Source organism: Trichosurus vulpecula, chromosome 8 (genome assembly GCF_011100635.1).
Source record: "Trichosurus vulpecula isolate mTriVul1 chromosome 8, mTriVul1.pri, whole genome shotgun sequence".
Classification (NCBI taxonomy): Eukaryota; Metazoa; Chordata; class Mammalia; order Diprotodontia; family Phalangeridae; genus Trichosurus; species Trichosurus vulpecula.
Genome location: NC_050580.1, coordinates 13,806,352 through 13,878,440, shown reverse-complemented (window position 1 = coordinate 13,878,440; position 72,089 = coordinate 13,806,352). Strand labels below are relative to the sequence as shown.

The 72,089-nt window shown below is 46.9% G+C and overlaps 1 protein-coding gene across 1 annotated transcript; it reads right to left on the bottom strand.

Annotated features, from left to right (window-relative positions):
* Nucleotides 1-15,566: 15,566 nt before the first annotated feature.
* On the bottom strand, nucleotides 15,567-44,334 carry SGMS1 (sphingomyelin synthase 1). The gene is made up of 5 exons (XM_036736007.1): nucleotides 43,513-44,334; nucleotides 37,800-37,917; nucleotides 21,509-21,662; nucleotides 18,217-18,383; nucleotides 15,567-17,212 (listed from the first exon to the last, which is right to left on the bottom strand). The coding sequence occupies exons 1-5, from the start codon at nucleotides 44,139-44,141 to the stop codon at nucleotides 17,033-17,035; spliced, it is 1,248 nt and encodes a 415-aa protein (XP_036591902.1). The 5' UTR covers nucleotides 44,142-44,334; the 3' UTR covers nucleotides 15,567-17,032.
* Nucleotides 44,335-72,089: the final 27,755 nt, after the last annotated feature.

Below are 72,089 nucleotides of genomic sequence, written 5' to 3'. Positions count from 1 at the left end.
TGTCATTGTATTGTAAACTCCTTGAGGGCAAGGACTATGTTTTGTCTTGTTTTGTATCCCCAGCACTTGCCTGGTATGTAGTAAGAGCTTAATAAATGTTTATTTATTGATTATTTCATTGGATCCTCACAAGAATCCTGCAGAGCAGATGTTATTATTGTCCCCATGTTACGAGGGAGGAAACTAAGGCAGACAGAGGTTAAGTGGTCTGCTCAGGGTCATGGAACTAGCAAAGGGCAGAGGCCATTTTTGAACACTGATCTTCCTGACTCCAGGTCTAACATTTGCTGCATCACCTTGCTGCCTCAATACAGTAGCACTGGCATTCTTTAGTATGGGCATGTGTCAAGACTGGATACAGACCACTGGCTAATGTCCTTATTAGCTAGCTAATCCCAAGAAATAAAACATCTCTACCAGAGCAAAGAAGAGAATAACGATTACCCAATACAGCGCAGTTCCCAAGATCCTAAGAAGGAAGTCTAGGTAATAGGTAATGGGGAGGGAACAAAGTGGTTTCCTTGTGTGCTTTTAAAAAGATTGGTTCGAGATCTCTGGCCAAGCAGGGACAAAGAAAAAGGGAAAAGTTCAAAGAGATTTTCCTTCTCAAAAGAACCAGTTTGGCAGCAAAATCAGACAACAGTAGCTTGTTAAAGGTGAAACTACCCAAGCCACTTGGTCTCTGCCCCTGTACCCAAAAGGCTCTTCATAGACATCCATGCCTCCCTTTCAGGATTCAATATGCCTCTTTGCTCCTTCTAGTTTCAGGTCCTCTCCTAGCCATACAGGGCAGCAAAGGGAAACTTAGCAGTCAGTGTTGGTTTTCTGCAGAACCAATGACCCGTAAACTGCCTTACTGCTATGCCTGCCTCCCTGGTGCCTTCTCCCATCTTCACACAAAAATCTACCCACTGGTTCTGATTGGAAGAGAATAAAAACACTGAGCATTGTAATGGACTGCAAATGAAAATATGAGGTGTGGGATGGACTCCCCTTGGAGAGCAGGCAACACTGGGCTCCGTTGCCCCACCAAGGTGAAGTTCATCACTGGAGCCATACATTCTTCTGTGTCAGTGAGGCTGGTCTGAGCTAGGAAAGTGTGCTATAGTAAATGGAAGATGAACCTTGGAGTCAGTGGAAGGCCTGGATGCAAGCCACTTCCTGGTCACCCACTGCATCCTGGGCCATTGCCTGTTGTCTTGACTTTGGTCCTGTCATTGGCCTTTGATGACTCTGGAGAAGAGAATGAGGCTGATGACTTTGTATAACTCCGCTTCACTTAAATCCAATTCACAACCAAGTCAAGACATCCCCCTCGTGATGTCTTTGGTCCTCTTTGAGGATGAAGGATGACCAACCCTTAACCCTTACAACCACGGACAATTCTTTCATTTTCTCAGAGCTTTGGTTCTACCACTTTTAAACTGGTAAGTATTAACATCTGTATCAGCTACTTCATAGGTTTGCTGTGAGAAAAGGATTCTGCCTCATGTGTATGTATGTGTTTGACATATATACATATATATATATATACACACATATACATATAACACATATGAGTGGTTATTAAAAGTAAACTTCTTAAACTAATTCACACTAAGACATGAATAACTGAGAGTCTGCTTAATCCTGCCAAGGAGTTTTTGTCTTTTAAAAGACTGTCTTCATATGAATTAATCTCTAATGGGTGTTATTTTAGACAGTTTATAAAGCAGATTTGAGGGAGGGGAGTGTCTTCAAGATGTTCCATACATAGCTCCAGCAGAACATGTTCCCTCCATCTACAGGCAAGGAGGCAGACAACTGCAGTGGATGAAGCTCAAGGTAACCCAGAAGCCAGGGCCACTGACCTTGGGACAAATCCGCTAGCCATTTCAATCAGCCAGCCAAAGGAGACTGCAGCACCTGGAAGAGCTTGTTCACTCTGGCAAACCACTTCCATCCCCACGTCCTCCAAGATCTAGGATGGCCAGAGTTAGAGAAGCTCCTGCTTCCTTGGGGACCTTCATTTTATCCTCTGTAGAGGAGGGATAAAGGGCCCAATCAGCATCATGGGATAATGAGGGGTCCACAAAGTCCAGATGACAACGATTGAGTGCAATCTCTTAAGGGAAGCCAGAATTCTAAAGGTTATTTCCAGCCAGAAAATGTCCCAGAGACGGAAGTCTCCCAGGTCTAAGGGAAATGTCTCCTTCCAGATGATCCCTCTCTCACTAAGGCATGGGATGAACTCAAAGAAGTTTATTCTCTTAGTACAGAGGATCTGAATGCCATATATTCTTCATTATTGAGCAATGTATTTTAACCACTTAGCCCTGGCAATTAATAAAGAAACCTTAATAATGCTAATAATAGCCAGGATTTATATAGCACCCTAAGGCTTGCAAAGCACTTCTATACATTTATACTTATATGTGTGTAGATATATATATATATATGTACACACAGATATAGATAGATGATAGATAGAGAGATTGATGATAGATAGATACATACATACATAGATAGAAACAGATAGACAGACAGACACACATACATATAAAATTTCACTGGATGTTCTGCCCAACCCTATGAGGAGGTAAGTGCCATAAATGAGGTGACTAAGGCTGAAAAGTGAAGAGACTTTTCCGGTCAGGGTCACATAGCTAGGAAGCGGCAGAGGCTGGATTGCAATGCAAGTCTTTCTGACTCTAACCCATCTCTCTATGAATAATGGGGTGGTGGCATTGGGTATGTATACTTCATCCCTCTCCTGAATTTGTGGAAGAGCATAGCTGAAGGTGGCACTAGGTGGCCAGGCATGGATGGAAGGATGGATGGACATATGGATAGTTGGATGGATGGATGGATGGATGGATGGATGGATGGATGGATGGATGGACAGACGGATGGATGGACTGATGGACGGAAGGATGGATAGACAGATGGATGGATGGATGGATGGATGGATGGATGGATGGATGGGGCTTGATCTGCCTCATTGGAAGGAACACTGACATGCATGAGATCAAGGACCCATTGGGTCTCTGAGTCCAGACCCAACATCTAGTCTAGATCTGTCATTTCATTGGCGTGGGGAACTCCCAATGCAGATCTGCAATTTGCCTGCAACTTCTGGTTCCTGAGAGTGGCCCAGGGCACTGAGAGGTTAAGTGGCTGGCCCAGGGCAACACAGTCGGTATAGGTCAGCAATAGGACCTGAAGCCAGTCTTTCTGACTCCAAGGCCAGCACTCAGTCCACCGTACTTTATCAGCTCTCATGCATGTATGTTGCTGTACGTTGACGTATATGCATACATGATGCAAAAAGAGTTTTCTAGCTAAGAATTAGTTCTCTCAGGATGCTGCTGTTACGATAATGACATTCAGATGACCTCATCAAACAGTGCTGGCCTTCAGTCGGAAATCAAGCCAAGATGCAGATGTAATGAGAAAGGGGGAGAGGAGAGAGGGGACAACAGCTCTCCCCACCCCCAGCCCCCAGCCCTTATTGTCACCAGAAACCACAAGCTTGACAACATCTGCTGCTGCTCAATGGCCAGGGGATCTTGTTTACAAACGTGAACAAGCAGGGGTTTGTTCTCTGGGGAGAAAAGCAAACAGCAGCTATCAGAGAGAAGGCTACATACCGGGCAGGCTGGCTGGTGCAGCTGCTTCAAGGCTGCCTCTCATCCCCTCTGTGAGCCCCAGGCCAGACCAAGGAGGCTTGTGGTCCTGCTGCCTGGCGGCAGCACTGACTGCTTCTCTCTCTCCAAGAAGGGAGGGAGTGCTGCAGGTTAACTGGTTGGAGGCTGGAGACACCAACCAGGGAAGAGAAGGGAAGAAAAGGATTGGCCACTTATTAACTGCTTGTGTGCTGTTCCCAAGCTGGACCATCCTGCGCCCCCCCACCCCCGCCATCGCCCCCGCCTTTGATCTGTCACCTGGAGATTGATTTAGATCTGCAAGGGGCTTCAGAGGTCATAAGATAATGGAACCAGAGCTGGAAGGGAATCATAAGCCAGATGGTCCAGCTCCCTCATCATTAGAGGGAACTGAGGTGCAGAGACCAAACAAGTGATCTGCAGAGATCACGTAAGGAGAAAGCAGAGGCAGAATTCAAACCCAGCTCCCTTCTCCAAATGCAATGCTCTTTCTGCCATGACACATCATAGTGGGCTGGATGAGTGTGTTACATGGGATGTGTGACTAGATAGAAAGGCAGGGAAAGAAACAGAGTCAGAGAGACAGAGATAATAGAGCTTTTACTTCTCTTCTTTTGGGAAGATAGGGCATGTCCACAGATAAGTTCGTAAAAATTATTCTGCAAAAGGAGAGCACACAAAGGGAGGGGAGGAGGGGATGAATAAGGGAAGGTTTCATGGAAGAAGTGACTGACTGAGTCTTGAAAGAAGAGCATGAGGATTAGGGGAGGGAGAGATAAGGAGAGGGCTACCTCTGTCCCCTCTGCCTGGAATATCCCTTCCCACTCAACTGCACCTCTCAGAACCCTTGGACTTCGAGGCTCAACCTGGGGCCACTTCTCAGAGAGTTCCAGTAACCCTCTTCTGATTCCCTGGGTCAAAAGAGCACTCCCCTTCCGGTTCTGTTCTATTTGTTTATCTTTGTAGATGTAGTTGCCTCCGAATAGTAGGGACAGCTTGGAGAAATACAGAGATGCAGGCATTGTAATGGCAAGGTTGTGGAATGGTTAGGAATCCTCCCCCACTCTGTGGCCTCCATTATTATCTAGTTCAGACAGAACGTTGAGCACATGAAGGACAGTCGTGAGGAATGAGATTGCAATGGTTGGCTGAAGTCAGACTGTGGAAGGCTCCACACTCAAGTTTACCATAGAGAAGGCTATTTTCCTCCAGTGTTGGGAGACAGAAATCAGCTTGCAAAAGAGTAAGAAGTAAATGGGAAGAGGAGGTAACCAGGGTGGGCAGCTCTTTGTAAGAAGCAGCTGCTGTAGTGGACAGAGATATGGTCCTGAAACCAGGAAGACCTGGGTTCAAGTCCTAACTCTGATACCTACTGGTTATGCGGTCCTGTCCCAATCATTCAGACTTCTCTAAGACCGTAAGTTCCAGAGAAGGTGCCAAGTGGTATTGGTAAAGTGGATGTCCTCACCCCAAAGTTCTCAGTCCCTACCCCTTTCTTTTGACTGTGAAAGGGAGGAGAGATAAAGAGTGATAGGTCGAGGCGATGCTGAACAACAGAAATATCAGATTTGTGAATGGAAAATAAGGTTACGGTATCATCCATTGGCAGCATTGTGTACATAAAGATGAATGGAGATATCATATATGTGTATATATACATATATATATATACATATGTGTGTGTTTGTGTGGAAGAAAGGGGCAGCTAGGTGGTGCAATGGATAGAGCATCAGCCCTGGAGTCAGGAGGACCTGAGTTGAAATCCCACCTCAGACACTTACTAGCTGTGTGACTCTGGCCAAGTCATTGCCTCTTTAAGAAAAATAAAAAGGAAAACTTTCTCATGAGTTGAAAGCAGAAACAAGTTGCTAGTTGCTTTGCACTGTGCCTCCTGAGTGCCAATCTACCCACAGGAGTTCTGTGCAAAAGTCATTCTGTTCCTGGGCAGTTCTGAACAATCTTTGATGGTTACGTTCTGTATCTTTCAATTTTAAGAAGTATCTAAAAGAAATTCATCAGCTTGGCTACTATATTGGTCAAATTAACCGAATAATTAATTCCTAATCATTACTATTCACAAGCCCACCCTAACCCCTAGAACCAACACAGCACTTTTTGAAAAGTAATTAAGTATATTCACATTCCCTCTTTTCACTCACATTCCCTCTTTTCTCATCCTTTTAAAATTCCTTGTTATTTTATACTCCACTATGCACATTCTCTATTACAGAATAATTTATATCATCTATATGATAAAAACTATTCATATTTTATTTATTTAATATAACAAATTCATATATCAGATATTCCTGCTCAAAAAAAGTTTTTCACTGATAGGGATGTGTGACCAAAAGCCTTTGGAGACCACTGGTATAAATGGATGGAGTAAAACTTAAGCAGGAGGGAGGTTGTAGAGTCATGGAGACACTGGGAAGGAGAGAGGAATCTACCTTCCCAGTCCTGGTCTATCGTGGTAGAACCACGAGCGATGAAATGACCATTCCTGGAAAGGGATGCCAGAATGCAGCATCTTCTGGACAGGTCCAGGTTTCTGTGAATGTAAGAATCTGGAAGAAGCTTGAACGGAAGCAGTCAAGAATGAAGGATGCTCCACGGACTGGGGATCCACATCAGGCATGCTCATGACAGAGCAGAGCAATGAGCATCTTGGCCTTGTGACTGTAGGCAAGGTCATTTCACTTCTCTCCCTGGGTCTCTGTTTCCTCACATATGAAACCAAGCTAGGAAAGGCTGTTGGATTTGGCACCAGAGGATGAGGATTCCACTCTTGGAAGGTCACTGGGTGACCTTGGGTAAATTCCTTCACCCCTCTGAGCCTGACTTTCCTCCTCTACACAACAAAGGGCTTGAATTAGATGGCCTTCTATGAGTACTAAAGCCCTATGCCACCCACTGACCCTGTACTGCTGCTGCCCTTATTACCTAATGGGAAATACAGAGAATCACAGCATCATCATGCACAGACAAATGATTAGTGCCATCCGGTCTGGAGGGATGTCATTCTACCGCAGACCACGAAAAATCATGCCGAGCCATAGTGGCAGCTGTGTGGAGGCTGGATTGGAAAGCAGAGGTCCTGGAGGCCAGGAAGGCCCATTAGAAAGAAGCTTGTGGTAACAGTCCAGACGAGCGAAGAGGAGAGCAGAGAGACGGGGACAGATGCCAGAAAGGTTATTGAGGCTCATTTCACTCCCCAGTGAGTAAGTCCCCAGGGTTAATTTTCTTTTCAGTCTAGAATTGGGTTTAATGTGGGTTTCTCCCTCCTCAGTGGCAAACCTGGCTCTGGTTCCCACCTCCATCACTTGGGTACATCTCAACCTCAGGCCAACTCAGTTTCCTAATCTCTAAAATGAGTGGACTGAACTAGGTGATCTCTGAGCTGTTTCCTGGCTGTACAGCTCCGTTCCTGTAAGTAGCATGGAAAATAAGAACAAGGAAACGTTTTACTCCACCCTGCTTGGGTACTGCTCTAGTTTCCTAGGAAGCCAACAAACCACCAGGACAGGCTCCTCTCTCCACTCAGAAAGCACCGCTACAGAAAGGAAAATCACAAACACTGGCTAGCTCATTTGAAAAAACCCACCTGACTCGGACTTTGGGGTCCTCTAAGCCAAACCATAATCCTTGCCAGAGAGACAATGAATTGCTGAGGTGAAAACAAATCATGGTGCTTGTTTTGAATAGACTAAAGATTCAGAGGGATGGCTAGGGGGCGCCATAGTGTATAGAATGCCAGGCCTGGAGACAGAAAGACTCATCTTCCTGAGTTCAAATCCAGCCTCGGACACATTATCTGGGTGACCCTGTTTACCTCAGTTTCCTCATCTGTCAAATAAGCCTGAGAAGGCAATGGCAAACCACTCTAGTGTCTTTACCAAGAAAACCCCAAATGGGGTGGCAAAGAGTCAAACATGACTGAAAATGACCAAATAACAACAAAACTGGAGATGGACAGAACTGAGAACCTTGTAAACCGTTAAAGCTCCACGGAGAAGGAAACTATTGTTGGCATGCCTTTTAGTCTTTCTTCCACTGCCTCATCCTGATGAGGAAGTGACCCTGGGTTCAAGTGGGGTGCAATGAAAGGAATATTGGATTTGGAACCAAATGACCTGGTTCCCATCTGGATTCTGCCAGTGAGGTGACCTCAAGCAGCTCTTGGTTTCCTTACCTGAAAAAAGACAGGATCATACCAAATGACCTCTAAGGCCTCTTCAAGATTGAAATCTGTGATCCTAAGACAAAAAGGCGAGGTGAGCTCCCAGGAATCCAAATTATGAGTCATGGAGAAGCAGCGGGATCATACACAGAGGTCCTAAGTGTTCTGCAATACCTCACCCATGATGATCTCTTCCAGTGCTAAAACTTTGATTCTGCAACTTGCGCTAAAAAAAAAAGAGGCATGAAAGATCCAGGAAAAGTGGGCTTGGCAAGAGGGGGACTGGTCTTGTGAAAAGAGCAAGGAGGTAACAGACACACAGCCCACGGGGCGCATGGGCTGGATGAAGAGCCCCAGGACACTGGTGTCTTTCAAAGGCTGCAGAGGAACTATCTTGTTCTTCCCTCAACATTTAACAACACTTAGCCTCTGAATCAATAGATATTTGGCCAATGATTCTACTGTGCTTCTGAAAAGGGAAAGCAGAGTCCAAGGATAACATATATTCAAGTGTGGACTATGGAAGGATGGAGAAGGGTGCTGAATCCTCTTGACCCAGCTTCCTCTCCTCTTCTTCCCCAAAGTCCTTACAAACCCTGGCAGATGCCACCATGGCTCCATAACATCAGTAGCTAGTGGAATCCTGGGAGAGCTTCTCTGTCTCTGATTATTCTCAGCCAGGTCCAGATTCCGATGCAGAATTACATCCAGATGGAGGAAGGGGCAGAACTGTACTGGACAGTTTCTCATGATTGGTTCAAGGACATGCCACATTTAATAACTTGGGGAGGCAGCTGGCATCATAGAGTAGGCAGCCTGCACAGCATTGCTGCTAACGATTATCCTGGAAGAAGCTAGTATTATCTTAGAGTGAGCTCTTGGGGAAAAAAATATGAAAGGGGGACAAACCATTGAACTTTAAATAGGTGAGCTAAGAGATTAAAAGTAGCGAATGGTCTACTGCAAAGTAAATGATTAATTCTTCACAGGTAAGCAGAAGAGGGTTAGATTTCCTCTACTTTGGATGGGAATCTCCCCAGATCAGGGTTGCACTAATGGCTCGAGTGTACACCACTTGGCACTTGGTGTCACTTTAATTCTACAAACAGAAATCCACACCACAGTGGAAGTTCGTGTGGAGAGCTGGGCTGCAGCATTCACACAAGGTACTCGCCAATAAAAAGGCTACCCAGAACAGCGTGGGAGGACCCTCAGTAGAGTATTTATGGAAGAGCATGGAAACAAGCAATGGGTGAAAGTATCAAAAGAGAAAAATTAGACTTGAAGTCAGGGGAAACTTCCAAACTGTTAGAACTATCGCAAAACACAATGGGTTGCCATAACAAGTAGTGGGTTTCCTTTACTGAAGGTGTTCAAGCCAAGGTGGACTACACGTTATGCATGTTGCAAAAATAATTCTTGTTCAGGCTTTGTTGGTTTATTTTTGTTTTTCATTTGGTTTTTTGTCATTGTTTTAGTATTGTGTAGGACAAGAGAAGGATCAAGGAATGGACAGGACTATTGGGTGGGGTTGGGATTGGACGAGATGGGACGACGATGATCAATGATCCAATGAGATAATGCACACAAAGTACATGGCAAATCTGAAGACAATATATAAATGTCAGTTATTGTTGCTATCATGATGAGAATGCTGCTGACTGTGACACAAGAAAGCTGAGGTGCTTATACTTCCTCTGCAAGGAGAAGGAACTTTAGACAGGAAGGATAGGATGTTAAGCAGGGAATGGGTAGCCAAGGTAAGTAAGAGAACAAACACCTGTGGTAGTTCTAGTGAAGGCTAATTCAGTTCAGCCTGGCTTAACTGCACCCATGGGTCCTAAAAGAAGGGGTAGATGGGATTGTGGGGCCACTGTCTGCAGCCTGTCTGTCCTGAGCTTTGAAAGGTCTCGGAGAACAGGAGAGGTACTGCCAGACTGGGAAAAGACAAATCTTACCTTTGAGGGAAGAGAATGCAGAGTCTATAGGTCAGGAAGCCTGCCAACTATTCCCTAGAAAGTTCTAGAGTGGCTTATTAAGGTGACAATTTGTGGGCCTGCAGAAAGGGCCACAGAGGGCCAGAATGGTTTCATCCAGAAGAGGACAGGCCAGACCTAACTCATTTACCTTGTTGACTAGGCGAGTAGAGTGATAGATCAGAGGAGTCCTACAGGTGAAACATACTTGGGCTTCAGCAAATCATTGGGCAATTTTGTGCCTGTGAATAATATGGAAAGATATGGAACCAGAGAGTGGCTCCATTTGGTGGGTTTAGATCTTATTCAATTTGTAAAACTAAAAAAGAAGTGATTCATGGTTCGATGTCATCTTGGAGAGAGGTGTGTGTGCCCCAGGGATCTGTCCTGGACTCAAGGCTATTTGGTGTGTTTTCCATGAGCTGAACAAAGGCAGAGTTGGCATGCCTGTTGGATTTGCAGATCTTACAAACACTGGATGAAAGAGCCCAGATCCACAAAGATCTTGACAAGCTACAACAGAGCCAAATGAAATAAAATGGAAATTAATTAGGACAAATCTAAGATTCTAAATTCAGATTTTAAAAACAAAAGTCTTTGCAAGTAAAGAGCCTAAGAGACAACAATCGTACCATTAGGCAGATTTGGATTTGGCCGAATGACTAATGCCAAAGAGAAGTTACTAATGCAAACCCAACAGAAATGAACAGTGATGTGGTAGGCAAAAACCAACCACCTACTGCCATCTTAGGCTTCCTAAAGGCCTGGTGCCCAGGACTCAGCGGGCCACACTGTACTCTGCCCTAGTCAGGACACACCTGAGGGCTTCTGAAGAGGGTGACCAGAAGGCAAGCATATGCTAGTACAATTTTAACAACTGGCTTGGGGTGGGGAGGGGCTGGGGGAGAGTGTACTCATGACAATGCTTTTAAGGCTAATCTGCATCATTAGCACTTTTCCATCACATTCTAAATCCAGACACTCAAAAACATTAAATCAAGCCCTGATTTATAACATTTGCTGATTTCTGAAGTGCAAATACTCATACTGAAAATATGATCAGCTGGGGTATAAGCAGGCTCCAGCACGAGCCTGACAGAGGATGGGGCGCTTCAAGTCTCTGACTTGGCTAAAGGCTATTTCACCTGGAGAAGAGAATTGTCTGTGGGCATTGGCTGAGGGAAGATAGTTATCTTCAAGGCATCTATAAGATTCCCAAAGCAACCCAAGGTAGAAATCAGTAGAGAAGCCTTGCTTTGGAATCAGCCACCCAATATTCTCTCTTGCCTTGTCCATCTATTCTGCCTCAGAAGGATCGAGATGTTACCTCCCTCAATCTCAACAAGAAAATGGTTCTCTTGGTTCCTCAGAAAACTCAAAATTGACTTAATTTAATTGGTGATTAAATCCAGAGCATTTGAGGAATTGAGGCAGTTCTGACAGCCCAACTTTGCAGGAAGGTCTCCAGACCCACCATGTGGGGAAATGACATTTCAGCTATGGAAATTTTTTATTTGTTTTTAAATTCACACTTTGTGTATGTTCATAGTATGTGGGCTTCATGTGTCTGCTGAAGACAGTGACATTTTCTCTTCTGGAAGAAGTAGCACCCCCCCCCCCATCAATTTTCTTTTTATATTGGAAACATTTACAGGGGTAGGAAACCTGCAGCCCTGAGGCCACATGTGGCCCTCTAGGTTCTCAAGTGCAACCCTTTGAAGGCTGTGAAGTTTGGATTCAAAAGGCTTCACTTGAGGACCTGGAGGGCCACATGTGGCCTAAAGGCCACAGGTTCCCCACCCCTGATTTAGGACAAATATTGCTAATAGAGTCAAATTTAAGAAACTTCTGCTGACATTCAAGGCCTTCCAAGTAACCTCAGTGGTTACTTAGGTTAATTCATAAATGAATGATAACTCTTCGTATAATATCCCCACACAGGGTCCCAAGGCAGCCTTCCCCCTTTGGAGCAGCTATCGTTAGGAAAGCTTTCCTGATATCAGGACTAAACATGCCACTGGCCTCATCTATCCATCACTCCTAATTCAGCCTTCTGGGAGCAAGGAGAACAAACCTGATCCCTCTTCACCATGACAGCCCTCCAAGTACCAATACCAACAGTAATAACCTAACATCTATATAGGGCTCCCTATGTGCCAAGCACTGTGCTAAGTGCTTCATAATAACTACCTCATTTGATCCTCGAAACAACTTTGGGAGGTAGGTACTATTATGATTCCCAGTTTATAAATGAAGAAACTGAGGCAAACAGCAGTTAAGTGACTGCCTAAGATCACACAGCCAGTTAAGTGTTGGAGGTTGGATTTGAACTTGGGTCTTCCCGACTCCAGGCCCACTGCTCTATACACTCTGGTACCGAGCTGCGTTGAGCACTGGAGGTCAGACTGTACAAGGACCTGAAAGGAAAAACTCCTCCGCAGCTCTGATGAGAGGGGCAGAGCAGGCACCAGGAGCCCAAGAGGCCCGTTCTTGGGCAGTGCCTGTGGCCGCCACAAGAGGCTGCTAGAGGCTGCTCTGGAGTCGGCCAACACACAGAGGGTTCTCCCTCCCAGGCCAGCCACCGCCTTCTGAGAGGCAGCCAGCCCCAGCACCGGGGCCAGCACCCTTGAAGCAGCCAAGCCTCAGGCTCAAGTTCTATTTCTCAGCACGGATTAACTCCAAAAAGTCTGGTCTACGGGCCTCAAAGAGAGCGGGAGGAGGGGGGCAGATCTAGGGGAACAGCAGCTTCTGGGGGCCCTTAAGGCTGAGTGCTTTCCTCGCCATCAACTCTTGGGGCCAGGATTATTATCTCCATTTTACATGTGAGGAAGCCGAACTTACTATGAGCCAGGCAGAATCGGACCCACTGCCCTCTCCCGTGTACCACTACCAAAGCTAAGACCCCTCAGTCCAAACTCATTCATTGTATCTGCAGAGCTCTAAGGCAGCTGCATAGTATGATATGCATAGTATGAATGCATAGTGGATACATGACATCCCCCGTCCTGGAATGCTCCGATCCTCTCTTCCCCTCCTACGTTCCCTGGCTTCCTTAAGACTCAGCTCAAATCCTACCTCCGTATAAGGCCTTTCTCAGTCTCCCCCCAGTTACTAGGGCCTCCTAATATCCTCTTTCATCCACCCTATTTATTATCTTGTATACACCCATTCCGATGGCATTTCCTTGAGGGCAGGGCCCATGTTTTTGCCTCTGTCTCCCCTGAGCCAGCACATCAGTAGGAGATAAATGTTTGTGGGCTGACACCTTATTTCACTTTGAGTAAGCATTTCCTATCTAAGATCACAGATTTCGAGATTGGAGGTGCTCTTAAGAGCCTGCTGGTTCAACCCCACATTTTACAGATAAAGGAAGTGAGAGCCAGAGAGCTTCGTTGCCTCACCCAAGGTCCCCTGTGAATGGCAGAGCCAAAATTCTGGCCCAAGTTCTCAGACCCCAAATCTGACCTTCTACTCTTGGGGTTTTCCATACGTACAGAAGAATCGCGATATTGTAGGGAAGAGGGATGTATACTGCCGTATCCATCTGGGCGCCGAACCTCAGTTGTGGGTCTTCCAATCAGTGCCCACCCCACACAGAAGGCTCTGTTGGGGCTCAAATGAATGAATGAATGAAATACTTTGCTGATGAAATGTTACTCTTTCAGTACCAGGGCTGGGTGCTGCTACTGGCCAAAACCAGATTCAGCTCTGCTGAGTCATCGTCTTCAGAATCCATTGATAGCTCTTCAAAAAAAAGGGGTGTTGAGTCACTTTTGCCCCTGAAATGCTACTACATGCACCCAGAAGCCTCTCCTTTCAGACTAGTATCCTCTTTAGACTCTAAGTCAGGAATGACAATGCTACCATCACGGAGAGGGTGCTCTCCATTTCCTTTTTTTCTAATATTAGTGCACAAAATGAAGTCTAGTACAGACCTGGGTTCAAATTCCAGTTCCTTCATTCACCAGTCGTGCCACCCTAACCAAGCCAGTCCATCTCTCTGAGCTGGCTTCCTCCTATGAAAAAAGTAGAACCATAATACTTGCACCACTAGTCAGTAAACATTTATTAAGTGCCAATTGTGTGCCCAGCACCAGGCGAGGTGATGGGGAATACAAGGACAAAGAATGAAACCATCTCTATTCACAAGGAGCTCTATTCCGGCAGCAAAGGGCTTTGGGAATCCTGAACCATTAAAGAAAGAGGAAGTGTTCTTTCCCTCCCAGTCCTTCATCTTCGATGCTTGTTTCCTTGCCTTCCAAAGCTCCATTTACTAGTCCTCCCATGTTAGTGGTTTAAGGGCAAAGTTATTCCAATCAACATTGTTCCTGGCTACCGGGGGCCAGAGGCAGGGAGAGAGAGCGAACATCAGTTACTTTCCTGAGAATGAACTGGACAAATTCCAAACTGCAAATGCTTACAGAAAGTTAGTTAAGCATGACAGATGACCATGAGCTGTGGCCTCAGCTTAATCTATTGGTTATCATTTTTGTGGATTCAGAAAATCACCCATTAGCTGGAGGTTACTGAGGACAGAAAAAAAAAAAAAGATAATCTCATTAAAAAAAAAAAACCAGAATGAAGAACAACTAGATCCCTGGATGACCCCTTACTGGCTACCACCTCCCCGCCCATACACACACAAATAAAAATGTGATTATCTACTCTATTCCCTCACCTCTATGTGGCATCAAGCACTGATGACTTCATTGGCCTGGGGACTCAGAGCCTCACAGGCCTCTATAACTTAGATGACAGTCAATGAACTGACCTATAGCTTACCACTGGTCCCACCCACCCTGAAAGTCCTCCAAGCACAGCATGACCAGCCAGAGCCCATACTCTGTGGGCCCAGACTTCAAGAACCCAGGAGTCCATCTACACCTCAATAAGTCATCCAAGGAAGACTTTAGTAGGGCCATTACTTTTTCATTTCAAACTGAACCCAGGGTGTGGTTTTATTAGTGTAAGGAGTTCCAGAAGAGGAAACCCCCTCCACCATGCAAATGGGCACTTTCTCTATAATTCATACATAGTATTAAAGATTTGCTTGAGTCACTTAAAGGGACTTGCCCAGGGTCCCTCAGCCAAAACATGCCACACTCGAACCCAGAACTTCCTGACAATGAGGCCAGCTGGTTACCTACTGTACCTACTATACTAATACACAAAAGTAGGTTTGAAATCACAGCCAACCTTAAGTTCCAACTTCCCAATTTCAACCTCCAAACTACCTTTCTGTCATTTTAAAAAGAGCATTAAAGTCCTAAGATCATAGGCCTTAGCACTAGAACAGATGTCAGAGGTCATTTAGCCCAAACTCTTCATTTTACAAAAAAAGAAACTGAGGCACAAAGAGGTTAAGTGATTTGGCCAACATCACACAAGTAACAAGTGACCCAGCTGGGATGTGAACTCAAGTGCTGTGACTCCAAGTCCAGTATTTTTTTCCACGGTGCCGCACAATTGGTTCCAGGTGCTCCAGCACTTTGCTCTCAGTAGAGAAGTGGTGGACACACGTGAAGAATGTCATACACACTTGTCAGTTTCGGCCACTGTACCAAGATGGTTTTTCTTAACTATTTTGTTTTCCGTTGTTGTAATAGGGAGCGGCAGAGATTACTAGAAAATGGTTTCTGTTTTTAAAAAACAGACATGAAAATTTTTGTAGGTATGCTCAAGGTTGAGAGTAGCCTCCATACTCCACCAGAAGCTCCTCTCCCACTGCAAGAGATAAAACTTTCAGAAATGAAAGAGCAAACTAGATTGTTTTTTTAAAAGCCTTTATTTCCTTCACCATTATTGTTTTACAATACAAATATCACCTTGTGAATACACAAAAAAAACCCTACAGAAGAGAATTCTGCTGCACGTAAAATACAGAATGGATATATAGACTTCTTCATTCTTAAAAAACTAGTTTGTTCTGCACGTTGGCAAGGACAGGATAGAATACCTCCCCAAACCAGTGTCTGGCCGGAGTGAGACTTGGAATTACATGCAGTTTCTGCACAAGTATATCTTAAAGAAACACACCTCTCGTTCTTTTTGTCATTGTCGCTGTTATTTGGCCAACTGCATGATCAGGAGGAGGGGCATACTGATTTTCGATGTTCAAGTTTTCAATCGAGATCATTTGTAACCCCTTTCTAGAAAAAGGGAATGGATTCATGGCTGTTCTTATGGACTCTTTAAAATCCAGCTACCAAAGAGACAATAAAAGAATTCAAGGGAGATACATCCCTGTCACCTGGTCAAAGTAGGCGAACAGGCACAGACAGGAGAATGTGTCCCCTCCCTACTCTTCAATACATAGCAATTTCCTCACCAGAAGGAGACTTTGATTCATTTTAGCTAGAGATGCAATATTGAGTCATGTATACAGATCATTGTGGCTTTGTGGAATACTTTTATTTCAAATAAAAACATTTAAGATCGCCTACTGACCATACAATCAAGACAAGAAAGGCACTAGAAACATGGACAAATCTTTCTGCCAAGAAGCACTTTTAAGTATTCACTCTCCTCTCTCTGACATGTAAAAATCTTTAAATTTAGATTTCATAGTCATTTTGAAAAATAAAGTTAGGAAATACTTAGAAAATCACTTTACAACAGAATCTGTGGTTTGTTTTTTTTTTTGCACTTTTTTTTGACACCATCACTGCTGATTGTTACAAAATCAAAAGTTACCAAACCTTTCCGCATCTACCTTTTTTTGTTTTTTCACTTGACTATCAGCGCAACAGGTAGAAAGAGCTCTGAATGGAATTCCGTTCAGGTGCTTAGAAACCTTCATATAGACGTTTGCTAGAAAATGGCTTACAGCCCAATCTTTGGGGCAAAGAGATATGAAAAGTATGTTTTCCCAAGAAAATAATACGCTTTATTTCCAGGCGGGGCTGGAAAGACCAGAACTGAGGATATAAAAGCTTATGTTTATGCTGCCGCATCAGATACAAAGGAGCATGGTCATGGGTCATGTAAATCCCCAACCTATCAACGAGAAATGCATACAGTGCATGATAAGTTAAGTTCTCTTTATTGTTGTCCAACGCAGGTCCTTTGGAGAGAAAAAAAAAGATCACAGTGCTGACCAGGTAACTCACTAGGTTAAGTCAAGGTAACTGTTGAAAGATCAAAGGATTAGGGAGGCTTGATTTTATGGCGATTTCTCTCATTGGAGTCCTTAGTACTTTGGACAGCTCCTCTTCCTCAACTTTGAACAGCTGTTATGTATCATTCACCAAGCGACTGTATTTGACTTGTCTACTGAGGTGGACCGCAGGCCAGGGGAAAGGCCAGTGATAAGATCGAGGTACAATTCCTTGGACATTCTTTTCAAAGTACTGGAAGGGCTTATACCACCATACTCTCGCCAGGAGGTTCATTTGGGAAGCTTCTTTTAGCACCTGAAATAACAAAGAAGGAAGTGGCCAGGTCTAGAAATGCAATTCATCAATCCCTAGCATGCCCTGATTTTCACCCTAGCCTAGCTCTTAGCTACAAGCCCCCATCCTGAGAGATCTGCATGTGCAGAACCTATCTATGACAAAAAAACCAGCATGAAGGAAGTTCCATTAATTCTTTCAGTGACTGGCTAGAAATATCACACCAACTGTCTAGGCAATACTGCTTCCCTGAAAGTTGAAAAAGGCTAAGTCTCTGAAGAAAAATGCATCAGTTAAGGAGACAGTCTCAACAAACCATTTTCATAGACAAGAGAGCATAAGATGTGACTCTTGGAAGGGAAATGATTTCCTATATCAGGCCACATTTCTAGATATCCTACAGGAAAATTAAAAAAAAACAAAACAAACCAAAGAGCTTTTAGTTGAGCTCTACCTTGAGACAAGGTACCCTGTCTGGAGAAGCAAAGACAGGGACCTTGGGGACCATGAGTGATGTATCAGAGCCAGAAGGAAATTCAGGACACCTAGCTCCATTTCCTTCTAGCTTTTGAGCTAGAAGCAATCAACCACCAAAAATTTATTAAATATCTTCCATATACTCTAACCCTCTCATTTAATAAATGAGGGAAAAGGGATCCTAGGAAGGAAAGGGCTCACCCAAAGGCACACAGCTAATGCCAGAGCCAGAATAGGAAACCAAGATGTCTACCTCTAAAGCCAACACTCTTTCCACTATGCCCCTGGAGAAGACTGGGCTCCAGATAGAAGAAAAGATTGTGGTGGGTCAGGTAGCTAATGATGAGCTAAGCTGAGTCTTGAATCTAGATCTAAACCCAAGACCAATGTCCTTTCTTCCACACCATCTGCCACCTGTTTCTTTGTGATTCTCCTTTAAGGGAAATGTCTCCTAGGCCTCCAGAACCCCAAGAGGCATGAAACCTGGAGCAGGAGAATCTAAAATGAAACAACAGGTGAGGTGGGGACAGGTGAGAATCAAGACTTACTTGCTGATTCGCCATTGTGTGATACCACCAGAAAAGTCTGGTAGTGATGTAGTAAGCCACGACGACATCCACAGTGTAGTGTTCATGTGCCAAGAGGATACAGAAGACCCCGGAGAAGCTGAGAATCCAGCAGAACCAGTGGTACCACCAGAGGCGCCGAGGGGAATCTGGAATGAGCAGAAAGCCTCCACAGTCACATGGTCCCAACACAGTCCCACCATGATGGCCAAGTCCAGTCCCAGACAAGCGTGGAACCCAAACCCACTAGGCCACCCTTCCTCCTCCCCTGGCTTATCTATACTTCAGCTCAGAACAAAAAGAGTTTATTCATGGGACCTTAGGGCTGCAGATTTACAGCTGGAAGGAATCTTAAAGGTCGCGCCATCCAAAGCAAATACACAGAGACACCAAAGTCAACCAAAGGTAAAGACTTTTTTAAAAAGTGACTAATAAATACATTTCTGTAACACTTTAAAGTTCACAAAGCATCTTATTTAGAGTAACATTGTAAGGAAAGAAATGAAAATATAAAGGATCTGTGATTTTATCAACATCAGGGAGTGATAGGATAGAAACCCTTCATTGATGCAAGTTGCAACTCACCTATGATTTAGCACAGGAGTTCTCAACCTGGAACCCCCAGACAACCAAGGAGTCTGCAGATGCATTTTGGGGCCCCACCAAATTGGATGGGGAAAAATTATATCTTAATGTTATTATCTCTGAAATTTAGCACGCCCTTCAATTACGAAGGAAGGCAAAAAAAAAAATACTATTCTAACGGGGGTGTGTAGACTTCACAAGATTGTCAAAGGGGTCCAAGGCACAAAACCAGTTAAGAACTCTAGATATGACATATCAAATATTTAGTCAGCAGGGGGATGGAATTGGATTAGGATAGCCTCAGTTGGAAAGCTGTCTCAGACACTTACTAACCATATGACCCTGGCCAAGTCATTTCACTTCTCTGACCCTCGATTCCCTCTCCCACAAAATGAGGATAATCATAGCACCAACCTCCCAGGGTTGTTGTGAGGATTTAAGGAGATGAGTCATAGAAATCATTTCACGGTGCTACGTACATGCTAGCTATCAGAATCATCATTGTCACTGCTGTTGGTGTTAATATTATATTATTATTAGAGCTAGAAGGAACCTTAGACATCATTGGGTCCAATCACTTCATTTGACTGATGAAGGCCTAGAAGAGGGAGGGCCATTCCCAAGGTCTAAGAGGTAGGCTGGGATTTGAATCTGAGTCCCGGGACTCTCCATCCACCTAGCACTCAAGTTCGTGCTTATCTTCCCTAGGAAGTGGCTTCAGACATACACCCCTTATGTGACACGCTCTTTTTCCACTTGGCTCTCTGGAACTCTCCTTGGTGGTGGAACAGTAGAAAAGATCTCTGGATTTGGAGTAAGAAGACCTGAAAACCTCTGAATTCTGCTGATGCAGAATTTCTTCTTCATCAGTTTTCTGCTTCCATAAATTGGGGTGAGGTGGGGAAATTAGGGAGAGGAGAAAAGGGGGAGTTGGATCCGATGGCCTCTAAGGTGCCTTCTAGTTCTGACTCTACAATATTACGAAGTTTCATTGTCCCAGGACTTAGCAAAGTGCCTGACACATACTAGGGGCATAATGAATGCTTACTAAGTGACAGACATTATATAGATTTGAGGACACTGGGGCTTGGAGAGAAGAGAGCACTGGCCTTACCAGGGTTCGAACCCAGTCTCTTTGACCTAAAACCAAACATCCTTCTCATTCTCCCTGCTGCACATTCAGGCTAGCCATTATAATCCAGATCTTTAAACAGTTTAATTAATTTTCCTCATACCACAATGAAAATAATCGGATTGCCTTTAACCACGCTTTGGAGCCAATGCTCTGTACAGACACTGATACCCATTGCTCTAGGCGCATGTGCTCACGCAGATGTTGACAAGGACTGAGCCGCTCTCATCTACTGTCACCAAAGGCTCATCGAAGGAGGAGGCTCACCAAGCGTCCCTGGAGAAGCGGCCCCTTCCTCCTCCAAGTCTCCTCGTTTGTGTTGAGAAGAACCTCACCCCTCAGGAGGCCAGGATTGCGCCTTGACTCTTCCTGTCCTTCTGGCCCCATAGCCAATCACCATCGTGCAACTTCAACATCTGCATTTTTTCTCTTCCCTCCCTTCATGCAATAGCAGCCATCGTTCAGGCCCAGCAGCCTACATCCTTCACATGCAAAATGAAGGACCTTCAGGGTCCTCGGATCTTCCAGATCTAAATCTATGTTCCAATAATCCCATAAAGTATGAATGAATGAATTTTATGTGCAAAGTCCTGTGTGTGTACCACTACCGCCACTTCAGAGAAGAGGAATCCCCAAACTAGTCTCTGCACAGAGCTTCCTCCTCGCTCTTTAATCCACCCTCCACAAGGTGATAACGATATTCCCAACGCTCTAGTTGGTTTATTTCCCTCCCTGGCCCAAGGAGCTTCATGGCTCTAGGATACAACACAACTGCTCTATGGGACACTGAAAGGCCATCACCCGTAAACTCTGCCATGTTCTCTCCGGTCCAGGCCATCAGGCTGATCTGCTATTCCTCATACACGAGAAGCAGTGGCCAAGGGGAGCAAGCAGCCCGGCCTGACACTGTCCCTTAGTGCCTGGAACGATGGACCCTAGCTGTCCTCATCCTCCACTCACAATCAGGCTTTGCCTTTCAGGGCCTTGCTAGATGAAATGTAATTCAACATGCAGTGACTGCGCACCTTAGGGTCACAGCCTGTCTTCCGTGTCTAAGACAAGCACTGGGCACTGAGTGTCAGTGCAGGTAGAAGGAGGTTTCCTCCAGTACAGTCCCCAACAGCAAAGCCTAATTATGAGTGGAGGACACTTAGGGCCGTTGCTTCCAGGCACTGGAGGCCATAATTAGGCTGGGCTGCTTTCTCCCTGCGGCAATAGTCTTTCTTTTTTCCAACCACAAAAGGAGCTGACGCTGGTCATGATGCATGTGTGTGGTGCTTTCTCTCTACATCTCCCACGGCAGCAGCCATCAGGAATAACAGTTTTGTTGTTAGCTTGCCCCATCTACTCCTCAACTCCACTCCATGCTGTACAGAGGATGGCACTCAGGGAAACAAAACCTGCCGTGGAAAAGTGAGCACCGGGCGGTCATCCTCCAACCTAGATGCTAGCCTCACACCTTCCCCGACCTCTCAGGTATATTTCCCAGGGACACACTGTGGGTAAAGTCAGTTCAAAAAGGATCCTAAATGGAAAGAAAGGTAGCTTTGGACTTACACTCTTTGATAAATAAGTAAGTCATGGTTAACATGACTGTATGGCCACTGTAGAGATAGTCTCCACACATTTTGTGGGAGCCTGTGATGGACAGGCCACCCCCAGCTATCAGCTTCATGATCCTCCGTAGGTGAGCTTCCCAGTCTCCAAAAAGCTGCAGGAAAAGAGAAACAAGGGGCATCAGTTCACTGTAATTCATGTACATTCATTTTCTTCCACTCAAGAAAGAAAAAAATACAGTTACTAGAGGGAAGACACAGGGCACTACACTGACTGCAATGTACGGTAATCAATCAACAAGCATTTATTAAGGGCCCACTATGTGCCAGACATTGGGGGTACAAGGACAAAAATGAAATAGTCCCTTCTCTCAAAGGGCCTCCGTCACACTGAAGGAGAACACAAGTACACGAATCAGTATGTACAGGGAGACGATGCAAAATAAATGAGGTAATTTTGGGAAGGAGGGTAGTAGGAACTGGTAGGGGAAGGCGGCACCTGAGCTGAGTCTTGAAGGGAACCAGAGATTCTGAGACTCTACTTCTTCAGCCCCAACCCCATTTTTCTGTTACACCAAGATGTATCTACTCACATCTCCATGCTCAGAAATCCTGGGTGGCTCTCTATTGCCTACTGAATAAATTATCTCTTGAAATTGAGATCTCTGGACTTTTTGATGCTACCTGACCCAAAGTATTCTGGACTACTCTCAGAGCAGCCCTTCATTCCCTGGGTTTGTGTCCTTAGCACTAGCAGAGAGTATGCACTTAAATGAATATTGGATGATTGATTGATGGTGAAGGATCTTGAGTTCCCACCAAAGGAGGTCTGGTGAAGGAGCTGCGTACAAAATCACTGTGTTTCTATTTGAGGGATTTAGCCTAGAGAAAAGAACACTCAAGGGGCAATGGGGGCTGTCTTCAAGAATCTGAAAGATCATCACGCAGAAGAGGAATTAGACTTATTCTTTCAGGCCCCAGAGGGCCAGCTTAGGCGCAGTGGGTGGATGTTGCAAAGAGGCTCATTTAGCCTCAATGTTCCCTAAAACTTCCTAACAATCAGGAGCACTTGTGTACTTCCATGGGTCGCCACTAGACAACCTTGAGCAAAGTTTGAATGAACATTTGTCAGGGACACCATGCAAGAGAATCTTGTTGGACTAAATAGTCTCCTTAAATTGTGAGCTTCTATAATACCTTTCCAGCCTTATCTTATTACTTTTCCTCATGCTATACTCTGTGCTCCAGCCAGAGTGATCAATGAACACACTCTACGTTTTATTGCCTCTGTCTTTGCTCATACTATTCTGCTACCACCTCTGTGCCTTTGTATAGCCCATCCCCCATGTCTGGAATGATCTTCCTTCTCACTTCCACCTCTAGCTCCCTTCTAGGCTCGGTTCAGCAGTTACCTGCTCTGTGAAGCCCTTCCTGACCCACTCACCCTCCTCATTTTTAGCACCACCCCCAAAATCGCCTTGTCTTTGTACCCCAGCACCTAGCCCAGTGCCTGACATACAGCAGGTGCATAATAGATGCTCACTGCATTGAAGTATACTTAGAACACCCTCCCTCAGCCTTCTCCCTTGTTAATACCTATGCATTACACTGTCGGGTTCAGTTGCTGTGTTGGCCGGTTTTGCCGAACTGCTTTTTCCGTCCCTCTTTCTTTGTGATTCTTTGTTACAAGGGAGGGCTTGATGGGTAAGAAAAGCGAGAGGGGAGAGATATACTGGGAAATAAAAGTCACATAGAGGCAAAGATGTCAGTAAAATTAAAAAATATTCTTAAAAGAAACAAACACTGGGAAATAATTCTATGTATCCCTTAGGGTCACATCACAGGACTGATAAAGCCAGAGCTGGAGGAGTCAGAGGCCACCTAACCTAATGCCTTCATTGTACCCCTGAGATCCTGTTATACTGGCCTCCTGGCTGTTCCTCATGCAGAGAATGCTCACCCTACTCAACCTCCATAGCTCCCTCAAAGACTCAAATCAATTTTCATCTTTTGTAGAAGTTCCCCAACCACCCTACTCCCCAATACTCCTCCCCTGCCAATCCATTCTCTCCACAGGATCAGGGACTGTCTTATTTCAACTCTGCATCCATTCTCAGTGCCTAGCATAGTATTCTGCACACAGTAGGTGCCGAACGGATACTGGTCAAATGGAATCATTTTTTTCTTACAGAGAGCCACTGTCAATGGCTCTCTACCCTCTAGAAGCAGGACAAAACTAGTCCTTTCAAATGTCACATAAGCTTCTTAAGCACTTGATCTAAGGCCTTCCAGTCAATGTTTACCCATCTGCGTCACCTACAAGGTCAATGTTTATTTTTCCTGCCACTTTTGGAAAAGAAAAGTGAAATCATGAGACTGAGCTGGAAGCAGAGGTCACAGCCGCATATTCTAAGCCCCTCATCTGACAGGAGAAGAAGCCAGGGTCCAGAGAGGACAATGACTGACCCCAAGTCACCAAGGTTCTAGATTCAAGTCCTGCCTTTGATGCTTTCTGCCTGCATTACTTTCAGCAAATAATTTCATTTCCCTGAGCCTTGGTGCTCTTAATTGTAGTGAGACCCCTTCCGGACCCTTTTCTTATGATCTATCTGGCCTTAGCTTCTTCATCTGTAAAATCAGGGCTGAGGTCCTTTCCAGTTCTCTACCCACAGTTTCAGGAACCCTTTAATCTGACACTCTCTTCACAGTTGCAGCATTTAGTAAGCACTTAGTATATGCTGGACACTGCGTGAAACAGAAGGGATACAAGAAAAAACCCCAGACCCTGAAAGTTCACTTTTTGCAGGTTCCGTCAAAGTGAACTCAAGGTCATCCAAAGAGGGATGTCAGTAAGAAAGCAGGACTGAAAAGACCAGAGCTGAATAGAAAATTTAACTTTCAAACACAAGAATCAAGAGAAGCATGAAAAGGTAAACAAGAAAGAGAATTTGTAAGGGACTTACTAAAGTTGAACTGTGTTGTTTACATTCCTACATGGAAAGATGATGTGTATAATTCATGAGACCTCAGTATTAGGGTAGCTGAAGGGAATATACATACATACATACATACATACATACATACATATATATATATATATATATATATATATATATATATATATAGACAGAGGGCACAGGGTGAGTTGAATATGAAGGGATGATATCTAAAACAAAAAAAATAAAATTAAGGAATGAGAGAAGAATATATTGAGAGGGAGAAAGGGAGAGATAGAATGGGGTAAATTATCTCAATAAAAGTGGCAAGAAAAAGCAGTTCTGTAGGAAGGGGAGAAGGGGCAGGTGAGGGGGAATGAGTGAATCTTGCTCTCATCAGATTTGACCTGAGGAGGGAATAACATACACACTCAAATGGGTATCTTACCCCACAGGAAAGGAGGAAGGAGATAAAAAAGGGGGGAGACAATAGAAGGGCAGGCAGATAGGAGGAGGAGGTAATCAAAAATAAACACTTTCGAAAAGGGACAGGGTCAAGGGAGAAAATTGAATAAAGGGGGATAGGATAAGAAGGAGCAAAATATAGTTAGTCTTTCACAGCATGAGTATTGTAGAAGGGTTTTGCATAATGATACACATGTGGCCTATGCTGAATTGCTTGCCTTCTGAGGGAGGGTGGGTAGGGAGGGAAGAGGGGAGAGAATTTGGAACTCAAAGTTTTAAAAACAGATGTTCAAAAAAAAAGTTTTTGCATGCAACTACAAAATAAGATATACAGGCAATGGGGATAGAAAGCTATCTTGCCCTACAAGAAAGTAAGGAAAAAGGGGATGGGGGTGGGGGGCGAAGTGGGGTGACAGAAGGGAAGGCTGACTGGGGAATGGGGCAACCAGAATATATGCCATCTTGGAGTGGGGGGGAGGGTAGAAATGGGGAGAAAATTTGTAATTCAAACTCTTGTGAAAATCAATGCTGAAAACTAAAATATTAAATAAATTAAATAAATAAATTTTTAAAAAATAGACACACACAAAAAAGCAGGACTGCACGCGCAGAATGAAGATGGAGGGCATCTCAGGCAGGAGACAGTTAGCACAAAGACAGGAGGAAGGTCGGGTGTGCCGAGCCAGGAGGACCCGAGGTCAAATCTGGCCTCAGACACTCACTCGCTTGTGAACCTGGCAGGTTACTGCTACTGTTACGGCAGCTCTGCCTGCCTCAGTTTCCTCTGTAAAATGGAGATAATAAATAGCACCGACTGTGAGGGCCACTGTGAGCATCCAACAAGATCCTATCTGTAAAGTACTTAGCACACGGCACCTGGCACACAGTAAGTGCTGTATAAATTTTTTTATTATCAATTACTATTAAATTAAATGATTAATATTATTATCTGCAGAACATCAAGTAGGAGTTTTTAAAATACATCAAAGTGGTGCTGCACAGAAACTCTTTAAAAATAAACCTCACTGGGACTATCCAAAAATGAAAGACATGCAAGGAGGCCAGTGTGGCTGGAGAGTCAAGCAGCGGGAAGGAAGGTCCAGGCTGGGAAGACTTTTAAATGCAAAAGAAATGACTGGGTGGTTGGGACCCTGGAGCTCATAGGAGCCACAGGAGGTGGGGGTGGGAGGGAGGCACAAGGGAGAAGATGGCAGGGTTATTAGGAAACTCTCTCTGGCAACTGTGTACAGAGGAAGAGAGAGGCTGGAGGCAGGGAGGCCAATTAGGAGGCTAACTGCACCCTTCATAGAGGCAGGACTCAGGGCCATTTTCCATATAGGACTGTTCGAGGGGCCTGAGGAAATCTCTCTTTGTATTTACTCTCATAGCTACCTGGGGGGAAAATGGGATTTCTTTTTTCCTTTTCTTTTGATATGATAATGACATCTATAAAACCCATTCATCCCTGACCCAAGTGAGGGATCTTTAGTTAAATGGTCTAACAAGGTCTTAACACTCTCCAGAGCAGGGTAAGGTGACCTCACTGTGCCATGGGAAGGAGCAGAAATAATCCTGTTATGTGTGCAGCTCCCTTCAAATGGTAGACAATTCCAGCACTTAGCTGGTACACCCTCACTTATTTCACTACTCTGGGCACCGTCAAAACGTGGGGGACGGCTGAATAAACTAGGGTACGTGGATGGGACAGAACAGTACTGGGCTCTAAGAAAGGATTAATATGATGAATCCAGAGAAGCGTGGGAAGATTCCCAAAAACTGCCGCCTAGTGAAGGAAGCAGAACCAGGAAACCTATATCCATAAAGGACAGCAACGGTGGAAATGGACAGAAGAGGAAAAAAGAAAAGACAAAAACAAAACCCCTGAAAATTATGTGATTCGAATGACCAAGCCTGGCCCTGGAGAACGTCTGGACAAATGCACCTTCCTTCCTTGGCAGAGGTGGATGACTACGGGTTTGGAATGCCAAGCACACAGCCAGCCTGGATGGATGGCCTGGTTTGTTTTGCCAAACAAATTGCTTTTCATTTTTTTCCTCTCCTTTCATTCACTCTAACAGGGTCTGGGTCAGGGAAGGGAAGGAATATATTTAAAATAAAGGTTAGTGATGTCCCCCCTCCCTCATCCCCAAACAATTTATATTTGGAATATAGGCCCATGGTGGCTCTCCTGGCGAGCATGTAAGCTCCTTAAGGCAGGGACTGTCTTTGTAGCCCTACCCCTTAACACAGTGCTTGGCACACAGTAAGTGCTAAATCAATGTTTGCCTGACTGATTTTGCTCTCCTCTTAGGAAGTGATGTTCTAACTTACATTATCTCTGTGTGTGTGCACATGCATCATCCCTCCTAGACTGTAAACTTTGTGAGAGGAGAGGTCACGAATGTAGCATTTGCTTATACCTCCCCTGGTGCCTAGCACTGTGTCTTACAGAGTAGGAACTCAACAAGCACTGAAAGAAGGGCTGGCTGCTTAATTTTATTCTTCTGGACAGTAGAGGTGGCTCGTCAAGGGGCAGCAGACACGTGGCATCCTACGCTAACCTTGGGCTGAGTTTGTTTGTGAAGGTGAAACGACTCTTGGGATGATGACTGGGAAGCCTGCAGCTATGACAAGGGATGCCTCCCAACTTCCATATGTAAATGGTAGCCCCCTAAAACAAAAAGAAAAGTCCATTTTCAGTAAGAGTGTTGACATTCGATCCCCTCAGCTGGCAGGCCAAGAGACTGTCAGCCACATCATTCTGATGTCAAAAGAGAGGCCTTCCAATTCCTACTTCCTCCTGTGAAAGGAAGGGGACCATGAGCTGAAGTCAGAGGGTGAGCACCCAGGCGAGACACTGAGCCAGCTGTGGGGCTGAGGAAGAACTTCCTACTCTTTGGCCCACGGCTGAATTCCATCCAGCCCATCATAGACCTAGTGACTACCTTCATCATTCAGGCTGAGGACTGTCGAGGGTCCTTGCTCTCTGGCTTTCTTCTGCCTGTAACTCTGCTAATGTCTTCCAGCAGTCCCCTGCTCATTAGCACCGCAGACATAAGATGGCAGAGATCAGAAACTAAGGTCCAACGCTACCACATCTGGACAGTTTTAGTCAAAAATCTGGCTTCTAGGGCCTCAAAAATTAAAAGCAAAAGCAAGGTTTCCAGATTAAAAATGGAGCTCCCTTACTCATGTTCTCCACATCACCCCTCAGAACAGGTGTTTGGGACTTGGTCACATGGTAGAATGCCTTAGATAGATCAAGGGCCTTGACAGAGTGGGTGATGGCTCTACTGAGCTTTGTCAAACCCTGCAGGGACAACCAGAGGCCACTGATGTCAAGGGCCAAAACCATCACCAGGACAGCCCCGTCCTAAGGGTCCTAGATAGCAACCTGCCTCCCAACAGAAGCAAAGCCTAGAAGCTCTTGACAAAGCCTAACAGCATCAGAGTTTGAAGGGTAAAATATGAGAACAAAGAACACAGAACAGACTGCGGGAACCAGAAGGGAATTTAAAACACAGAATGTTAGAGCTAACAGAGAACCCTTCATACTGAACACGGGCTGGAAGGGGCCTTACAGGTCATCCAGTCCAACTTCCTCCCTTTTCATAAGTAAACTGAGGCCTAGACTGGTAACGTGACTTGGTCGAGGTCACCAAGGAAGGTCTCCAACATTCCAGCTCTCATTTTTCTGCGCTGGGATGTCAGGGAGGGGACCCTCAGGCTCTGAGAAAGGAGCTAAGCTGTGCTAACTGAATCAAGCAGCTGGGAGCAGAAGGGACCAGAGTAAAATCCTATTCAGGGCCTGCCACAGGCCCACTGCAGCTGAGAAACAGAGCCTGCCCACCACAGTCACTCCCAGCAACGACAGCCAAAGTGACTTGAGATAAGACTATCCACACCCGACTGCTCCTCAGATTTCAAAACCAACTGTTTTGTGACTATCTCTACGAATAGACAATGAGTTTCTTCAGGATTAATGAGAAAGAGCAAAATGTCCTTTGGTGACCCCCTGAAGTCGTACGGGTGGCCTGGGGGAGGCCTCCTGTGAGTGGGGAAGAAATGATTCAGATGTTCCAATGAATGCCTGGTAAGCACTCTGATTCTGTTCCTAGCCAGACTGGACATGTTTCCATCATTTATGCTGTCCAGGCAGGTACCATCTGCAACCACATGCATCTCTATAAGGTTTGTCCCAGCCTAGGGACGCCCTATTTACCATGCCCCATCCCCTCAGCATTCCAGGCAGGCTGAGCTGTCTGATACCCTGGGACAACTCCACCCAAGCAAAAGCCCTTTACGACAACAATAGACTATCTGAACTCATTCCACAATGCTTAGCAAACATCTATCCCCCTCATACTCACCCCTCTTCAGAACCAAAGGTCACCACTGCTCCAATGGTGTTTTCTATCCTTCACTGATCCCTTCCCTATCCCCATCCCCCAAACTCACTCTAAAGCTGCTCACCTCCTGCTCTATGCTCTCTGGAATGCCTATTTCACAGCTAACAAACCAGATTTCGTCTTAAACCTTTTCAATTCTCACTCCTTCTATCCTCTCCTACTCCCTGAAACCCGGCTGTGCTTCCACTCACACTGCCCAGCCCCTGGCTGACTCCCTGCTTGGGGTAGGGGAGCTGGACTGCTCCTTACTCCCCATGGGCACTCCAGGCTCTCCCTCAGCCCCCATCACTGAGTAACCTCTCCTCAGAGCTTCATTCCCCAGCCAAGATTCTCTAGGACTCTCCCCATTCTCCCTCAATGAGCTCAGTCCTGGCTCCATCTTTTCCTTCTCTCCACACCTGCCACATACACCCTGATACTCCTTCAAATGACATCACCTCCCAATTACTCGCTTATTTCCCATACTCCTCTGCCACACCAGCTACACACAATACCCTAGTTCTTGCCATCACCAATAAGTACTCCACCTCCATGTTCACATACTCTGAAATTGTCCTTTACCTGTTGTCATTCTATTTCTCCCTCAATCCGTCTTCACAGTGACATCCAATCCTCCCACCCCTTAGGTCTTTCCCAGGCTATAAACCCTAGGCTGGCGACATACTCTTACCCTTTGGTGAATTAGTTCAACTCTACAACATCCTCTTAAGTCTCCTATCCTTTATTCTATCAAAGATCTTGCGCTGCCAGACTCCAGCCTTAGATCACTCCCACCACATGCTACCTGAGCTCCTATCCACGTGCCACTGAACAAAGCTACAGAAAAATCATAAAACTGCGCTCAGTGGGCCACATAATCTGACTACGCCCTCAACAAGACAATCCCACTCCCTCCAAAGGCTTTTCCAAATCTCTTCATCCCTCTTTAAGCCTCCTGCAGCTTCTCCTCCCCCACCCCTGAGAACCCTTTCCTACATTTCACTGAGAAGAGGCCTTCAAGAGAGCTTCCTCATCTCACATCACTTGGGCGCCTTCACCCTGTTCACGTGAAGAGCTAGGGGGCCTTTCTCTTTACCAAGGCAAGCCTCTCTACATGCACAAACTAACCCATTTCTCTTCATCAGGGTTAGAGCCACCTCTCTCATCCCCATTCGCTCGTGAATCTTCAACCTCTCCCTGTCAACCAGCTGCTTCCCTATTACCACAAACATACTGTATCTCCAAAACCTGCTCTCCTGCCATCTCTCTCCTCCCTTCTGTGGCTAACGACCTGGGGAAGGCCATCTGCAAAGAGTGCTTCCACTTCCCTTCCTCTCATTCTCCATAATTCTCCTCAGTCTGGCTTCTGACCTCATCACTTCACCAAAACCGCTCTCCCCAAAGAGCTTTTAACTGACAAATCCAATGGTTTTCCCAATCCTTGTCCTTCCTGACCTCTCTGCAGCCTTGGAACCTGCTGACCACTCTCTTCTCTAAACCCTGAGCCCAAGAGGCTTGGGAATGGCCAGGCTTCCAGCCGGGCCCCTCAGCGTCATCTGGGGAAGCAGCCCCGGGGGAGGCGCAGCCTGGGGACCAGTGACTACTCCTGCAGGGGCTGCAGCCACAGTTACTGAAGACCCACAAAAGAACACTCTTGTCCCCAGAGTCTTTGGCACTGCTGGAGGGTTCAACATCAGAAAGTGGCAGCACTTTATCTGTGGGAATGACGTGAAAGAAGCCTGACCATGTGTTTTTCCATGGCACCCCAGGGACCACACCGGCATCTGAAGCCTTCCTCCTGCCCTGTCTTCCTCATCAGAACATTGGCTCCATTAGTCTATACTTGCCTTTCTTTGTGTGCTAGCACTTAGCGCTAGTGCCAGGCACATAGTAGGTGTTTTTCAAAGTGATGCTGTGCAAAGCCTGGGGCAAAAGATTGTGGAAGAAGCCAGCAAGAAAGCAGCTCCCAAAGCTCCCAATCAATCTAAGAAGGCAAGGCCTGGGCACAAATGACCTCAACCAAAGGGAGAATGGGCAAGGGCATGAAGGGAGAGTGCTCCGGGAGGTCAGAGGTGGCAAAAGTAGTGGGAAGAGCAAAGGATGTAGAGCAAAAGGCCCCGAGTGCAAATCCTACCTCAGACACTTGCCACCTGTGGAACCTTAGGGAAGTCACTTTACCCTCTCTGGGCCTGGTTCCAATTCTATAAAATGACCTCTAAGGACCCTTCCAGCTCTAAATCAAAGACTTTAAAAGTCTGAGTGAAGATTACCAAAGAGAGAGAAAACCAAGCATTTGAGGGAAAACATGAGGAGAGAGAGAACACTTGGGAAGGGTCCTTGGAGGGGGTGGCCCTAGGGCTGAGGCTCAAGGAAAGGGGACTTGGAGGCAGAGACACCAGCAATCTCCTCATTCAGCCCCACTCTGAGGACGTGCAGGGCAGGCACACTGGCTGTTGCCCATCCTCTGGCAAAATGATGTTAGTCATCACTGGGTAGGTCATGAGGTCCTGCAGGCTGGAGGCAGAGGTCGTCACTGTGAAGTCCAGAAGGATTAAGTGACTTCCTCAGAATCATGCAACAAGCAAGCCAAGTGGCCAAGCTGAGATTCAAACTCAGACCCTAGCTCTGAAACCATCATTCTTACATAACGCTGCACTAACAAAGATGGAGGGACCAGACTGGTGATTTTATTGGGGTGGGGAACTTCCAGTGAGGAGTTACCCTTCACAGATGCAGATCACCATCACTTGACAACTTTGGGAGCTGGGGCAAGGGCACCATGGGTTGATTTTAGGGAATCTGCGTAAACTTGGATGAGGGAAAAAAAAAAATCAAGTCATTATTTTGGTTTCCTTTGTAATCCTGTGAATTTTATTTTATGCATGTTAAAAACATTATTCTGTGAAGGCGCCCCTAGGTTTCCATGACATAAACACGACTAAGAACTCCTCAGTTAGAGGGCTCTCTGGGTCACTAAGAGGTTAAGTGACTTGCCCAGGGTCACACAATCAGCCTGAATCTGAGGTGAGACCTCCTGGCCCTCCCCACTCAGGGGGCCATTCTTGGTCATTGTACACGCACAACCTCTCCTGTTTATGCACATGCACACTCATACCATGCACACACACACAGGCACACAGAGTTCTAAAATTTGTGCTTTGAGTTTCTTCAAAATCCCCCTGTGCATACCATCCGGTCCTAGCCACCCTTCACAGCTGCCTTGCTGATAATAACTCAGCATTTATGGCTGAATTTGCATCTCCAACTCTGTGCTCTATGAAACATTGGGGTGGAAGACTCTCCTAACTGGCTTCTGCTAGAAAAATAGAAGGAAAAAAATCATCACTTCTCTGCTTTCTCCTTTAAGTCACGAAGACAAAAGTCTCAACCATGGCAGACCCTGGTGGAATTATTGGGCAGCCATGGGAGACAGAGAAGGAAAAGTGAGTAGGAAGGGAAAACCTGAGAAAGAAGATTGATCGAGAAGTGGCATTGACAATTTTTACCCCAGAAACAGGGACAACAAGAGGGAAAAATCTAAGACTGTGGACTTTGTCACTAAAAAGTTGAAGTAGCATTACCCAGGACTGTACCAAGATGGCAGCCAATGCTTTGGCCGTCTAATGCAAGCCCTTCTCCACACAGCTTCCTTCTCTTTGGGCCAAGAGAGGGCTCCCAGTGATGAAATCAAGAGGTCCTTGGACTCAGAGAAGGAGAAGGAGGCATTTAGTAAGTGCCTTTCTATCAAATTTGGACCAATTATTCCCACTCTTTGGTTAAGAGGGAGTTAATCACAACAGCTGAGAATCAGACAGTGCTGGAGGGCATACAAAGCACTTTATACCTAATATCTCATCTGAGCCTTAGAGCAAGCCTATGAGGCAGATGCTAATATTATCCTACCTTTACAGATGAGGAAACCGAAGTGTGAGTAACTTCCCCAGGATCGCAAAGGGTCACTAGGTGGCCCCATAGTGCACTGAGGGAGCTCGAATCTGGCCTCAGACACTTCCTAGTTGTATGACTCTGGGCAAGTCACTTAACCCTGTTTGCCTCAGTTTCCTCATCTGTAAAATGAGCTAGGAAAGGAAATGGCCAGCTACTCCAGTACCTTTGCCAAGAAAACCCCAAATGAGGTCACGAATAGTTGCACAAGACTGAAATGACTCCACAACCACAACAAAAAGCAGGATCACATTGATAAGAATCCAAGGTGCTCTAGATTCCAAATCTGGACCTCTACCCCCTTCTCCATGCGGCCTCTCTAAAGGAAGAACTGTAATTTTTTCAATCTATGCACTGATCAATCAATGAGCATTTATTAAGCACCTTCTGTGAGCTGAGCACTGCACTAGGCACTAAGGTCGCAAAAACAATAAAAGAAAAAAAATCATTACTTTGAACTTCCCATCAGACATCATGAAGGGGCAGAGACCTTTTTTTTTTGGATGGGACCTGTGATTTCACTGGTAAAAAGGGATTTCTGCTACCAAAGCATACTGGGATCTTCCCTCTGTAGCCTGGGACACAGAGAGTTCAGTGACTTGCCCAGGGTATGTGCATCAGAGGCAGGGCTTTGAACCCAGGACTCCCACATCCCAAGGCTAGGTCTCCAAACAACTATATTCCAGGCTGCCCCTTTTTCAGACATTCTGCCTTCTCTCGGCTGCCATTATCCTGGAGCAGCCCCTGCCCGACTGTTGCTGGCTGGCCTTCTGTCTAAGCCCAACCAAGTTACAGGGCCCTCTGTGTTCTTCACAGGGGGACGGAAACTCTGGGTCACTCCGAAATTCAAGAGAAGCAAGGGCCTGGAAACACGAGCTCCAACAGATGGCCCCATCAGCTGGCTACGTTTTCCTGATGCAACTAATCTCTTGCTCTCTGTAAAGGTTTTGGACTCTGCGGTAACCATAGGAACTGAAATACACCGAACAACACATCCCACTTTGAGGCTTAGTCACCGTGGGATTAGCTCATCTTTCCAAAGCCACGTGCCCGGGGAATTTTCTTCTACAGAATTAAGAAACCAAAGCAATGCAAAACGGGCTCTTCTTTCTTCTCTCCGAAGAACCGGGCCTAGACTTTGAGATCAGCCTCCCTCCGGATGGCCAAGGGGCCGCCTCACATCTGAATCGCCAGGGCCAGGGCAGCACCAAACGTCTCACACGTGAGGAGAGGATGGCAAGTTATGCTGCGGGCTGGACGCGTTTCTGCGCTCATCCAGGACCTCAACGCCAAGACACACAGGCGCTAACCAAAGCGCGGAGGGTGGGGGCCTTGCGCCAAGCTCAGCTCGCTCTCAGAGTGGCTCAGAGATGTCTGGGAGGCATGACACACACGTTCCTAGACCCCTTCCGACCTTTCAGTTTGAGGCCAGGCAGCAGAAATCCGACAGGAAGCCTGATTTCCTCACCAACCGAATCATTAAAAAAAAAACAATCATTCCTGCAAGCAGCGACATATGCTGGGTGAGTCGTGCACAGCCGTCACACAAGAGAACAATGAGTCCAATAGTCCTCATTACACGGCACGCACTCAGCGGGACACTGCTTTTCCCTGGAAGATGAGCACTTGGCGTGACCAAAGAAGGGCAGGTTTGAAGCCCAGTCATTGAGAAGTCTGCTGCCGCTAACCTCCCAGGGCAATACAGCCCCTCCCCCCTCCCCTGGCCCCCACACACACCCCCACCCACCCGTGAACCAAAAGCTCTATGGGAGACCAGAGAGTCCTGGAATAAGCAGTAACAACGGTATAGCTGTAGTGTATATATCGCCAGCCACGTGCCAGGCTCTGCGCACTGTGCTTTACAAATATTCTCTCCTTTGATCCCCACAACAACCCTGGTATACCATTTTACAGTTGAGGAAACTGAGGCAAACAGCTATTGACTTTCCCAGGGTTCACATGTAAGTGTCTGAGGCTAAATTTGAACTTGGCTCTTCCTGACTCCAGGCCCAGCGCTCTACCACCCAGCTGCCTCTGATCTAGAAGGGACCAAAGAAGGATAGACTGAGAGCAGGAAAGCGCCTGAGAAAGAATCTCGCTAACCCCCCTCACTCCACAGAGGAGGAAACTGAAGCTCAGAGAGAAAATGGCTGGCCCTGGCTCCTACTTGTGGGAGATGGCAAGGCCTGGGTCTCCTTTCTTCCCACCGCCCCACATTGCCAGAAGACAGTAAGCACTTAATAAATGCTCAATCACTCATTCATTCCTTCATTCACCAAGCAAGTTAAAAAACAGAAGGAGATGGAGCAGCTAGGTGGCACCGGCCTCGGAGTCAGGAAGACCCGAGTTCAAATCCAGCCTCAGGTACTTGACACTTACTAGCTGTGTGACCTTGTGCAAGTCACTTAACCCTGATTGCCTTGCCTTCCAAGAGAGAGAGACAGAGAGAGACACAGACAGAAAGACAGAAAAAAAAGAAAGAAAGAAGGAAGGAAGGAAGGAAGGAAGGAAGGAAGGAAGGAAGGAAGGAAAGAGAGAGAAGGGGCCTTCGAAGTCATCTAGTCCACTGCTCTGCCACCATTTTATAGATGAGGCCACTGAGTAAAGCAGTAGACAGAGCACTGCCTGGCACCTGAAAGACCTGAGTTCAAATCTGGCCTCAGATACTTGCCAGCTGTGTGACCCTAAGCAATCACTTAACCGTTCTGTGACCTCACAGGGTTGTTGTGAGGCTCGAACAAGATCATATTTGCAAACACCTCTGCAAACTTTGCATTATAGAAATGCTGTTATTAGCAATTACTATTGTCGTCCAAGGTCACACAGGTAGGAAACGCAGGGTTAGGATGAACCTAGATCCTTGGAGTCCAAACTGAACACAGTCTCCACCACCCTACACAGGCCCCTTGTCACCAGTGAGCCCTTCAGGTGGACAAGAAGTGGTTAATTCATGATCTTTGGGCTGGGCCATCCAATCCAGCCTGTCATCGCTTCATTAACCACCCAACCTACATCTTTCTTTTGCCCAAGCGCACAGAATGGCGTCAATCATCAAATACCACCTGGAGACCCAGAGGTTTCATCAATTCCTGATCAACCAGTCGAGTAACCCCCCATCGGCCAATGATGGCTTGGGAGTGGTGCTAACCAAACCCAAGCCCATTCCTCGTGGCAGCTTCTCTGGAGTTAAGGTGTCTCAGGCAGAAATGCCAAGTAAGGTAAGGCCACTTTTGCAACCAAACCAAAAAAATAAAAAGGGAAAGAAGAGAAGAAAAAAGAGAGGAGGAAGAAAAGAGAAGGAGGGAAAGGGAGAATGAGAGGGAAGACATATATTTGAGTCTCCAATTAATTTTTAATAGCTTTGAACTAGCAAATGGCTTCTAAGGAATGTGCCTTCTTAGGCCCACAAAACCTGGATAAGTTAAGGCTGAAAGGCCCAGGGCTTGATTACAGAACATATTACGCATGTTAAGCTCTGAAGTGCATCAACTAAGAATTCTCTAAAGGAGAGAACTGGCTAAGGATTTCCATTACAAAAAATAACATAAGATTAAAAACCTAGATTAAACCACATCCTCTGCCCCCAAGTGTATGGCAGAAATTAGTCTGTTCTGTTCTATACTGGATTGGACACCAATTTCAGAGATTTAAGAGGTTTTACTGAGGATAGGTGGTAGCCTGTCTAATCCTGAAATTCCCCTCCTCTTTTGTGTTGTCATCAAAAATTCTCCACTAAAAGCTGGAAGGGCTTTGAAAATCACTGAGTCCAACCCCATTATTTCTGAGAAGGTCCACAGAGATTTGTCCAAAGCCACACAGGTAGAAAATGGCAGAGGGAGGATTCAAACTCACATCCTGAGTCTCTAGACCTAGCAGTCTTTTCTATATAGCAACCACATGGATATTCACACTTCTTGGGGACAGAGACATTAGATGTTAGGGAGCCAGGAAGGGGACATGTTTTGGACCTGCCCCTCACCTGGCCATATGAGGAGTGGCGCAGGGGGGGGTCGAATGAGAAAAGGGCACATGATTCCACTCTGGTCTACCAGAACGTCACTGTCAAGATTACCGGGAGAGGGAGGGAACCTGAGATCAAGGTTCCCATTGAAGAGGCAACAAAACAGGGAGAAAGGCCTAGATTTATGTTATCTGGAGGAGCTAACAACATCTTAAATGCTTGACAAGAAATCAAAGCGTTAACCCCACATAGAGAGTGTCAATGCTCCTAAGAACTAGATTTTCCGAGGAGACAAGCTGGAAGGAAGTGGCAAGGTCTTCACCTCTAAGAGAGGGGTTTGGGGGCTGGGGAGGACCACAGTCAGAGGCCCAGACGAGAGAGGCAGAATAGTCTTAACTCCAGAGAAGGGGTCCAGAGGAGGGAGCAAAGGGGCCCTGGCCCTGCCCTTGGGGATACCTCAGATGAACACTGAATGATGGGGAAGAAACAAGACAGGATTCTAAAGAATTCCCACCCCAGGCCTGAGTGGGCAGACCCCTGGGTCATCAGGGAAGCACCCAACACAAAGTACACATCCCAGCAAGAATGGACGGTTACCTTCGGAGAACAGTTGAAATGCATGCTGGGTACTGGGAGGGTGGTTACATACATGGTGATACACCGGTACAGGTACAGCGTGCCAACTAAGAAGAAAAATCTTCGGCTAATGATGGACCTGGAGGAAAGGGAAAAACACATCTCACTCTGAGCAAACACATTTCATAGGTTTAGCAACTTAAGAGTTTTCCACTGTCTGAGCATTTGGAAGTTGAGGACCTGAGGGGGCCCTCCCAAGACTGAGTTCAGAATCTAGAAGCTTCTCACAGCCTGGACAGCGGTGACCCCACTTTGGGATCAAAGACAGAGAGCCGGAAGGCACCTCAGAGAGGAGAAACCTGTGACAACACTCCTGGAGCACCCACCCCTTCCTGGCAAGGAACAAGAGTTCAGAATAACCAACCACTGGATGGCAACTATCACAATAAGGTCCCACCAGAAAAAAAAAAAATCTGGCTCCTCTTCTAGGCTTATCACATAGTCTTCTTCCCACACTCTGCGTGCCAGGCTCTTACTCAACCAGGCAGTCCCTTCCTGCTTCTGTGAGTTGGCACAAGTTGCCTGGGAAGCCTAGACTGCATTACTACCTCAACTTGACCTCCTGCAACCCTGCGCTTCTATAGAGGCAAGCCCTTCCTGATCCCTCCCTCCACAAACTATCATGGATTCATTTACATGTACAAACCTCATAGCCCCTGGGAATACAGCACTTTAAGGTGGGCAAAGCACTTCTCTTAAGAATCCTGTGTGGGAGTGGCTATTATATAAGCCCCATTTTACAGATAAGGAAACTGAGACACAGAGAGCTTAAGAAATTTGCCCTGGGTCACACAAACGGTAACAGGATTTGAACTCAAGTCTTCCTGACTCCAGTCTGGCCCTCTATCTCAGTGCCCCCAAGGTGACTTAACAGCACTGATTAATTTTCATCTCTGAAATGATATGAAATGCAAGGCTCAGGGCTGGATCAATATTTATTGACATGAACTAAGTTCTGAACATGGATTGAAGATACAAAACAAGGACACTCCCTCATACAGACTCTCCATTTGCCTTCCTCAGAGCCTAATCAGTCATTCTTATCTCTGGGCCCGTCCCCTTTACCTGCACCACTGGCAAACCACCTCCCACCTGCCCCTCCACCCACACACATTCACAGGGATCTTCAGTAACTCAGCCTTTATACTCCTTACAAATGAATCTGTGATCAGACTGAAGAGGAGGTTCCCACATCCCCATGGGTCACAGCCCATCCCCTGGATCTTGTTTCTGTGTCTGGCCATGACTCAGCCACAGCTGCTTTCATTTGACATCACAAGGATATCAGTTGGGGGCAGCATACTCTGGAGTTTCTTTCTGGATTGGCCCCAGTTAACAAAGTCTAATTCTTGGCTTGTTTTTCTAGAGCACTGGGGTCCTACAGGCCAATTCCATTTGGACTCGAGAGAAGACAAAGATGGCCCCCTTGGTACAGTGGTAAGATGAGGTAATTGAAAAGCAAGAGGAAGGTCCCCAATGCAATGGGCGGAATCTCAAAGAATGAATGAAAAAAGCATTTCATATGTGATTACTACATTATATGCCAAGCACTGTCCTGAATCACTGTGGATAAAAATACTAAAGCCGAAGGTAATCTTAGCACCAGAAGACCAGCCCTACATACAGTGCCTGGCACACAGTAGGTTCTTAATAAATGTTTACTGACTGACTACAGAGGAATCATGGGAAACCTGGAGAAAAACTGCCTGGGTAAGATAGATTAGATCTGTTCTTGGCCCCAGAAGAAAGAACCAGGAGGCAAATGGTGAAAGAGGCTGAACTTGGGGCTGACTTCAGGAAAACTTCCTTAAAATTAGTCCTTGCCAAGGGGAAGAGGCAGCCTCAGGAGGGGGTGGGTTCTCCCTCAGGGGCAGTATTCAAAGGCTGGATGGCCTCGCCTTGGGGACTGGACAGAGGGGAGTCTTTGGGCTGGACAAGATGACCTCAGAAGTCCCACCCCCTCTGAGACTCTCTGATATTCCTTTCCAGGTTAGGTGAATTGTTAACAAACTTCTGCTACAGAAAACTGCTAAAATGTAAGACATGGAATGTGACAATGAACACGGCTGTCATGCGCTGGACAGATCTAAAGCCACATATCTCACAGAGGCATTCACATGGATTCATGTCAAACTGAAGGAGGAGGAACGAGGGCCTTTTCATGCAGACATTTAAAACATCCACCTGATGACCTCGATTGTCCTTCCTACTCCTCAGACTCTTCCCTGCATGCCTCAGGGCTTCACCTCTCCCCCTTGCAGGGTGAACACAGCTTGGACAAGCAAGGAGATACCAATTACAAACCTTCTCGTAACATGGACCAGGGAGCCTTTCCAGCTGCCCTGTGACCAAACCCTCCTCTATGTGAGGTGCCCCTTCCTTAGAATGGAAGCTTCCAGGGGCTGTTCTGGTTTTCTATTGGCATCTCCAAAGCTTAGCACAGTGCTTGGCACAAAGTACCTCAGAAAGGGTTTTTCATTCATTCTTTGATTCGCTCTAGCCCAATGATAAGGCACAGAAAATAAGTGCTATAGAACCTAGTCCAGTCTATTAAAAATGTAGGAAAACAAAATAATCACAAAAATATATATGTTGCATGGGCACCAATAGGCCCGAGACCGAATGTTCAGATATTTTAACCAATTCCTCAAAGTCCACCCTAATAAAATATAATAATAATAAATAAAATAGATTTAAAGTACTTTGAAAACCTTAAATTGCTACATAAATGTTAGCTATTATTATCAAACACTTATTAACTGGGGTAATTTTTACTATGAAAAATACTGTTCATTATAGAAAGGACAGTATAAAAGGATGCCAACGAGTCCAGAAATCTATCTATCTGGGGCTCCAAAGCTTTACCGGGTTACTTGACTTTATAGAAGGGGCCCATGATCTGCCAACCTGTTCTCCCAAGACATCACTGCCTGGCACGTCCCAGGGGAACTCACAGAAGATCAGGGATGGAAAGCGTCATCCACAGTTTCATGATGAAGGAAAGGCAAGGCCCCAGGGGTCACAAAGCCAGCCTCGAACTCCAAATCCAGAGCTCTTTCCACCATACCATACTCCCTACTCAAGTGGATGTCCCAGTAACATCTCAAATTCAATAGATTTGAGCAGTCAGCACAGTGCCTGGCACACGGTAGGTGCTTAAAAAAATGTTTACTGACTGACTGAGACCAAAGCTGGAAGGGACTTTAGACAGCTAGTCTAATCCGGCCATTTTACAAACAGATCCAGGGAGTTCACCCAGGGCTTGGCACACAATGGGCAGTTAGGTCTAGTAGTTGGGATCTGGTTTGGGGCTTGGACCCAGGAAGACCCGAGTTCTCAAAACATGCCCCAGCTCCTTACTACCTGTGAGACTCAGGGCAAATCTCAGCCTCGGTTTCCGCATTTATAAAACTGGGATAATAATAGCACCTGCCTTCTAGGGTTGTGAAATAATATATTCACATGCTTGTTAATTAAGTTAATTTGTTGCTATAAAATTATGACATAGAACTCATTATATAGAAAGGAAAGTATAGAGAAAAGCTTGCTGATGGGCCAAGAAAGCCCCCGGCCTCGTTGCTATTTTAGCTTCTCTGCTTCCTTCTTCCCTTGCTCACCCAGGGGAGGTACTGGAACCCTCAGGGAGAGAGACAGACAAAACAATCCTTCAGAGGGGAACTGTCCGCTGTAAGAAAGCTAAGAGTGAACGACTCCATGACTGGGATCCTCAGACTGGCAGCTCAGTGCAGCCTGTGGACGGGGACCACGCTTTCCCACATTCACACCGGGCTCTGACCAGGGCCCTTCCGTTTATTTACCAAATGGTGCAGGTTAATGATACACCAGAAAACAAATGAAAACCCCCCAAATCTGGGAGTGGGTTGGATTTAGCTGTTTCTTCTTCACGGACATTACTGACATTGCGTTTGCCACCAGATACAAAGGGAGAGCTCAGAACCTGCCATAGGACTGAGAGGAAATATCTCTTTGACTCTGAACAGAATACACCCAATGGTGACCACCCCATGGTAGGTGGAAAACACCTGTCTCTCACACCCTACAGCTGTGTCTCCCTGGGCAAGTCACTTAAAGGTCTCAGGGCCTCCACACAAACCATATCCCCCATGCCCTGACCCTAAGCCACCAGCTGGTGCTCAAGACCGGCTATACAACTCCATCAATAACTACCAGGCATTTAAGGGCCTATATGCCAGGTACTGTGCTAAGGAAAAAGATCTAAAGATGAAAGTGAGAGAGTGGCTGCCAGGGACCTCTGGGGGTCCTACCATTTGGCAGTCTGTCTTTGTGAGTGAGGGAAACACAAAGGCCAATCCCTCTAGCCACGCTGGAGGAGCCTTTCTGCACTCAGCTAGCGTGGCCATCAGACGGAAGCCACACAGTCTGTCCCGTGGCCCCTGACTGAAGTCCTCCTCCTTTAGGAGGACCTGCCTCTAACAGGAGCTCTACAAACAGCCTTACCAGCAGGTAGGGCCTGATTTTGAAAAAAAGATCTTCTCACTAAGAGTGATAGTACGGCACAGTACATAGAGCTTTGGACTTCAAGCAGGAAGAACCAAGTTCGAATTCTTCCTCAGACACTCCCTAGCTAGGGAAAATAATTTAACACCTCTGAGACTCAGTTTCCTCATCCGTAATAAGATAGGACCTACCAGGTGCCAACACTCCCTACACCTCAGGAATGTGACACGTGCTCTGCAAGCTTTACATTTCAGTCAGAGCCAAAGGATCGACGCTCAGGGAATCAGATCCATTAACATCACCGGAGCTCCCAGGTAAAAACCTCCAATGCCTGATGGCCACACATTCTCAAGGGCCAAAGCCTTCCGCAGGTTGGTCTGCATTCCAGCTTCAAGGCAGAAGAGTCACCGCCCGGGGACAGACCCACATGGGAGACCTCGCCTGCTTCCAATTCTCTGCAGGAGCATCCCCAAGCTGAAGATGGCTGGGGTCAATCTGCGCAAGGCTTTTCACTTCCCCCGTCTCCTATCTGTGAAATGAGGGACTGGATTCCCTCTAAGGTTCTTCCCAGGAGACAACGGATCTAAAGCATTTTGCAAATCCTAAAGCGTCTAAATTTCCGGTATTCGTTATTATTTCGAATTTACTTATGCACGGCTGAGACTTCAGAGTCGTTTTCTCATCTGTCTCACAAAGTACATAAAGTGGACCGGCTGATTTGGAGTGTTTATGCTCCTAAGACATAAAATTCTTTGCAAACCTTAAAGTGCAGTGTAAATGGGATCAGTGATTTTGTTACTCGCTGCGTGGGTGCCTCAGGTCAATCCTCATCTACCCTGCTTGATAGCTCAACCCTCCAGAACACTAGATGGCTGTTCTTCTGGAGTGAAATCCTGCTTCAATTACCCGTGTTTTGAGTTTTCTGAATTTCCTGTTCAAGTTATCGAGAGAAGAGAGTATGGCGGTGAAAAGGTCAGATCTCCCGTCCTGTACTGAACATGAAGAGATTTGAACCCAAGCAAGAAGAGCAAACGTTTTCTCAGTATGACCTTAGTTTTCCAGAACATCCCGCCCCCCCCCCAAAATAGAGGTTTCCATTTTCAAAGTAGAAACATCATTTTTGAATTCCAAATGTTTCCCTCAAAACCCAAAGTGGTATTTGGGTTTTGCTCTGCCCCTGTCTTTATCCACTTACTTGTATTTTAAGAGCAGCCACTGAATGAACCAGAGGCCTACAAGGACCAAACCGTTGATTTCACAAATAGAAAAGGCCCACTGCACCCGGTTAAAATGGTCCAAAAAGGTATCCGGCAGGGGTGCCTGCGTCTCCTTGGGAGGCACTCGCTCATGGACGAACGAGATCGTCACCGTGGTGAGCACAAAGCAGCAGAGGGCATACAGAAAAGCCAGCAGAGTCTTCCCCCACTCCCGGGGGTACTGGGAGCGCTCGGGTTCGGGCATGGGGATCTGGATCATTTCCAAACCCCCCTGGTAGCCATTGGGCACGCCGTTGTGTTTGGCCTTGCTGAGGAAGCCACTGTCGGGCACCAGGATGTCAGCGCTGATGCTCAGGTGCCCGTTGGCGTGCCCGTTCTTGTGGGCCTCCAGGTGGTGCTCCATTTTCAGGGTTTCAATCATGTCCAGTAACCGCTGCCCATTGTCGGAGGAGACTCGGGAGAGAGGGGGCTTGGTGAAATCCTCCTGGGTGAGGTTGATCAAGTCTTGGCCCGTGTAATGGCCCAGGGGCTCACAGTATTCGGGCATGGCATTCTCCAGCAGCCAGTCTGTCACCGTTTGGGGTGACCAGCAGACGACTTCCTTCATTGTCCTAGCAGGCAGAGGGTCCTCCGCTTCCTCTCGACAGGTCAGCAGACCCCACTCCTTAGACGGAAGAGGCAGGCGTTCTGCAACTCCTCCATCCTGGGGCACACTGGTAGAAACTCCTTTGGCAAGCTGGGCGGGAAGTCTTTCCAACACTTCATGGAGCAGGCCACGCTCCGTGCGCGCAGGAGAAATCCCTCACCTCCTTCTTGGCACAAAGATTCTTCTTCCTACAGAGGCAAGACACAGGGTCAGAAGGAGCAATCATCACATTTCCCATCTCTCCCTTCCTTCCCCCCAACCACCCCGGGTGACAAATACTCAACGTGGAAGGAGGAGGAAAAAGGCATCCTCGAGGGGCCAACACCGTACTCCAAAACACATCCTCGTTTTGAGGTCAGTTCGCTGATACCTCCATAGTCTTTCACTTAATTCAACGGACATTTATTGAGTACCTACTATGCGCCAGGTACTATGCTGAGCCCTAGAATACAAAGACAACAGCCAGACAAATCCTTGCCTTCTGGGAATCACAAAACTTGAGAGAGAAAGAAGACTTTGAGGCAGGGGGATGTTCAAAGGGTTTGGCTGATTGTTAAATGACCAGTGTGAATGTGCCTGGTATACAGTAGGTGCTTAATTAATGCTGACTGATTGACATCTAAGAAATGGGGGGTGGGGAACACTAAAAATCAGGACTTGATTTGTTTTGTTGATTGTCCAGACAATAGTCATGGAGAAAATTCATGATGATGATTAAAATGAAATGTAAATTGTGTGTAGGACCACCCCCCCAACCCCCCCACCCCTTTGGAGCTGGATGTAAAAACATCTGCTGGCACACCACTGCTTCACACCCACAGCCCACACTCAATCAAGAATCCTGACTAGGACACACACAATACGGGCCTAACCTCCTCCAGGGGAGGCAGGGAAGGACCTGCCTTCCAGAGGGGGCCCATTTCATTTTGTGTTATCAGTGATTCTTAGGATACTTTCCTTCATCTCCAGCCCAAATTTGCCTCATGCCAGCTTTCACAGTATGGTTCTTACTTCTTCTCTCTGGGGCCAAGAAGATTGATCCCTTGTGGCCGCACCCTTCAGACCCTTGAAGACAGCTAGCATGTCCCCTCCCCAAACTACTCTCCTCTGCTCCATTTCTGTAGGAAGCCTTGCTCAATCCTCTTAACTCTACTTCCCTCCCCCTTTAATTACTTACATCCATTCTGCCTGACCCTGCCTTCTACTGATCTGCACAGGACCTGGGAGCAGGGCTCTCTGCCCTACTGCCTGTCTGCTGCCTTGCTTGGGACTCAGTCAAGTCGGTCAGTCACAAAACATTGGGTAAGCCCCCACTATGTGCCAGGCACAGGGTTACACACAGAAGCCCCTGCCCTCCGGGAGCCCACAATCTAACTGGAAAGCCAATAGGCAAACAAGCTACATACAGGAAAACCAGGGAGTCTCCATCAGCGACGGGGAGCTCGAGGATTAGGAGGGCTTGGAAAAGGCTTCCTCTGGAAGATGAGATTTTAGGAGCTAGGAAAGCAGGCAGGCAGAGAGGAAGGAGAAAGGGTTCCAGGCATGGGGGATGGCCAGAGCCAAGAAATGGAGGATCCAAGATCAGCCAGAGGGCCAGTGTCACTGGACCAAAGAGCATGCATATAAGGAAGACTGGAAAGATAAGAAGGGGTGAGGCTATGACAGGCTACGAAGGCCAGAGCACTTTCTATTTGGTCCGGGAGGTAATGGGGAGCCACTGGAGTTTACAGAGGGGGTCAGTGACAATGGTCAGACCTGCATTTTAGGAAGACCACTTTGACAGCTGAATGGAGTGGGGAGAGGCCTGAGGCAGACAGACCCACTGGCAGTCAGTGCAGTAACCAAGGCTGATGGGATGAGGGCCTGCACCTGGGTGAGGGCAGTGCCAAAGGAGAGAAGCCAAGATAAAAATGCCAGGGCTTGGCAGTGCCTTGGAGGGGGTGGGGGTCGTCAGAGATAGTGAGGAGTCAAACTAACAAGTGTTTCTGAAATGTTAACTCTGTGTCAGGCTCTGGCTACGCACCAGACAGTCCAGTGCCGGGACTACTCAGGATGTACCTGCCAAAAGATGGGCAGGACACCCCAGAACTGGCACCTCCTTCTACAAAGCCCTGGGACATTCCATTCTGGTGGGTGGGTGAGGAGGGAGGGCAGAATACAAGTGGTACATAAACAGATAAATACAAGGTATATAAAAAACTTCCAGAAGCTGATTTCAAGTGGACCAGAGCACGAACAAATGGGGGACCTCAGGAAGGGTCTCGTGTAGGTGTATGGTGAAGGGAGCTCCAGGTTCTGGAAGCAGACGCCAAGAAAGCCAGGCCATCCCTTCTCTGGGCCTCAGGTTCCACATCTCTAAAGCAAGGGAGATGGAACTAAGTCATCTCCAGGAGCCTCTTTGCGGTTTCAAATGCCACGATCCTGGGGGCACTGAACGATGACCCTCCTGAACAGGAAGGGAGGGCCTCACAGGTCAGCAGACTCACCTTCTCCTACTCCCTGCCAACTGCAGAAATGAGGAACCAAGACCCAGAGCTTACATGCCCCTGGTCACCAAGGAGCCGGCTCCAGGAAGAGTAGGAAGGAGGTCTCCTGACTCCCAGGCGCCTCCCAACCCCACCTCCAGTGGCTCAGTTGCACTTCTAAGGAAATGCAAAGAATTACTTCAAATAAAGAAACAGGCCAAAATGAAATAACAGCATGGCATCCCCTCAACCTCCAGCAAACAGCAATTAGAAAAACAGCAGGAAGGACCCGTTCCGTGCTGCAGAGTTGGGCCATGACGGCCCCAGCAAGTCCGTACTGCCTATCCACACAGTTATTAGGAAAACCTCCAAAGTGGCAACCTCAGTCCTGGGAGCAAATTAAATCAGCAAAGCTGGTCATCCAGAAATCTATTTACTACAGACATAAAGGTGCCAAAATTCATCCAGGATCCTACCGATCCAAAAGGAAACCTCATTCACTCCTGAAAACTCAATAGGAAAAAATTATAAATTATAAAAAGAAAATTATAAACATTTTCTGAAATGTAGGAGTATCGCCAAAACACAGGAAGCAAGAGGAACCTCCAAGGCCCCCCGATGTCAAGTGCTTTCCCTGCTCCCCCTTTTTACCAATGTGGAAACTGAGGGCCAGACTGTCAAAGAGATTTTTTATGCCCAAGGTCACAGAGCTAGTAAGTGGACATGAATCTGGGTCTCCCTGACTCCACATCTAGAGGCCTGTCTATTATCAAATGAAAACACCGAAAACTTAGACAAGACCAAGCGAGATCTCGGAACGAGTTATTATTACAAGTGTCCCAAGAGGAAGAAAAAGCAGATGATGACTCCTCAGTGAGGCAGTGACAGCTTCCCTTTTCACTAAGGTTAAGTGGACTGATGTCAGTGCATGTAATGGAACAAATGATGCTCATGACAAATGAAGAAAAGCTTAAGAAGACTCATCAGAACTGATGCAAAATGTATGCATGTATGTAATGACTTTTCATGAAAGCACAACTCAAACAAAGAATCGGGGGAAATAAAAAAGCAGAACCAGCAAAACAATAAGCCCACATTGACCACAACCGTGGAAACGGGAAGAAACTTGTAACTACAAACCAAATGAGATTGAACGCTGTGAAATCCAAAGGATGATGTCTGCTGAAAAAGAGGCAGGAAGGCCCTCCCCACCCCTCTGCTGCATTATAGCAGGCATGTTTGCAAGGGTTGCTTAGTTTTGTCCAACTTTTTTCCTTCTTTTTTCAATTCTTTGTCACAAGGGACAGCCTGCTGGGAGGGGCAGGAGGAGCGATACACTGGAAAACTTTGATGATGTGAAAACAAAAGCTAACAATACAACTTTATTTTTTTTAAATACACAGAAAAAAAGAAAGTTCCTAAGCCTGACTCCGATATCTGTAAATGTTGAAGAAGAAAGATACAGAAGACTGAGAGGACGGATATTTTCTAAGGAGAAAAAAGAAGCATAAAAGTCCACATACTGCTGTCACACCACAGAGTAACCAGACCTAAGCCTGAAATACCAGGAGAGAGATCTGAACCAACAGAAGGCTGCCACATGCAGCACTGGTCAGTGGACGGTTGTAGGGAATGGGAAAGCTCAAACTCAGCCCCAGGCTGCCTTCCCTTCCTAACGCTCTTCAGAGCCAGGAGGAGCCAGCCGGCCAAAGGACAGTCCCATTGCTACGAGATCATGATGGTGAAGGGCAGTAATGGGAGACCCTTGATGACAATAATCAGGCCTGGGGAAGAGGCCAAGCAGCCGGCTACACATGCGAGCATTCTACCTCGAGGACCAGGACCTGATTTTAGAGAACTGTGTTCTGTGATGGGGCCATGAAGCCATTAAGGCTGGCCTCTGGCACACCCTCCATTTCTAGATTCACATCTGAAGGGATGCTCCATCTCAGAAGTTCTCCGTGGGGACCGTGCCCTGCAGACAAAACGAGATCACGCAGCAGGAGACGATTCCCCATCAGAAACCATCAGATATTTATAACCACTTCTGAAGTGGCCGCGTAGCTAGCCTGCCCTGACCCGCAGAGAACACGACCACCCGGCGTAACCTCTCACCCCAATTACAAGGGTGAAGGAAGGAGTGGGAAATCTTGGGAGGTTTCTCAGGCAGAATGGCAGTCCAGGCTGTCCATAGAAAAGGGGCTGGTTCTAGAGGACATGAGTTCAAATCCGGACACTGCCACTTACTAGCCTTGTGGCTTTGGACCAGTGACTGCTGCTCTCTGTCGACAAATCTATACTCCTTCCTTGATGGCTTCAGTCCGCTGTGATCTTTTCTTTCTCTGAATTCTCCTTTCTAGGCCAAGCGGGCTGGCATGGCAGACTGCTCTAAATAGAAACTGACCTCAATCCAAAGGGAAGCAAGCACAGGCTGGCTCTGGATTCCAGGAGGGCTGGAGGGCGGGGCACGGATTAGTCTGGGTCGGTCCAGAAGAACCTCGGTCTAGTATCTCTCTCAATCGCAGCAGGGGCTAAATGCCAAGTCCCTTCAGAATGGATTATAAACACCGGACGGCTCTGCCACTGTCTAAGTGTCTTGGGTGGCCTGATTTCATCAAGCTTTAGGGGGAACGTCTTCTGAGGCTTTCCTCAGATCGGAAGGACGGATTTCCAAGCTGGAAGAGACCTCAGTGCCACCCAATGTCCACAGGTCAAAATCCCCACGGGTCCCCAAGAGTCCAGCCGCCTCCTGAGGGGCCCTGCTGCACTGGAGGGCAGCTCTAATGCTTAGCAGAAGCTCGGGGATTTTTAAAATCAACATGCAACCTCCCCCAGCCAGAGTCTTCTCCAAGGTCAACATTCCCAGTTCTCCCAACAACTCCTCCAGGGGCCCTTCACCACTGGGGTTCCCTCTCCTGGAAGTGCTCCCTCTTATCAATGTCCTTCCAAAACCGTCTCACCTGCTCATCGCTGGACAGGCTCCTCCAGACCTACTCTGGCCAGGGCAGAACACAGAAGGCGACTGTTTATCCCTGGACGTCCTGCCCCTCTGCACATGGCTCAAAAATGGTACCAGCCATTTTAGCCGCTACATCCCACTGCTGACTCACGCTCAGCTTGGAGTCCACTGAAACCCCGAGATCTTTTTCAGTTAATCTGGTGTCTATCCACACACCACCCCCAAGGCTCTCCCTTTGTAAAAATGTGTTGGGTCTTTTTAAACCCAAGTATAAGACTGCATTCGTTGTCACACTGAGTTTCGTCTCCCGAGACTCAGCCCAACGCTCTCCCTGCCAAGACCCTTCCGGATCCTGCCTCTCTCTTCCACAGTGCGAACTGTCCTTCCCAGCATGACGCTGTCTGTACACTGGATAAGTATGCCTTCCGTGGCTTTATCCAGGTCATTAATGAAAAACTTAATTGCACAGGACAGGCACAGACTCCTGGGGAGCAAACAAGAGTCTCCCTGGTGTTCAATCCTCAGCAAACATTTAGTAAGCCCCTACACTACAGACAAGGGCCCAGGGATCTGGGCTTGTGGCTTCATCTGGGGAAGTAACTCTTGGTGTGGAAACTCCATCCAGGAATACAAACAGTGATTCATCTTTAACTTAGTCCTAAGAGAGGTGCCTGGTGCCTCCCAGGCACCTAAGGGGTTAAGTGACTTGCCCAGGGACAAAAAGCCAGTGTGTGTCAGAGTCAGAACGTGAACCCAGGTCTTCCTGGCCTCCAGGCAACTGTCTAGAGTCTAGAATAGAGGCCGCAGAGCCACTGCTTCTCTGATGGGCAGAGTAAATAAATACAAGAAAATTAGGGGAAGGAGGATCCCGGAGGATCACAGAAGGCTTCTGGAGGAGGAGGTGTCCAGGCTGAGCCCTGAAGGAAGACAAGAGGGGCAGACCTCAGGAGGAGGGGCCCAACTTCATCAAGTCTCTCCCGCCTCCCCAGCTAGACTTCAAGCACGTCCAAGCAAGCAGCCTGCCTGAATTCAGAGGGCCAGGTCCCAGGTTCAAATTCTGATCTTCCACTGACCACCTGAGCAGAGGCAGCAAATGTAACACAAAGAAACAGATGCCCCTGAGTCATACATACAGGCTTTGTGACCCCAGGCAAGACGAGCAACCTCTCCAAACCCCAGTTTCCTCATCTGTAAAACAGGGATAAGTAGCAGCCCCTGACTCAAAGGGCTGTTATGAGGCTCTGCACTTTGCTGGCAGGCCACAGACATTTTGGGGTGAGGCCCAAGGCCAGCCAGGCCACCTGCCACCAGCCCCAAAAGGGGCTCCCAGAAAATCCATCCTCTGGAGAGGCCCCAGAACTTCAGGCGATACGCAGAAGTCAGAAGCAGCCTCGAGCTGGGGCTCATGCTAGGAGAGAAGATGCCCTCAGGTCCACACGCATACTCTCAGTTCTCCTCCAGAGGGGTTGTCATCCCCATAGGAAAAAGACAGGTGGCACTGACCTAGGCACACGTGGCAAGTGGTCAGTTGTGGTATTTGGAGAAACCCAGAAGCAAGAATCCCTCCAAGGGTACCATGAATTAGCCTGCTGCTGCTGCTGCTGCTGACAGAGGAAGACGACAATGGGGAAAGCCCCCAGCTTCATCGGTGCGGGCACAGTGGCCAGGGAAGCCAAGGTGGGGGACAAACAATATTTCTCTATCCAACCATTTCCAAACAAAACAGCCCTCACCTCCTTTGCTGAGCCAAAGCCCATGGGCAGCACCCAGAAAACGAAGGCTCCATTCCCACTGCGGACACTTCAGAGCTATGTGATCCTGGGCAAGCCTCAGTACCCTCATCTGTGAAATGGGATAACTGTGTGTGAACTCTCTACCTGAAGGAGTGACCGGGAGGCCTGTGTGTCAGCAATGCTTTGCAAACTGTAAAGCCCCATACAAAGGCCGGGCACTGGGATGAATTACTACATTAGCAGACCTGCGTCTGCTTTCATGATTATAAGCCCCGAGAATGAGAATGAATCATTTAAAATATGCATTGCTAGATGAAGGGGAAATCTCAGAGCCTGAGAGAACACCAAAGCCGAGTAAGGACCCTCCATCACTTGGGCCACCCTGGATCATCACGCCGATCACCAGCTGTCCCAGGCTCCGGAGCTGGGGAGAAGCTCAGAGGCCATCTGGTCTGACCCTTTCATTTTACAGAAGAGGAAAACGGGCCCAGAGTGAAGCAGCCTGTGAAGCCCATCCCTCGGCCCCCAGCCAGGGCTAATTCCAAATCGCCAAACACCCTGGGACAAGGCCAAGTGGAACCAATGTGAGTTGGAAAATCTGGATGCCGGTCAAGGCAGGCTTTCTTGTTTGCTTCCATAACTGTATCTAAGCAGCCAGCACCTTTAGGAGACTCCTCTGCCTTAACAGCAAGGAGCAAAGCTGCCCCAGTGACAGGATTAGAGGCAAGGACTTGGTTCCAGAGGAGAGCTGGGTTTGGGTTTGGGTTATCTGGGAGTGGGAAGGGGGAGGGGAGCACACGCCCACAGTCTTCAGGCATCTGCAGGACCAGCCACCTCATAGAAGGGGCCTAGCTAGGTTCTGCCTGGCCCCAGATGGCAGAACCAGGAGGCGATTTAGGCTTGGGGCCAGACCTCAGCCTCTCCTCCTAGATCTCCAGGCAGGAGGTCTTGCAGAGCAGGCTCCCATTCAGACTCTGGATGGACCCAACGCCTTCCAATTCCCAATTTCATGACTCGGGGAGCCTGGCTCTGGTGGGTTCCCAAGAGCTGATGCTAAAAATAGGGTGCAGGCCCACTAACAGCTCCTCACTGGGTGTAGCCAAGGCCACCACATGTGACTTCTCCCTTCTGGGCCTCGGTTTACAAAACTCTTAAAGCCAAAGGCTTTGGATAAATAATAAAGCTCTGGTTACTTGCCAGAAACCAGAAATGGGAGCGAAAGATGGGTTCAGGCTGTGGGTGACAGGGAGGCCTCCATACTGCTCCTCCCAAATGCAATTCCCAGAAAAGCTTTGGTACCAAGCAGCCCCCTGCTCATCAAAGACTCCAGCCTCTTAGGTTCTCCGCTTCATTTAGCAAAATCTGCATGGCTCTACTCAGCTCTCATCAACCGAGTTTTCCCTTAGGGCTTCGTTCCTAGAACCCAATTACCCAAGGCACCCATAAATCACCCCTCCTCCCCTCTGAAACCAGCAAGTATCATTTTCAGATCTGCCTGGGCGGACGGTATTCTCCCGGTAATCAGGAATATTAGGGCCTGATTAATCAGTGACACGAAATACCCAAATTTCATTAGCTTTCAGAGGAATCTTAGCGAACAGCTTGGAGGGACCTCAGAGAGACTCCAACCCATCACGTGACACTGGAAAAAACCGGCCAAGAGAGACTGAGTGCTCTAACAAAGCCAGCGTCTGACAAAGGTTTGCACCCAGGCCTTCTGGACTCCAAGTCTGGCAAGATGAACAGACCCTAGATCTGGGATGGGGACCCTCTAATGGTCATGGGGCAGAAGAAAGCACTGGTCTTGGGCCTAGAAGGCCTGAATCTAACAGCCAGCAGTCAAGTCCAATCAGCAGCCTCTCTCCCCAGATCTGTGACCTCAGGCAATATAAACCAGCCTCTCAGATCCTCATTGATAATAATGACAACAAACCCAAGAGGGCCTAATTTGCAGATAAGGAAACTGAGGCTGAGAGGTGAAGTGGGTTGGCCAGGGTCAGTCAAGCAGCTAGTAGGCGACAGAAGGAAGATTTGAACGCAGATCTTCCTGATTCCAAGCCCAGCTCTGCATGTACTAAGAATTTGGAAATACTGGTATTGACTTTTGTCACTTCCACTTTTAAATACAACCTCCTCCCTTCTGAGATATAAAGTTCCTAGAATCAGGATTCACACCCAGGTCCTAGGCGGGGGGAGGGGGGGGGGAGGCATCATACAGGTAATGCCCCCCCATAAAAATTAAAAATGAATACTTCAAAGGCCTGAGCTCTCTCTCATTTACATGAGTGGCCTCGCACATGATTTCCATAATGTCTGACTCCAAAGCCGCCTTCCCTTAGTATACCACAGAGCCGGTCAGTGAAGGGTCTGGGCTCCCGCTCAGGCTTCCAGGCTCTGAGGCCAGAGTCATTTCTATCCCAACTTATAATAACTAATAAAAAGACCTCCCAGGGGCAGCTAGGTGGCGCAGTGAGTAGAGCACTGGCCCTGGAGTCAGGAGGACCTGAGTTCAAATCCAGCCTCAGATGCTTGACACACTCTAGCTGTGTGACCTTGGGCAAGTCACTTAACCTCAACTGCCCTGCCTTCCTCCCTCCAGAAAAAAACAATAAAAAGACTTCCCAGAGCCCTTTCCTAACCCTGCTTTTACTATTTCCCACACACCTCAGTGGTGCAGTGGTTATGGCGCTGGGCCTGGAGATAGGAAGATCTGAGTTCAAATCTGGCCTCACACACTTAGTAGCTGTGTGACTTCAGGCAAGTCACTTAACCCTGTTTGCCTCAGTTTCCTCATCTGTAAAATGAGCCGGAGAAGGAAATGGCAAAGGAGTCTGGTGTCTTTGCCAAGAAAACCCCAAACAGGTTCACAAAAGTGAACATGACTTCAAATGGCCAAACAACAAATACTTGTTTTCTCCCCCCAAAACAAGGCTGCCATCTTTCCCCTGGACACACTCCTCCCCTGCCAGTACCCACCAAGAGACAGAGAGGACACGTGCATGGGGCCTGTGCCCATCGCCGGTCAAGGTCCTGCCGGGTGAGCACTTCAAGGTAACTTTAATTCTGGGTATCAGGGGCGGCCTGAGCAGCTGGCTGAGATGACCAGAGTCCACAGACCCAGCCGACCGCCGGTCCACGAGCATCACCTCTCCCGCCCCAGAACACGAACAAAGAGCTGGACGCGGAACCCAAGAGCCCCAAGAACAGGGACCGTGCCTTGTCTATGCTTCGTCCCTCCCCTGGGAGCTGCCACAAGCTCTGCAGACAGCAGGCACTTACTAAGTGCTTGCTGACTGATTTCAAGGAGCCATTCAGGCATTCTCTCCAGGCTCCCGAGGGCAAGGTTTCCCTTTCGTTTCCCTTTCAAATCTGGGAGCTCCCTTTCCTCCTTCTGTTCTATTTTGAAGAATTACTCAACAGAACCAGACCGGATGTCATGGCCTGACCATCTTTTTTTTTTCTTTTCTCTCCTCCATATGGACTTTGTGCAGAGGAGGCCATGATTATACTCACCCTTGAAATGAAAAGTGCCTCCAGCCTAGGGCCGACCGGCTTCCCTTTATGAACGAGGGATGAAAACTGTTTACCCAAGTCTGATGTGGATGTTTCCTGGCCAGATGGGGAGGAGGCACCTCAAGCCGGGAGCTTCTCCACCACTACACCGAGACCAAGGAGTCCAGGAGACCAGCACCACTGACCGTGTGGGCAGAAATCCCCAAAGAGGGAACTCCATCTGTGGGATAGCCACCAGCCAGCACCATCATCAGAACAGAAACACATTTTTAAATCCTGGCCTTCCCACCTGCGGTCAGGCAGGCAGGCTCAAAGACAAAAAGCCTGCCCCCAGACAGGACCACAGGACCGAAGGCTGGGAGCTGGAAAGGACCTGGGAGGCCCTTCAGCCCAACCCCCCTTATTCTGCAGAGATGAGGCTGACGCACGCTAAGTGAGTCGCTGTGGATCACCCAGCTGGGAGGATTCAAACCTGGGACTCGTTGACTCCAGCCCACTCTCCATGGTGCCCTCTAAGTGCCGCTAAAAGTGATGAGGCCCATCCAAGGCAGACCTAGGGGAGGAGGTAACCTCAGAGGGGAGAGCAGTCAGGCTGCAGGGAGTCCAAAGGTCGTGCCCTGGAGCCAACTTGGCAAGCCTGGTCTTCTGAGGGCAAATCACCTAGGCTGGTGCCGGGACCCAAGGCACGATGGCCTTGGAGAGGCCGGGAGATCAGGGCCCCTAGAGGAGGGCTTAAGTGGAGACTTTTAAAGAAATCACTTGTCTGTGCTGCTCATCCCTTAAAGATCTATTTGGACAATGCCATCCAATGGAAAGCGCCCTGGCTCTGGAGTCGGAGCACCTGGGCTCAAAGCTGAGCTAGGATGCTCGTGACTCACCGTGGTCACCTTGGGTAAGGAGGCCCTGGCCACAGTTTACTTGCCTGTAGAATCAGGGAGGTTGACTGCAGTCTCAGGTCCCTTCTAGTTCAAAAGCCCCTTAGGGTCTCTGGGTCTCAGATTCTTTACCTCTGGGCAGCTTTTATTGTCATCATTCAGTCCTTTCAAGCATGTCCAACTCTTCACAACCCTATGGGGGTTTTCTTGGCAAAGACACTGATTGGAATGCTCAGCCATTCCCTTCTCCAGCTCATCTGACAGAGGAAGAAACTGAGGCAAACACGCTTAAGTGACTTGCCCAGGGTCATGCAGCTAGGAAGCGTTTGAGGCTAGATTTGAACTCACGTCTTCCTGACTCCGGGGCTGGCGCTCTGTGCACCATGGTGCCACCTAGCTACCTCAAATTCGGACTCAGATGCTTGCTAGCTGTGTGAGCCTGGGCAAGTCACTTAACCGTGTTTGCCTCAGTTTCCTCATGTGTAAAATTGGGATAATAAAAGCACCTACCTCCCAGGGCTGCTATGAGGCCCAAACGAGATAATAATTGTAAGGCCCTTATAAAGTCAGTTATGATTATTTTTATTATTCTTTGATAAATGATGGGGATAGACTGGATGGCCACTGAAGCCCAGGCACAGGCTGCAGAGCAGGGATTCGAACTCAGGTCCTGACTCCAAACCCAGCTCTCTTTCCACAGCATCACACTCCCTCCTTAAATGAAATGTGTCTTCAGACTCAAAGGACTTGACCAGCGGCCATCAGTGACCAATAATTAGCTAGCCTGTGGCTTCTCCACCAGCACTTCAACGTCCAAGTCCACATTAAAGCCACTGATTACTGTTCTTTTGAGAGAACCGAGACTGTCAAAAACAAAACAAAACAAAACAAAACAAAAAAAAAACCAGGTTGTGCTTGTCTTTACTATGTTGTTCTCAAAGCTAATTAGTGCTACGGGATGGGATTTTGCACTAGACAGGAAGGTAGTGATACAGGTGATGAGTGAAGGGACTGAGGACATGGAGCCAGGAGGAGGGATCCAAGGGAGACAAGACAACTGCCAAGTATCTGAAGAACCATCGAGGGGAAGAGAAAAGCCCTGTTCTGTTTGTCCCCAGCTAGGCCCGATGGGGGCAGGGAGCTGAAATGAGGCAGCTTAACAGATAAGGTTGTTCTAACACAAAACCGGCTGCCTTGGAGACGGAGGAAGTGAACTTCCCTTCCACTGAGCTCTTCAGAAAGAGGCTGGGTGACCTGCCGGCCAACTACAGAATCTGGACTAGACTCCAAGGTTACTAATGTCCCTTTCAGCTTGAAAATCCACCGCTTCCACGACCTGGTCCATCTCCCACATCTTAAAGACGAGGAAATGAGGAACAGAGGTGTCAAGCCATTTGTCTGAAATCACAGAGGCGGCCTGGATCTTAAGCCAGGACAACTCACTTCAAATCAACTAAGCCTGCTGCATCTCCCAACCCCAGAGAGGAGAGGAAGAGGAGGAGGAGGAAAATAGAGAGGAGAGAGAGGGAGTGTGTGAGTGTGTGTGTGTGTGTGTGTGTGTGTGTGTGTGTAAGCAATCTGGAAGGGAATATTTACCCAGCCCTGTGCTAGGTGCAGGGGGAGATAAGAGAGAAGTAGATGGCCCTGACAGACAGGAACTCACTCTGGTAAGGAGATAAGACCAGGGTAGTCATATGGAAACACAAGTAATCCAACGTACAATTCTGTGGGGATGTGCAGAGCCCCGTCATGTCGGCTGCAACCACAACCATAACTGGAACCAAGAGGGATGAACATGATTAGCATGGGCACCTGAGCATTCTGAAGTGCCCGGACGAATGTGGGGGAGGGGAGGGGAGGGGAGGCCCGAGAGACTGGCAAGGAGAGAAAAATAAAATGTGGCTTGGTCAGAAGCCAGGAATCCCCAAGTGAGAACCAGGAGGTGACTGAGAAACAGCAGAGGAAAATCACTCAGCGGCCTTTGATTAATCTTAATAACAAAAACATCAACAAGGGGCATTTTTCTGCAAAGCAGGCAAATCTGAAAGCACCCCAAATGAGCGAGGGGAGTCAAGCAACCCTAGCCAGGAGCTCCGGGTTGTGGGCTCTCATCTGGTGGGCTGCTGCTCTCTGCCCTCCCACCTCCGGCCCCTCTGCCCCGGCTGGCTGGGAGCCCTGGGCCTTGTTCAGGATGGAAGAAGCAGAGGGCTGTTGCTCTCTGGCAGAGGGGATTATTTGTCTATTATAGGATCCAACTCTGGGATCTGTGATTCTCCAGGCTCACAGGGTCAGTCTAAGTAACAGAGGCTAGATCCAAACCCAGACCTCTCTGTGACACCTGCTTCCCCATCTGGAACACTGGACTGTCGCACTTCCAAGACCCTCCCCTGAGGGTCTGCATTGTGGCCATGACCCTGTGACAGTTAAAGCCATCAGGCCTAATGAGATCTTTACGGCACACACAGATTGAGCAGCAAGTACCTGGATAAAGAGATTGGAGAAAGCAGGACTTCACATTCTTACGCACACCGCCCGAGGGGATTTCTCTACGCCCACCAGAGCCCCCACCACTAGATGGAATAAAGCCCAACCCGGTGGCTCTTTCTTTAGCTGCTCTGAGCACTAGTTCCTTCTGAAAACACGGTCCAAGGGACTTCTCCGTCCACCAGGCAGGGTTTCTCAGCCCGGGGCTCTGCCCCCGCTTCCTGCACTTTCTGGTTTGGTGACACGACCATAGGAATCATACTGTTAAAAATACCCCCCCATGTGCCACTGACGTAGCTTTGGCCAAGAGTGGCTTCCTTTTCACATTTCTGAGAAACGCCCAAGCATGTGTAAGTTGTAAGTTATGATAACAAAGGTCAGGTCGGAATCAGCTTCCAGAGCATCCCGGGGTGACTTAATGATTATCCCAATGGAGTTAGGCAACACCCTCACCGGACAGAGAAGGTAACAGATAGACGTGTACACATGTGCAGGAAGTGAAGCCTTGTGTGTGTGACACCTGTCTTGTAAAGGATCCTTTACAAAATAGAGGGGACCCCCCCCCCACCATGACTTCCCCTAACACCATTGCAGAGCGAGTAGCTGAACCCAGTGCTTAAAGCTGTGCCGCTGGAGAGCCAAGGCAGCCACTAGGGGGAGCCACAGAGTGCCAGCCTGGACTCAGGAAGACCCAAGTTCAAATCCAACCTCCGACACTTACTAGATGACTCTGAATAACTCATCTCACGCTGTCTGCCTCAGTTTCTTCATCTGTAAAAAGGATAAAAATAGCACTTGCCTCCCAGGGTTGTGCTAAGACTAAAATGAGGTATCTCTTAAGTGCTTTGCAAACTTTAAAGTGCCCCATAAAAGCCAGCTATCATTCTTGCTGTTAAGAGGAAGTCTTTGGGCAGGCCTTCCATGGGCTCCTTGGCTCCCACCAAAGCAGAGCTCAGATGGCTAGTCCTACCTGAGGCCTTTCCTGATTCCACACCCTTCCCCCATCCTCTCTTGGATATCACTAGGTGTGAGCCCCTGCCCTGCCCCACCCTGAAAGCAAGGGCTCCTGCGCCACACTGCCCGAACCAACCTAGGCACTCAGGGTCTGCTGAGCAGGCCCGGGCTGGCTGACCCCACCAAGCTAGAGGGCTTGCACCAGTCCACGGAAGAATTTCTCACACAAGGACCAGCTAAATTCCAGAAGGCTCATCACCAAGTTGACTGCAAAGCGATGAGGGCTCTGAGCCACGGTAACCTTGGAACACCATCTGAGTTAACATCTACACTGGGGCCTGCTGGGGGCAGGGGGAGGAGGGAAGAGAAGAGGAGGAGGAGGGAGAAAAAGAGCAGGGAGAGGTAGAGGAGGTGGGGAGGGGGGAGGGAGAAAGAGAAAGAAAAAGAAAGAAAGAAAGAAAGAACAAGAGAGAATCAGAAATAATGAAACTCAATAAATCATGTTTGATACACTGAACAACATGAATCACTAAGGGAAGAATGCCCAATCTGATTAAACTTTCTGGGGAAACCAGAAGCAAGTCTGGCAGAAATTAGGCTTAGATCCACACTTCTCACCACACGCCACAACACATTCTAAATAAATACATGAATTTAATATTAAAGCTCATACCACAAAAAAAAAAAAATTAGAAGAGAAAAAGATCATGTACCTTTCACGTCTACAGGAGGGGGTATGTTTGGAACCAAACGAGGGAGAGAGGCGATCACAAAAGATAAAACAGGCAAGTTGGACTGAAAAGCTTCTGCACAAACAAAAGCAATGCACCCCTAGGATAAAAAAGGGGAAACATCTTTTTTGTATCAAATTTCTCTGATAATGATTTGTGAGAATCCAACGAGGCTGTCTTTGTAAAGATTCAAAGCGCAGAGCGTGGCACTTAATAAATGCCTGCTTTCTTCCTTTCCCGGTGTCCAAAAGGGCAAAGCCATTCCCCATGAGAAAAGTGGTCAAAGGATATGAACAAACTGTTCCCAAAAGAATCACAAACTATTGTCAGCCGCATGACAAAATGCTCACAATCACTAGCAATAAGAGAAATGCAAAATAAACCCTGAGTTTTCACCCTATACCCTGGAAATTTAAAAATAATAAAAGATGGGGACAGTCGATATTGGAGGGGGCGTAGGAAGGTAGGTACGCTGGTACATTGTTGGTAGAGCTGTGTATCAGTTCAACCATTTGGGAAAATAATTTGGAATTATTTTACAAAATATTTTACTTAAATTATCTAATTTGATCTTCATAATGATCCTAAAAGTTGGGTGTTGTTATGATCATTACCATTTTATAGATTAGGAAACTGAGGCAGGCAGAGATTAAGGGGCTTGCATAGTTACACAGCCAGTAAGTTTCTGCATTCAAATTTGAATTCAGGTCTCTTAAGTCACCAGTCCACTGCACCACATAGCCCATTATGCAAATAAAGTGATTAAAATAGCTATACCCTTTGACCCAGAGACATTAGACATATCCTAATGAGGCCACTATTAAGAAGAAAGTCTCCACATACACCAGAATATTTATAGCAACACCTTTTGTGAGAGCAAAGAATTGGAAGCAAAATAGATGCCCATCAACTGGGGAGTGGTTAGACAAACCGTGGTCCATGAATGTGATGAAATATTACTGAGCTGTAAGCAATGGCCAACGTGAAGACTGTAGAGAAGGCTGGAAAGATTTACACAAACCGATGCGGAGTGAAGTAAGTACAGCCAAGAAAACAGCATATACAAGGACTACGAAGTAAAGAATCACAAAACAAATTCAAAGCAAATGTTGCAAAATTACAAAGGACGAGCAAAGAAGAGAGAGAAGATATTCCTCCCCCGCCCCAAGCTGGAAAGTCCATGAGTACATTGTCCATGTTTTCAGATGAATGTGATGTACTTATCAATTTCAATGATTTCTATTCTCTTTTATTTTCTTTTTTTTTCTTTAAAAAATAATATTTTTTTTATATGAAGTGGTTACCTAGAAGGAGAATGGGAAGGGATACTGGAGAAAATTTTGGTGATGTTAAAAAACTCACAAGACATCTCTAAAATGTTATTAAAAAAAAAAAAGACCCAGCATCACTTTAGCAGAAAGCCGTTCCCTTAGAGTCTAAAACATAGGAGAGAACAACATTCCTTCATTTGATCATTCATTCAAGGCATGAAGTATGTATTAAAAATTTATTGTTTATTTATTAGGTGCCAAGCCCTCTGGAAATACAAAGACAAAACCTGACCTGATCCCTGCCCTATTTTTTACAAAGGCTTTGTTTTTGTTTTTCCTTTCTTCTAATGGGGGGGGGGGGGGGGGAGATACAAACAGAGTATCCTTTTTTTTAAAGGACGTTTAGGGATCTTTACGAAAGATGCCCAAAAAAGAACAGATAGACAGAAAAAAGCACAGCCAAGCTGGACAGTTTTGAAAACAAGTGGACCTATTATATTCTTAAAAAGAAAAGTAAGAGGTACATTATGGAAATGGGCATTTCACATACAAGCCTTTTGCTGTTTAACTTTGTATACGGAAATGACCATTTTCTTGGGTGTTTAAGTTTAGAATGTGTAAAAAGACAATAACGGGGACGGGGGCGTCACTGATCTCTTGGAAATATCAATCTTAGCTGGGAGGGAGGAGGACAGACGTAGGCAGATACACAGTTATGGAGAGATGGGAGCGAAGCAGAGATTCGTATAGACACAGCAGCCACCTAGCTTCTCCTGCTAAATCCTGTTTTTCATTTGGTAGCTGGGCCTTAGAAATATGAGACGCTTGCTTCAACACACTGGTTTGAATAGTCTGTCGTGGGCCAGCTTTTGGGGCAGGCTCAAATACCACACAGGGTTCCATTTCCTTCACCTCCAAACCTGAAAAACAACAATTCTAACCTTGAGGGGAGTGGCCGAGGTGCAGACGGACAGAGGACCATGCTCTTCTCTGATTTCTAATCAATCACACATCATCTAAACCAGGGATGGGGAACCTGCAGCCTCAAGGCCACATGTGGCCGTCTATGTCCTCGAGTGCAGCCTTTGCAGAACAAATCCTTTTATTAAGGGGATTTGTTTTATGAAGTTTGGATTCTGTCAAATGGCTGCACTCGAGGACCTAGACGCCACATGTGGCCTTGAGGCCCCACTTCTGGTCTAAACAATTCTAAAGGTTCTTTTTTTGCCATTGACTCAGTTCTCATCTTGGATCTTAAAAGGGCCAAAAAGCCAAACCCAAGATCTCTGCTACACAGTTATAAACCTAAATCAAGTCACTGGCTGCTATTATCAATCTGGCCCCAAAGGCCTAGAAAATAGGATCTGTTCAAAACTAATTCAAGTTCAAGGTCTCAGAATAGGATAACACAACAATGACAAACAGAAGATAAGTGTTCTCAGAACACACAAAAATAGAAGGTTAAAAATATACAAAAAGACTTTGTCTCACAGAACTGAAAAAACAAATTCCAAGCATGGAATTCAAAACCCCTCCAGAAGCAGTACCCCTCTCAAGGGCAAGTCACGCAAATCTGTTTACAGACACGGAGAGTTGGTGAGGGCAGTTCAGGATAAGGTCACTGCCCCCCAAAATTCCAAAAATGTTAAATAACCTTTGTCCTTTGAATTAACTGGTAAGTGTGTAGCACACACTGACATGGTGAAAACTCTGCATCTATCGGGACTAGAATTGTTATCCTCTATAAATTAACAATCAACAAACTCCCCTTCTATAAAATGCAAACCCCAAATAATCTTCCACAACTCGACCATCCACACAGACGGGCCTGTTGCCTACAACCACTGGGGCACAACACGGATCTATAGAAGTTTAAGAACAAAAAATTGCAAGAAGTGCCGTCGTACTGAATGCACATAATCTCTAAGACTCAGAGAAAGAAAAACGTTCAAAATATAGAGAACTAGAAAACCACGTGGGAACAAGACAGCTACCCCAGCTGCCCCTGGATGTCCCAGGCACTGAATGGCTAAGGGCTTTACAAATATCACCTCAACTCTATCTTCACAGCTACCTGGGAAGCAGGTGTTTTACAGATGAGAAGACCGAGCCACACAGAAGTCAATGACTTACTACGCTGAGGGTCTGAGGTTGGATTTTAACTCAGGCCTTCCCGACCTCTGGCGTGACACTCCATCTGCAGTGTCACTGAGTTGGATAACAACAATCGACATACGCTTGTTGTCTACAGTCGCCCAGATATAAGTGACCTGTATCAAATACTCAGAATCTCCCAAGTGCAAAAGCTTTGGAAATACAGAGACCAGGAGGCGGTAGGAAGAGGAGAAAGTGGTCGGACCAGACCTATTGTCCTTCCCTCAGCTGCTGATCTCGTTCCTAGGATGGAGCTGACTCCAGATGGTCTATCTTCTAACAAATATTCTTATTCAGCTACAAAAGGCAGTTATCATCTCTCCCAGCACAACAGTCTTAACAAGCAAGAGTAACCATCAGGAGAGCAGGTAGGGACAGTAGGTGGGTAGAACAACAGGGAAAAGAGAGATGGTTCCAAATGGCCCTTTAATATATAAACGAGTACCGATAGCAGCCATTATCTTGTTTTAACCTCACAACACACTATATGATTGCATTAAGTTAAAGTCACCCTGTTATCTTGATTTTACAGATGAAGAAACTGAGTCCCTGAGTGCCTCTGGGACTTACCAGCTCCACAGTGTGACCACGGGCAAGCCCTTACCTCTGGGCCACAGGCGATTAAGACTTATGATGCATTGGACTACAGAAGGGCTGGGATCTGACTAGTTAAAAGAAGTCCCACACTCATTCACATCTTTCTAGAAAAGGTTCTTATGGCTCTCCCAGTAGTCGAATACAGTGAACCTAAGCATTTTTGGACTTAGTCTCCTATCTTTAAAGGATTCTCTCCAGGCCAGACTCCTAAAGTCCTTTTTCACTCACAAATCAGACTTTCTAGATAAGAATTACTGAGAGGCTAAAGACAGAAAACATTATTTTCCATGATTTGGAATTTAAAAAAAAAAAACAGAGTATGCATCCATATAAATCATATATATCGGATTAACAAAAATGAATGAAAAAAATGTTTTAGTCAGTGCTTACTCCATACTAAACACTGTAGAAAATCAGAACATGATAAAATAGTGTGCAGTTTTTCTATCTTACTTTATATATTTTCTAGTCAAATGTCTACACAGTCCCTAAAAAGTGGGGATATTAGTATTAATCTACATTTTACAGATGGGAACTAAAAAAAAAAATCCCGTGTTCCTATTACACTGTCATTCCCTGAGATGACAAATGGGTGATAAACAGGGAGGTGATAAATGGGACCCAAGCTTCTGTCTCCTTGCTAGGATTTAAACACGGGATGATGTTATCTCAAAATGAATTTGAAAACACATTTTTCAGAAGCCAGAAATAGCCCACCAGGCAGTATGACCCGGAGACACAGCTGGGGTGCGGAGGAGAGAACCCTGCACCTGACTCCAGTCCAGATCCTATCTAACAAGTTGTCCTACTTCCCCTCCCTGAGTTGAGTTACTTGGTCCAAGGACGGGACCCAAAGAGCTCTCTGGACCTCTGAGCTCTGCCCTCTTCCTCCAGCCTCCTTGGCTCGCTACAACCTTTTGGAAAAAAAAAAACAAAAAAACAAATTCCTGCATTTGATCAAACAGACCTTCAGAACTGTACAAATAAAATGGTTAAAATGTCCACACCACCTGACCATAGAGACATCACCGCTGGGCAAATATTCCAAGCAGGCCGCTGATAAAAAGAACGGCTCCTTATACATCAAGGTATTTCTAGCAGCACTTTTTGTGGGAGTAAAGAATTGAAAAGAAAACAGACGGCCATGTAATGAGGAATGGCTAAACAAACTGAGATACACACATGTAATGGGGCGGCTGGGTGGCTCAATGGATAGAGCACCGGCCCAGGAGCCAGAAGGACCTGAATTCAAATCTAGCCTCAGACACTTACGCTGTGTGACCTTGGGCAAGTCACTTTGCCCTGCTTGCCTCAGTTTTCTTCATCTGTAAAATGAGCTGCAGAAGCAAACAGCAAAACACTCCAGTGTCTTTGCCAAGAAAACCCCAAATGGGGTCACAAAGAGACAGATACCACGGAAACAACAAAGAAATGAAGAGAAGCCTGGAAAGAGTTATGTGAACTGATAAGAGAATGAAGTAAGCAGCAGCCTGTGCAGAGACAGTAGTACGACACCCAAAGAATACAACAACAAACGGAAGATGGACCACCACAAAACATCAGAGCTTGAATGCTGTAAAACTACAAGCACGGCCCCAAAGAAGAGCTCCCTCTGAGAGGCAGCGGCAGACCCACAAGTTACAAATCTTCCTCATCTTCAGATTTTTAGAAAATGTACTGGCCCATCTTGAGCCAACGTTTTCCCTCTTATTCCTCTTTTTCTTAAATTATTTAAAAAAAACTATATATGATATCTCTCTGAGAGGAGGGGAAGGGTATACAGGGGGGAAATGTCAGTGACCCCTTAACAAAAATGTTAATAAAAATGTGTTTAAATATAAAAGGAAAAATGGTGAACGAGAAGCTCTGATACTGAACGGTAAGGACGGTTCAAGCATTTACTTTGAGGCTCTGCAGGCTCATCTCTGCATAACCTGTAGTTGTTACTTCTGAGGGTGAGGCCTCCCCGACTCCGTATTAACATCTATAAAAGAGAGAGGAGTCGTCCACAGCGCAGACACTTGTTTGAGTTTGTCACTTAGATCCTTGACTAACACAGCCAACTACCCATCAGCCAAAGCCTTTCTTTTCTTTCCCTCTCTTGCTCCAGACCTATCTACGATTTCATCGGGGAGTGGGCCACCATCCACTGCAGCACATCAGCCCCTCCTCCAGGCCTCGGAGAGCTAGCCCTGGAATAGCCGAGGGGCAAACGGACCTGCTCAGAGCAACCTGATCCCAGGCCCTCCTGGCTCCAGGGACATTATGGTGATTCTTTTTGTGACTTGCCCAAGGTCACACAGCTAGTGTGTCGAGTGTCTGAGGCTGGATTTGGACTCAGGTCCTCCTGACTCCAGGGCCGGTGCTCCTGTTCTGTCTCTCTATTCATTATCTTTTCTACCCACTTTCAAAGGTAAAATCTGTCCAAAGTTTCAGAGGCTCTTTTCCTCAAAGACAAAGAAAAGTATGAACACTAAAGGGAAGTAATGACGGCATGACAGAAAATAATACTCTGTGCCAGGCACTGTGCTAAGCGCCTTATGAGTATCATCGCATTTGACCCTCACAACAACCCCAGAAGGAGGGGCTATTATATACTTGAGAAAACTGAGGCAGGCAGGGTCACACAACTAGGAAGTATCTTAGGCTGGATCTGAACTCAGGTCTTCCTAACTCCAGACCTAGGGCTCTACCCACTGCACCACCCAGCTGCGGATGGCTCCAGGAACCTATACCTCAGTAGACAAGGGTTGCCTTCGATTCAGAGGCTAGCTAGAAAGGGTCAGAGGTGAGCCTGGCCACAGGCTGCCCCCTGCCTGGAATGCTCTCCATCCTCCTTGAAGCCCTCCAGGCTCTCCTGATTGCTCAAAACCCACCTCAGGAGGAGACCTCTCCTGATCCGTCCTCCCCAAACCCTTCACTCTCTTCCCACTGAGATTACCTCTCATTTACAAAGTACAAATCTCGTAGGTAAATCACCATTTGCTCCCTGTCTCCTCCATTAGAATGTGAGCTTCTGGAGGCCAGGGCCCAGGCTTTTGCCTTTCTTTGTATCCCCAGTGCTTAGCTCAGCACCCAGCACATAGTAGGCACTTAATAAGTGGGTGCTGATGGACTGATGGATGCACAACTTGTCGATTTCCTTCTGAAAGCACGCACGATGCCCACACGGGGTCTTCCCAGGACACAGTACAAGGAGCCTCCATCACTCCCTCATTCCAGACAAGATCAACCAACCCACTAGCAAGCATTTTAAAGCACCTAGTATGTGCTGGTACTGAGGACACTAAGAAAAAATTGTGACAGTCCCTGCCCTCATGGAGCTTCCATTCTATGGCAAGAAAGACTATATCTATATATAGATGTATCTATATATCTACACATAGATACATACACACATACACATGGACACATTTGTACGCACACACATTCAAAAATAAATAAGTTACTATTAGCTTTGGAGGGCTGCTGGGTCACACCATCAATTTATGACCTGTTGTCTAGACACACTCTCCTAATGAATATTTGGGCAGCTTATTTCTCATTTTAGAAGAATGTGACCAAAAAAAAACCCCCCAATCTTTCCTGGTAAGTAGTTAAGGGATGGGCCCTCTCCAAATGGGACTGGAGAGACAGATGGATGGCTGGATAGACAGATGGACAGACAGATGGATGGACAGATGGAGAGATGGGTGGATGGATAAGTAAATGGCTAGATGGATGGGTGAATGGATGGATGGATGAATGGGCGGGGAGATGGATAAATGCATCTGCGCCAGGCATCATGCCTAAGTGCTGGGATATTAAAAAAAAAAAAGTAAGCCGGTTACCTGTCTTTGACAATCTGATATTCTCATGGGGGGACACAACAGATCAAGAGGAGAACAAAGGAAGTGGGGGGACAGCATGGTGTAGAGATGGCCACGAAGTGCCATGGAGGCCTCTTCTAGGCAAGATGAAGTAAAATCTCATGTACGGAGGGGCAAGGGGGAAGATGGAGAAAGAGGAGGAGCAGGGTCCAAGGTGGGGGGACCAGGGCTGACGACCCCATATTCTCAAGAACTATGCTTCAGGTACAGGCCCAATTCCAGAACAGGCTCCTCTTAACTCTGGACAAGCCCAGCTTTGTTTGGAGATGTCTGTGCCCAAGCTGGCTGCAAGGGGGTGGGAGCAAGTTTGGGTCTGGAATAAAAAATGACTCTAAGAAAATCATCTCCTCAGCTCCAGAGAAGGGGCCATCCAGCTCAGTGGCGGGAGTAACCCACAAGGAGAAAAATCACAACATCTCGGAAGTCAGCCACAGACTGGATGGAGATGAGACACTGGGTTCCCAAACACTCACTGAAGAAAAAATGACACAACAGAAACACTGAGAAAAATGCCTTCGCTCTCATCACTACGCTAAAACAGCTGGAGTCATTGATCTGGCTGGTAACAAGACGTCTCAAGGCCAGCAGTATGCCACAGGCCTAGAGGCTGCTTGAGCCATGTCAAAGCTATGGATTTCACACTTTTACTGGAAGAAAAAGGGGATATGAGGGAGGGGGATAAATTTTTAGATACTTACTGTAGAACACTGTGTTACAACAACAGACTTTCTTGAATAATCAGCATAAGGCCTACAAATAATTCTGCTCCTTCGGGGAAGTCAGCAGAGGAACACGGTTTGTGTCTAAGGACGTAAACAACAGCTCTAGTCTTTAAAAGAGGCTGGAGGTAATTTGGTGCGTGTCCCAGAATTCCTGCCCTCCGAAGAGTTCTAAGGCTAGAATAGGACAATCATTTCTCAGGCATAAAAAACATCTGGGTCTGGGAAGAATGGAAGTCATATTGGGTCCTGGAACTAAAGCCTGAAGGCGTCATGGCATGGCTGGCAGGCGAGATGGGAGGGGACTGGAATCTTCCACCAACTGCTGGGACAATGCAACCAGGAGATCTGGGCCATGTTGAAGGCGGGGCCAGAAGCCAAAACTGGCCTAAGCCAAGAGGCTGGGGAGATGGAGACAAAAAAAGTGGGCTCAGAGACAGGAGGAAAGAGGGCTGCATTTAGGGGTCTGCCACTGAACTGAAGAATCTCCCCTTCCTCTTCTGTAAAACAAGGCCCCAGGACTAAGCCAGCCTCTTGAAGGCCCCTTCCAGCTGATCTTTTCAGGTCTGTGGTCTAGAACTGGAGCAGGGACGCAGCTCCTCAAGGAGCCGGAGAGCAGCACCAAGTCCAGGTGGATTCAGAGCTGCTGCAGCCAGGCCAGTGAAGCTCAGGGGCGTTACCCTCCCGTAAATGCCATGAGAGCAGGATGCTCCTACTTCTGCTCTGGGGGATGAGCAGATTAAGGCTAATCACGGGACAATCCTTTGAGTGATGGCAGTCTGCTATTATATGACCCCCAATCTTCTCTTCTAGCCCCCTCCCCAAAACATAGGTGACTTTAATCAATGCTCAGATGACCTCGCCATTGGGATCCTTGTCTCCTTTCTCGGGGTGAATGGTAACTAGTCAATTTCCTTCTAAAAATGAACACAGCACCCAGGTAGGGTCTGACTAGGACAGCCCATGAATCACCCCCTCAGAGTGAAGCAGGGGCTCCTAAGCCTTCTGGTGGCACGGACCCCTTTTGGCAGTCTGGTGAAGCCTACAGACCTTTTCTCTAATGCCTTAAAATGCAGAAAATAAATACAGAGGATTTCAGAGGAAACCAGTTATACTGAAGTACGTAGTCTGTAGACAAGAAAACTGTAATTGTGAGCAATCTAGTGGGAGGTCTGGTTACTCTTGTCAATTTGAAGCAGTCAATATTTCTAGATATCAGCAACAGCTGAGATGGGACACCAAATGCTGGAGTTTACGTTGGTGACAGTCACAGGGACTGCTACAGTTTGGTGTCTATATTTATAATTGACAGAAATGCTACACTTCAGATAGAAGTTAGGGAAAATCAAAGTATCTTTCCCCCACTCCCAGCCATTCAGGTTCATAGACCCCCTGAAATCTCTCCAGGGACCTGAACCTCTGAAGTCTATGGACCCCAGGTGGAGCCTCAATGCAGGCAAAGATGCTGTTAGCTTTGGGGCTGCCATGTCACACGGGGAAAGCACACACTCAGCTGCAGCCTGCTGAAGTCTCGGGGGTTTTCCAATCACCAGATGCCTGGCCATACAATCATCAGCCATACTCAAGTGCAGCTGACTTTTTTCTTAACCCGCATGTTGGACTTTGGATGCGTCTGCTGACAATTTCATCTTACAATGCAATCCAATTTCTCAATGTCCTAACCTAAAAATGCATCTCAGGTAGTGACATGTCCCTTCCTCCCCTTGCCCGGCCCCAAGAATCTTGGATCCTAACTTTAAAGACAAAAGGGACCCAAGAGGCCATCTTCCACATGAGAAAACTGAGCCGATACAGGTTAAGTAACTTACAGAAGGTCTTAGTATCAGAGTCAGGATTTGAACTCAAATCCCTGGACTCCTGATTTAATCATTGTTTTTTTCCCACTGTGTCATACTTCCCTAAATGTTGGCTCTATTCCCAGGCTAATTCACAAAAAATTATTTAAACGAGATAGCATCTCACTTAAAAAGGTTTTTTTTTTTCCTTTCTTGTGAGCATTTTCCCCTACCCCTTCAAATAATTTACATTGTCCTCATTTATCTGCATCCTAGCATTTCAAATTCTCCACCCAGGGTCTGGCACATAGTAGGCATTTTAGAATGCTTGCTCAACTGCACTGAAATTAACCCATTCCAGGGAAGAACTACAGAGTCCTCAGGGAAGCATCTCAGCTCTGCAATGCCAAGGAGCCAAGGACCCTCGACACCCCAAGGCTACTTCCAAAGAATCTCCATCCCTGTTGGGTTACAGGACCCGTGACCAAGTGTTGTGTGGAGGAACTCTGCCATTGTGGGCAGTCTAAGAGAGAAACTAACCACTGGTGACATCTCCCCTCTCTACACAACATGCTTTCTGTTCCAAACAGCTGTAAGGAGGGGATGGTGTCCTTTGCTCTGAATCCCCCTGGACCAGAGGGGATTTCCTGGCCTGGGAAGCAGAGAAGTACTGCGGAGGTAAGGAGCGAGGCACAGTGAGCCCTTCTCTCCTCAGAGGCCCGACACAGACCTTTGCTTCTTAGAGATACAGTTCAGGCATCCCTTCTGTACGAAGGCTTTCTTATGAGGCCCCCGGGCAGTGCAGCACAGAGAGTCTGGAGGAGCCTGGAAGATGTGAGTCCAAATTCAGCCTCAGCTACTTACAGGTGTGTGACTCTGGGCATGTTACAGCCCCTGGCTCCAAAACCAAGCGAGATAACATGCAAAATATTTTCAAAACTCAAGCCATTATATATTAGCTATCATTATTCTATTGCTGACTATGTTTATGCTACATATATTTTTATGAAGTTATTGTCTCCTCCATTAAAAGCTCCTTGTAAGCTGGAATCATTTCCTTCTCTGTATTACTAATCCCAGCACTGAGCACAGCACCTGGCAGGAGGCGCTTAATCCTTCTCAACCGACTGGCAGATGCAGCAGCAACCTGGTCCAGCTGTCAAGAACGCTGAACACGGGACTCGGGAAGTCCTCAGTTCAAATCTCACCTCTGAACATTTATGAGCTGTGAAATGTTGGCTCTCATGTTCCCTTTGGGCCTCAGTTTCCTCACTTGTAAAATGAGGGGGCTCAACTAGGTGTGACCATCTGTGAGGCCCTTCCCACTCTACAACTACAAAAAGAACCTCTCTCTCTATCTAAAGAGAAGGTAAAAGGATGCATCCTGATGGTAAATAAGAATGGATTTGGGCTTTGCTTATTGTACAACCACCCCCGCCCATCAGCTTTAATACCCGACCTCTCAAATCACAACTGTTTTTAAAAGCTTTTTTTTAATAAGTTACTCAACTTGGAAGACAACAGTTATTCTTTTTTCTGGACTTCCTGCACGTTCAACTTTGTCCCCAAACAGATCAAATATCCCCTCTCCCCTCATGAACTTTCAATATGAAGAGGCCAGACATCCCCCTCTTTCTAAAAGGACATTCATTTTTTACTGTTCCCCTCCCAGGGTCGTTGCAGGAAAAGCCCTTCGCAAACTGAGCCATGCATTCATTTCCCTGGGCCCAAGGGAATTGACCCCTTTGCATGAAGCACTGGCTGGGGCCGTCTGCAGCTCAGAGTCTGA

Coding starts and splice junctions, on each gene's coding strand:
- SGMS1 (XM_036736007.1), bottom strand. CDS start 44,141: ATGAAGGAAGTCGTCTGCTGGTCACCCCAAACGGTGACAGACTGGCTG. Junction 21,663..37,799: donor ATTTCAACTGTTCTCCGAAG/GTAACCGTCCAT, acceptor CTTTTCCTGCAG/CTTTTTGGAGACTGGGAAGC. Junction 18,384..21,508: donor TTACTTATTTATCAAAGAGT/GTAAGTCCAAAG, acceptor TGCTCATTCCAG/ATTCCCCTCGGCGCCTCTGG.